Below are 72,089 nucleotides of genomic sequence, written 5' to 3' on the forward strand. Positions count from 1 at the left end.
TGGGATAAGCCATCTAGACCCGTATCTGGTCTCTGGCAGTGGCTAACGCTAGCTGTTGCAGAGGAAGGAGCAAGAAAACCTGCAGCATGGGATAAACTGGCCATCAGGAAAGTTTCTTCCTGACCCCCAGCAGTAAGAGGCTGGGTTATGCCCTGAAGCTTGAATGTTTATATCCCTTCCAAAATCTTTTTTTTTTTTTTAAATCTTATGTCACACTGGATATTCTTGTTATCCAGGGAGCAAGGGAGAAGCTGAAACCTAGTTATAGCCGAGTCAGAATTTGGTATTTCCTCTGCTCCTGTGGACCAGGTGCTGGCCCTTACTTGGGACAGACTGAGAAGTGCCTGATCCACAGAGGAGGAGAATCTGTTCCGCCTTCAGCTCCAGAGCCTGGTTGTCTAGCTCAAGTTGTAGGAGACCATCACGAGGTTCTCTACTCACCACTGGAGCCCCTCCTCCTGGTCCCACCTGGGGATCCACTCTGCCGGCCTGACACCTCTTCCTGCGGTGGCTCACTCCCTGTCTCTCTCTCAGCCTCGCTCTTTCAGGACTCACTGCTCCCGCTTCAGGGCTTGGCCCTCTGGCCAGGTCACCATAGCTGTCCCCTGTTGGAGAAGGAGGGTGGTGCATGTATCAAAGTCTTCCAGAGCCACTGTCCCAGGTGGTCTTCCCATTAGCTGCCCCATAATGGTGCCACTTCTCCAGGGCCTGGTGGGGGAACCCAGGCCTGCCCAACCCCACGGGGCCCCAGCCCAGGGACCTTACAAAAAGCAGTCAAGGCCTGCACAAGCCTACATTTTACTACTGTCTCTCTGGGCTATTTCCTACCTTGCCTTTGCTGACCCTGAATGTGACTGTAGCCCCCCCCCCTTCTATGCTCTGCTACTTGGCCTTATACAGGCCTTTCCTGTCCTCTCCTGCTGAGCTCCATCTCTAATTAATCCTCCTGGCACACTGGCTCCTCCTCCAGGTGTAGCCTAGGGTGTTAATTGGCCTATCTTACCACCTTAACCCTTTCAGGCCCTGGGTTGGATGGACACCCCACCACAGAGTCTCATTGCTTTCAGCTCTGGAGGTCCCAGGGGCTGGCCGGCACATAGACCCAGCAATGTATCTTACAATATTGGGCCCACCTGCTTCAGGGTTCTTTACCACGACCTTCAGTGTTCGAGCTCAATCCTGCAACTACTGAAGTCATTAATACGGCTGCTATAGACTCCAGTGAGGCAGAATCAGGACCCTACCTGCGCTCAGAAGAGACCCCATTCCCACGTGTGAGATCTCAGAGCAGCTGCTTCGAGCTGTCCCTCTTGACCTGAAACGCTGGGAAATACCCTGGATTGGATCTAGGGGGTGTTTCCCTCTCCCATCACTAAGACTATTATTGAAATGTCAGCAGCACTCGCTGCTCATTCAGTTAAGAAAACTGTAACACTTGTAACCCTAAAGAATTGTCTAAAAATTCTGCTAAGGAACCTAATACAGGAACTAATTGTTCTCGCCCAGCACATAGTGCCCTGGTTAAAATATCAAGGAGGATGTTTTGGTCTGCAAAGCAGTGGTCTGCAAGCAAGACACTCCAGCAAAGTAACACTCACTAAATTAGTGAATTATGACAAGAGGCATGCTAGAGGAGACACAAAGGTACTCAATGAAAGCAGGTGAGCTAAATAAAAGGAACAGGTGTTGCCAATGAGAAAAGAGATTGGCAAAAGTCAAGAAAATGGCCAAGATCTTCAAAAGTAACATGATTTGGGGCGGGGCTCAACTTGCAAGACCTTCAAAGGGAGCGATTTTCTGACCGGGCTGAGTACACAACCTCCCCCAATCAGGAGTTCTGCCTGTGTCTCTTAAAATTGTATTCTTTACTCCCATAGCCCCTCATTCCTTCCCCAGCACCCCACTAAGGAGCCAGCTGTATGAGTAGCCAACATGGCTAGCCTCAACTGGTTTTATTTAAGGGCTTAGCACCACGGGAAATGGTTGCACTAGCTTTAAGAGTTCCTCCCCCATGGAGCTAAAATGTTCATGACTGCTGTGAGCCGACAGCAAACTCCTGAGGTTGTAGGGTCCCCCTAACCCCAAACAGAGGTCATCATACAGGGGTGGATCCTGCCATCCCCTCCAGCTACAGAGGGACTCACCTAACCCAATGAAATCACTGTGGTTCTGCTGGAGAAAAGAGGGGCAGATTCTAAGAAAACCAGGAAGCTCTACTCACCTGGCTAGGAAGGGCCAGTGGAGATCATGAAGTAGCTCTGCTGTTAGCACCTGGCCTGTTTGGAAGACTCCAACCTCCCCCAAGAAGCTCTCCAGGGCAGCTCAGCAGCTTGGGGGGTACTTAACAAGGTCTGAGTTCTAGCTGACTGTGAGAATGGGCCTCTTCTGAAGAAGATAAATAAATAAATAAATAAATAAACAGGAGGCCTCAGAAATAGCTACTAGCTAAAAGACAGGAAGGTGCACCAGCACTTAGTTCTAATATGGCTACTTTAAGCTTGGAATATTAGGTCTTTGCCCAATTTAAAGGGCCACACCCTTCCTCTCTCCCCCCCCCAACACACACACCAAAGCATGCTGGGAAAAAGTTCCTACCAAAGGACAACCCTGCCCTAGGAAGTGGATAATTATAAAGGAGCTTGTGCTGACATGGTTGTAGTCTTCTATCACCGTTCTGTCACACCCATTCATTTTTATTGTGCCATGCTATTTTCTATGTTGCTCCCTTACACAAGGGATACGCTTCCTGTTCTGCTCCATTACCCCAACAAATTCCTTCCAAAGACGCTGTTTGCGATGCCTATGAGAAGTGAGTTAGCAATAACACTTAAAGAAATACTCGCTGTTATTCCCTTTTCTGAGCTGCCCGACACACCCTGTCTCCTTGACACTGGTAAGCTCGCAAGTGGTTGGGACTAAATTTATAATTTGTGCCTGGGCTGGCGTGTCTGCAACTCTGAAACGCTCCGTACAACCTGCAGAAAGTTATCGGGTAATTGTCTACAGAGCCACTCAAAATGTGCTCCCTTGGGCAGCAATCCTGCTGAAAACTCGGTTGGAAGCTCCCGTGTCTGCACTGAAGTCAATAGCACTCCAAACAGATGCTGGGGGCAGTGTTAAATGTTCACATTCCAGGACTGGAGCCTTGGTTATGCTACAGTTGCCGATGTGGGGACTTAGTTATAATAAAAATCTTGGGCTTGATCCTACCAGCGCTCGTGCCTGGGCTTCACTAAGGAGCAGTGAGTAGAGATGAGCGTGTGCTTATGTTTAATCACATAAGTAAGTGTTTGCAGGACGGGGGCCTGTCAGCCTGGGGATGAGCGTTAAATTCATATGCTGAGTCATTCCCCTCCATGTCTTCTGTGGTGTTTCAGAAAATTCTTCCAGGGGACATTTCAAAATCTTCTGTAAAGTTTGCCTTAATAGGAATTCTGAATTCTTGGCTGTTCCATTCGCCTTTTTTCTCTCCATTTTCCACTTTTAGTGATAATCCTGTGGCAGGCTGTGCCAGTTCATGCTTGGCTAGACAATGCTGTCTGGCTGTGTCTTTGTTTTGTATAATTGTTCCAAATAATTAGCCACCAGTGCAGGCTATTCTGAGACTTCTTTGTGCTGCAACGATGGGGATAAGCATCAGATGGAAGAGACTCCGCGTAAAAGAAAGATTTTCAGCCCAGGGGAAAATGGATATGTTCTTAGAATAACACTGAAGAAAATAAAACAATAAGTAACGTAGTTTTGATCTCAACCGGATCTGGCCTCAGTCAAGTGTAGAGTAGATTTACCAGGTATCTGCAGTGTGATTTGCCTTGTTCTAACAAAATAATTAAGCACTATTAGTTTGCCATGAAATCTATAATGTATGTTACTAGGGTCCCATCTAGTGGGGAGGGAGATAAGGTGCAACTGAGTAAAGATGGCTGACTGACCAGAAGATTTGTGTGTTCGGCTGTCATGGATATTACAAAAGCCAACGAGAAGGTTGAATCAGCAACTTCTGCTCATGCAAGAAGTCCTTACTCACTTGAGTAGTGCCACTGAAGTCAACAGGACCACTGTCCTGAAATGTAACCGCTATTAAAAGATAACTAGCACTTGTCATCCACAGATCTCACAGCAGCTGACAAAGTTGGAGCAGTACCATTGCTCCCACGTTACAGATGGGGAAACTGAGGCACAGAGAGGGGAAAGTGGACTGATTTGGTCCCGCACGCTAGCCACTGAACCACACTGTCTCTCTTGGAGGATGACGTATTGGGGAGGATCACATGTTGTCTCACCAAAAACTGCATTTATACTATAGAGATGAATACAAGACAATATTCTACTCGATGGGATATTGCCCAGTGCAGAGCAGTTGTTTTATAATTACAGTCATTGTGCAGCATAGAAGTCAGTGGAGTTACTCAGTCTAAGAAACAAAATGATACGTGTGGAAATTATAACAATAAAGGTTCTACACTGAGAAAACTCCTAACCAGTCTCAAAACCAATTCAGCCAAATCAATTTTAAAACCAGTTACAGCCATAGTGTAAGACCCAGCTGTAGTCAGTCTCGAGTGGCCTGGCCTGTCTTAGTGAATCCATTTCTCTGTAGAAATGAGTGACCCTGTCCGAACAAAAAGCCACGAGTGACCATCAGATTTGGATTACTCTGAAGTTCTGAAACAGGTTCAGTAAAAATAGGTCAGGCCACTACACACTGCCTGAAACTGTGTCTAGACTATGGCTCCAGTGGGTTTTAAAATCAGTTTAGCTGCACAAGTTTTAAAACCAGTTAGAGAAATTCACCAGTGTAGACGTGCCCTGGAATCCTGGAAGGGACAAGAACCTTGACCATGAAGCACTGGAGAAGGGCTTGGGAGAACAGTGGGGAAAACTCTAAAAAGGGGTTGACATGGCCAGAGCGAGGGCTCTCAAATGCCAGAAGTTCACACTGAGAATCCAGTCATCCAGAACAACGTGTGATCCAGGGCAAGGGCCAGAACCCCAGCTGGTGTAAAGTGGAATAGAGCTCAACTGTACTCTATCAAGTGACGCCAATTGACACTAAATAAAGACCTGGCTCCAATTCTTACTAGGAAAGTGTTTATATTAGAAACTGGAGCTTGACCTCTGGGTCATTGGCGCAAGTCCATTCCATCTCACTAGTCACCAAAATCAGTTGCCATGAGAAGGCTGCTCCATTGGCTTTGCATTTGGTAGCTTCACTCCCGTTCCCAGGGGGTACATAAAACCACCCTGGCAATGCTCAACTTGTATAGCAATCCCAGTAGGGAGGCAGTGTGGACCATGGAGACCAAACTATCCTTGTAACTCTAGAGGGTGGCCATCTGGTCGAGGTTGAGGCACGCTAGAAGGCCAGCATGGGGAAGCTTGCATAGTCACTCCCTGGGCTGTATCTGTTTTATGGACAGTCGGAGGACCATGTTGTCACTCTAGGCCCATTCACACGTACTGGCATGTTCACACCGACATTTTTTAAAAAAAATCATGTAACTAAAAGCCTGGCTTGTATCAATCCACTCTATGGCATCCTGAGCAGTGCAAATGAAGCCACTGGTTCAGGGGGTAAGAGGTGGCGGATCCAGGCAGGAGTACAAGAACCTACTACTGCCAACGAATAATGACATCAGCCCTTCAGCTCAAGTGGCAGAAGCCCATGCTGAAAGTCATGGGTTCAATCCCCACTCATGTCACATGGTGGGGATGGGTTGCCCAACCACAAAGCAAAGCAAAGGGCACATGGCTATTCCTTGTGGCGTTAGAATGCCTGTCCCAGAGCCTGGGCAGCCCAGCCTAATGGTGAGAGCAAGAGCCAGCATCATGCTGGGAACAAAGCAGGCATAAGCACTGAGCAGCCACCAGCCAAGTGCTACTGCTGGGCCTAAGAGTAGTCCTGGCACCGTTGCTCGGCCAATCAGCTGGTTTCAGCTGCGGTTAGCTAGCTGCTCCCAGGCCCAGCTGCAGGGCTTCATTCCTGACAATTCCCACCAAAGAGGCTACTCAAGAACAGAGAGAGCCCAGTGCATTCCTGGTGTAATTCCTCTGGAGTGCTCCCAAAGATAACTTTGGCTCTGTGCATCTCAAATGTTCTTGGGGGCTCTGACCACCGCCACTGCAGATTTTACATGTTCTCAGTTACCACCCTCGACAGAGTCTTAAAAACAAAACAAAAAGCTCATTAAATAGTTTTAGTACTTCGATGATAAGTTGAAATGTTTTTCTCGTTTTACCAAGTAGTGGCTACGCCAGCGCAGCCAATGGATCCATCAAATGTCTGTCTTTGGCTCCAGCTAACGGTCTGCTTCTTTATTGTAAATGTTGTTTTAATAACATGACTGTCTTTTACATAGATAGGACTTTTCATCCATTGATCTCGAAGCACTTTACAAAGAATGCCAGAGTCATTATCCCCACTTTATAGATGGAGAAACTGAGGCTCAGGGAAGGAACGTGACTTGGCCAAGGTCATCCAGCAGGCCAGTAGCAGAGTCAGGAACAGAACTTAGGAGGCCTGAGTCCCAGTATGCTAGCTAATAGGCCACACTGCCTCATATACAATTTTAATATACATATATAATTTTTTCCCTGGAGGTTCAAGGGGCTACTGAGAATGGAACATTCAATTAATAACACCATCTTCACAGTGTTAGCAACCCCAGGCATTCAAAAAATCATGAGTTGGGCCCCCAAAAATGAGAGGATTGTAAAAAATCTTTGATTTTTAAGACAATTCATGTTGGGTTCTTTCAATTTGCCTTCTGATCTGTGTGGCTTTTAGGCGTCAGGATTTCAAGCTTTTCTCTGCAACCATAAGGGTTAGAAACTTAAATGAAAGTGGAGATTCTTATATACTCACATGACTCCAGGAGCTGGGGCTTTAAGAAAACACCAAATATCACCAGACTCGTGAAAAAAATCACAAGAGTTGATAACACTGACAACAACAATCCTGCTACCTATCAACTATGCATTGGATGGAATTCCCTTTGGAAGCACATTCAACGCACTTTCCCAGTCCACAGGTCCAATCTCATTGTTAGCTTTTCTTTGAGATCATTGGCGGGGAAAAGGGAGTTTCACCCAAACTCCCTCAAGCTTTTCAATGATGTTCACAGATCCATTGATTTCAATGGAAATTAGGATCCTGAATACCTTTGAGGATCTGAAGTTTAGTCTAGGCCTTAGTTCCCAACCTACATAAAAATGTACTTCACCTCACAAGGATGTTGTAAGAATAATTACATTAAAGATCATGATGGACCTAAGGTAGATAAACTGTGCATTGTATAGCAGACAGTTAGAAATATAAGTACCCTCAACGGCACAGCATGGTCATCAAAGTCTCCACGGACCTACTTTGTCACCATGATCGCTTCACTCTGTTCCACAAGCACAGCTCCCAGTTACTTGTGCTTCAGCTAAATCGCCCGTATCTGTTAACCGTGGAAGGTCTATGGCACACGGGTGAGCAATTCTGATTCTTTTCAGCAGAGGGCAGTGACACACAGCCACAAGCCAGCTCAGGGCAATATTTTGCATTTCTATAGCAACCTCCCTCCAAGAGTCTCAAAACACCTTGCAATCACTGATACGGTCTCACAATTCTTCTGTGAAGTCAGTGAATGGTATTATGTTCCTAACTGCACCGAGAGGAGAGACTGAGGCACAGAGAGGATAAGTGACTTTCCCGAGGTCTCAGAACAAGCCAGTGACATAACTAGGAAATGGGGATGAGGGGATGTTTTCACACTGCACCATTCACATAGGAATTGCCATACCAAGGACAGACCAATGATCCTTCTAGGCCAGTATCCTGTCTCTGACAGTGGCCAATCCCAGATGTTTCAGAGGAAGGAATTAAACCCTCATAATGCATCTAACTGGGGAATTTCTCCCTATGCCCAGCTGGTGATCTGTTTATGAACTGAAGCATGCAGATTGATAGCCCTGGTCATTTAGTCCTAGGGAGTGTATCTTCAGATGCTATTATATTAAGGGTCATAGTACTGATCCTATAATTAAGGTTACATGGGACATGTATTTTATTCCATTACAACACTTATTTTTCATTGCCATAAACCCTTGTTAAAAAATCATTTTTTGATTCTTTTTTTTATCTAATAGACATTCAGACAGAGGAAGAGAGCACCAATCAATGAGGGGAACAAAGGCCTAGAATGGGGGGAAGAAAAGAAGAGTAGGGAGGGAGAGGAACTGAGCAAGGGGGGGAAACCAAGGACAATGATCAAAATGGAAAATGAAATTCCCATGTAATTTGGTAAGTTGTGTGAGAGAACAGGAGATGAGAAGGGGGGAAAAACAGAAAGACTGGATGAAAAGCAGGTGAGATGCACACAACTGTGAGCTCTCAGTGATTTCTGTTTTTTTCCCCCTTAAAGCCCCAGCTTCTGGAGTCATAGGATTATGTGAGACTCTCAGTTTTCGTTAAAACAAAAAGGACATTTCCAACCCCTAGAAGTTGAAAACGTGACCCCTGACGGCTCAAAAGCTAGAAGACAAATTGAAAGAACCCCAAATCTATTTTTAAATATGTATTATTTTTAAGCCCATCTCATGGTTTCAGGGCTCTGCCTCATGACTGAGGTTGGGGTTGGCACTAGCGGCTGCAGAAACCTGGCCATAACACCAGAGTTCCTGCTGGGAGAGGAGGAGCCAACAATATTCATTCCAACTGTGACCAGGGTGGAGTTCCAACAAAAAAGATTGTTAACCTCTGACTTACCTCTTTGCCACTGTGTTCCCATTAGGCAACTGTATGCCAGATGTTGCAGTCAAAACTAAAGTCAGTGTTCCCTAGTATCCTGGTTAAGCAGCCATTAGTCTTCTCTGTTATTAAATGTAATGATTTCTCCACGGGTCAGGGGGGATATTCCAATAAATGGCATCCTGATTGAATGTCATCATTAAGTGTGGTACATTGTACTTTACAGCTAGGACAGTATTTTCACCCTTGGGTACCTTAAATTAGGCCCCATAATCCATCTTTAGGGTAAAATTTTCAAAAGCAACTACGTGATTTAAAAACCTATGTCCCGCTTTCAAATGTGACTTAGGCACTTAGAGCCAGATTTGTAAAGGTATTTAGGAGCCTAAAGATGCAGATCGGCACCTCGTGGGATTGTCAATCGTGCTTGGTGCCTAACTCCCATCAGCATCTAGGTGCTTTTGAAAATCTTGCTAGGCAGCTGCCTGCATCTTTAGGCACCTAAATACAAATCGGGCCCTTAGGCCCTGTAGAAAATGTTACCTGTTTTCACCTGCATAGGGGGCCTGGTTTTCAAAGCTGCTATGCACCCACAGCTCGTGTTGACGTCAAAGGGAGAGGCAAGTGTTCAAGAACTTAGGAAAACAGGATCATTGCTCAGGTTCCTCTATGGATTGAAGTGATGAACTTGAGATTTGAAAATGTTGGACACATGCTTATACCTGTCGGTGTGTTTTAGGAGCCGGGGAACTTTTGCGAACATTGCTGTGAGCGTCGCACCCTGGGGTCCTTGCTGTGTTGTGTAGTGTTCTAGTTAGGTTACAAACGCAGTTTAAATAGTGCGTATCAGACCTTCATCCTGTGAAGTGCCACATCTGTTGCTGTGCAACATCTATCATCAGCTGATAGAAGACAGCCCCCTAATTAATCTACGCTCTACAGTTATAAAGACAAGTGTATTGGCTATTATTAAATTGACATTGCATTTACATTAGCCTTGTCCTCATCTATTCATGGCACTCTCTCTCTTTTCAGGCAGTGGTTCAGATCTTGATGTAACCACAAATGAACTTGATTGGGGCATATGTATTACATCTGTAGTGTCTCCATGGTTCTACACAGTGACATGATGCAGTGAAGCATCTGATTGTTAACTGAACAACAGAGACACGAATACTATTGCTCTGGCTACAATACAATTCCCCATACTTCACAGCAGAAGTTAGGACAACCATGCCATTCCCGTGTTTGCCACTAGGGGTCGCTGTTGCCTTCAGCTGTCTCAATGTCCCCACAAGGTAGCCGATAACCTTTGATTCATCAGTTAACATGGTCATTAGCAACCTAAAGATACTCTAGACCAGGGGTTCTCAGACTTTTGTACTGGTGACACACAGCAAGTCTCTGAGTGCGACCCCCCCTTATACATCAAAAACACTTTTTAATATATTTAACACCATTATAAATGCTGGAGGCAAAGCGGGGTTTGGGGTGGAGGCTGACAGCTCGCGACCCTCCATGTAATAACCTCACGACCCCCTGAGGGGTCCCGACCCCCAGTTTGAGAACCTCTGCTGTAGACTTTGGTGGGTGGGGCAATCAGGGTTAAAATGTGCCTGGGTTAATATTGTACGTGACAGTTTTCCTGGATCTAGGTTTCAATGGCAAGACATAAACTCACAGTCCAAGGGATAAAGTAGATACATTTCCAGTGAAAGCAAAACCATATAGAATCTGAACTACTTTTATCAAATGCAGAAACTGATTTACTAGAACAACCACACAACGGCTATATCGGTAGCTGACATACATTCAGGTCTGAGGAGTGAAAACACACACGCTGTAATTACACCTCTACCCCGATATAACGCGACCCGATATAACACGAATTTGGATATAAGGCGGTAAAGCAGTGCTCGGGGAGGGGGGGGGAAAGCTGCGCACTCCGGAGGATCAAAGCAAGTTCGATATAATGCAGTTTCACCTATAATGTGGTAAGATTTTTTGGCTCCCGAGGACAGCCTTATATCAGGGTAGAGGTGTACATTAATGCCTAGAGGAGGTCCCAACTTACACCAGGACCTACACAAACACATAGTGAGTGATAAACCCCTGCCCAGAGCGTGTCCAATCTAAACAGATACAACAGACAAAAGGGTGGGAGGGGAAACAGAGGCACAGAGGTTAAGTAAGGTCCCACCTGTAGCAGAACCAAGAAGAGAACCCAGATTTCCTGTTTGTTCCTAGTCCAAGCTTTATCCACTGAGCCCGCTCACCTACTGATTCGGTTTCAGATTAGTTACACATTTATAAACCCACCTTCACTCACATGCCAACCCCTCCATTATTTGAGTTCCATTAGCAGACCTAGAATATTTAGCTTAGTTTCTTTCTCACGATGAACAAAAGTGATGCATTTTTTTAAAGACAAATCATCAGGTTTACTGAGCAAAGATAAGAACGATCTCAGGGTAAGGCCTTGCCTATGCATAAAATTGCAAGGATTTAACTAAATGAATTTACCATTTTAGTTAAAATCAGTGCAATTTTCATATATACACAAGGCCTAACATTTCTAGGGTGATCCACAGAAATCCTCTAAGCAATGTATTTTTATTGTACTTCACACAGTGCCAGGAGGGAATTTTTCAAACCTTCCCCCTTTTTTATTAGTTAGAAATAGACTATTTATTAGTTAGAAATAGGCATTATGAAGACAACTGCCTCACCCTTTGAAAACACCATTTGCAGGCTAGAAATATAAGCCACTCAAGATTTCCAATTATATGTTTCGACTGCTTTAGGTTGTGCCATGTTGGGTACTCCCCCCCCAACAGGGTCACCCCCAAATCACTAATCACTTTTGAAATGAAGGTCAAACATTTAAGACTTGCTTCTGCTCTGATTTCAAGTGGCAAAATTCTCATTGACTCCAGTGGGAGCAGGATCAGATCCTGTATTCAATACAATACTAAAAGGACTTTACAATGCCTCTTGTCTTAGGGACAGATTTTTAAAGGTATTCAGGTGTCTAGTGTGATTTTCAAAAGTAATCTAGGCACCAAATGCCCATCAATTTCAATTGGGACCTTTTGAAAATCCCACTAGTGCCTATAGCCTCAAAGGCATCTAGGCACCTAACTCCCACTGAATTTAAGGATGTCAGGTGCTTAAATATCTTTACAAATCTGGCCCCTGGCTACTTTCAGTGGTCCTAGGAGTCTCTGCATTTTTCATTCTTCCGTCCCGCTCTCACTGAAATCAATGAGGGGTTTTGCCAATTACTTCGACGGCAGCAAGATCAGATGATTTAGGAGTGTCATTACTTAAGATAGCCTGAATTCCGTGGATAGTGCTAACTAAAGAGGGGAGGATTTTATCGGAGACTTGGTTTCACAACCGGTGATAATTGCTCCTGTTTCATTGAAGTCATACAGAGGAGCATTAAAAATAAGCCAGTAAAGCAAATGAGGGCTAGTGGGCCACATGTAAACTCTGCAAAGCTTAAATCCACCATGGCCCTGGAAGGCTTACGCCCTACATGACATTTTAATCCAACTCATTTGCTAGATTCATCCGAACTGTAAACAAGCCTTTGAAATGAAAGCTTAAAAGCCTAGTGGTGATACATTAACTTAATCAAGAAAATACTCTGAACACATTAGTTTAACAACAATCAAAATACAAATGGCTACAGTCTCCCCCACCCTAGGGTTAAGAATAATAATAATATAAAAAAAGAGCTTCCCCCATTTTGATTTTCATTTTATTTGTAAATATAAGGACTGATCCTAAATATAAGGACCGAGACATTGGACATCAATGGAGAATCTTTCCACTGACTACAGTTGGCTATGGTGAGGTTTGAATCTCCAGAACAGAATATTATTAAGAGAGGTGGTTGAATACTATATGTCGGCTTTATTATCTGACAAATTTCTCTGGTTTGTTTTCTCAGTCAGCTGCTTATTCCACAAGCCACATTTTCTGGAATTCAATCAGCTCTGATGCTTATTGGTCTGATGGAAAGCCCGCGGCTAGATTTCTGTGCCTGGAAAGACTCCTGCTAAGCCTTCGGTAAGTGTATCCTGTTAAGGGAATCAAATATCATGGCTTGTACATGTGCAGGGGTGGAACAGGCCTATTGCAAACTCCAGCGTGGATCCCAGTTTGATTTTTTAAAAGTTAAGTGTCCCCAAATGCAACTTCAATGGTGTGAGGAAGGAGACAGCTGAAAGATAGGAGCGAGCGATAGCTCAGCCCCTCAGACACCCTGAGCCCAGCTGGCTCCAAAGGCACTTGAGCTGAAATCCAAAGCTGCAAAGAACTTGAATAGCCCTTTCAGAAGTTTCCCCGCAGACCCCAGCAAAGGACTCCTGCAAGCTTCCTTCCTGCTGCTTCTGGGTGACTGGAAATGAATCGACTTATCATCCGCCCTTTCTCCATCACTTCCCACCTAGGGCAGCTTTTGCCACTTGGCTCCCTGTGCAGAAGTCTCACAGATTAACCCTTGATTCTGATAGCACCACTTCAGGCTAGTACGGGGTAGGCAACCTATGGCACTGATTTTCAGTGGCACTCACACTGTCCGGGTCCTGGCCACCGGTCCGGGGGGCTCTGCATTTTAATTTAATTTTAAATGAAGCTTCTTAAACATTTTAAAACCTTCTTTACTTTACATACAACAATAGTTTAGTTATATATTATAGACTTACAGAAAGAGACCTTCTAAAAACCTTAAAATGTATTAGGGGCACGCGAAACCTTAAATTTGAGTGAATAAATGAAGAGTCAGCACACCACTTCTGAAAGGTTGCCGACCCCTGGGCTAGCATAACAGTGAGGAACATGTCTGGTTCAGAGATTCATCAAATTGTTCCCAGAGAGCTGTATATATGTGTACTGACCCCATCCCTCCACCATACCTTCTTTTTTTTCAAGCCAGGTCCTTTTTATCTAATCCTCCAAGAAATGCTTCCATCTGCCATGCAAACCCACCTTTCATTTCCACAACTTCAGAAGGTCCCGATCCTGTTCCCATTAAAGTCCCATTCACTTCAAATGGAAGCAGGTAGGCTCTATAATTGCTAAAGAATCAGGAAAGTGTATGGCTCTGATCCCCCACGGCTTACTAAGGCAAAACCGCCACAGACTTCAAAGCAGTTTTGCCTATACAAAGATTGCAGGCTCAGGTCCTACATCCCACAGTGCCATATTTACAAGAGTCCCGTATAATTATTTTTCTTCTGAAAGATCATTTTACTTTTCTCTATTCCATTCAAATATTTTAAAAAAACAGAAAAATAAACTTTGGAATGCGACGCAGATAATACTGTTTACATGAGACTGAACCTTTTCAGACTTCTGTTGGGTATAAAATATCTTCCTGTGGTTAGCTTTATGGATTTATTTCACAAATAGTCTAAATACCTTTCCGGGTTTTGTTTTTATCTCCCAATCAGTAAAAAAAAAAAGGTAAGTATGATCCAAGAATTAGAAAGTAGTTCTGTTCCACCATCTCCCCTATAGATTTGGCTACTGTTAATTGATTTTATGCAGAAGACACATAGATTCTATGACGATGAGCAGCAGTATAAATCCCTAAGAGTCTGAAGAGGTGAATCTGAGTGAGGAGGGACTAGTGATGAGAGATAACAGATAATCTGATAGCCTGACCTACACAGGCCAGATAAAGCCACCTAACCCTTGTGATCAGGTTCCTAAATTGCCAGGTGCGCCTACCTGACGGTGGACTGGGTTGCATGAATGTTAATTTCTAAATGGCATGCAGAACATGCTAATCAAACACCCCAGAAGAGAGACCCTCACAGATAATCATTCATTAAAACACTGGTGTATCCAGGCAAGTACACGTTTGTACAGGGTTAAACTAAAGATAAGGAATGGGATTTTCAAAAAGGGCCTAAGGGAATTAGGTGCACAGATTTCCATTGAAAGTCAGTTGGAATTTGGGCATCTAACTCCCTTGGGCGGGGAATTCAAATGAGTCAAGAGCCCCATCCCAGAACACCAACTCACCGAATCAGCTCCAATGCAGATGCTCCTGTAAATCAGAGTAGCAGATAAATCCTGTTTTTTTACAATGAGGAGAAAAATCCCATGCTTGCACATTTACATGTAGGAAATTTAGGGTAAAAAACATGGAGAATATCAGTGGGGAATTCACCTCAAAAATCCATGCCAGGATACAGCCCTATAAATAAAGGGCAAAGGACCAGCCAGTGTGCAGATTCAACATTTAAGGCCAAAGGGGACCATTGTGATCATCTAGTGAGTCTATCCTCCTGTATAACATAGGCCATACAATTTCACCTGCAAGGACTCCTGCAGTGTCAAGAATTATTCTCACTACTACATAAGTGAAAACTATCCAACGGTGTCAATTGTAGATAAATAGAGGACACCTTACAGAAAGGAATCCAATTTCAATTTCAAGATTCCAGGGGATGGACTAGAACAGGTTTCAAATAAGAACTAGATAAGTTCATGAAGGATAGGTCCATCCATGGTTATTAGCCAAGATGGGCAGGGATGGTGTCCCTAGCCTTTGTTTGCAGAAGCTGGGAACAGGGACGGGGGATGGATCACTTGATGTTTATCTATTCTGTTCGTTCCCTCTGAAGCACCTGGCATTGGCCACTGTCGGAATGGCTTTAGGAGGCTTCCTTTAGGAAGCTGTTCAACGGCTAGTTACCACCAGTATTTAAAAACAGACTTCAGATTTGAAACAGAGAGTATAGCTCTGAAAAAGTGTCAGTAAAAAAGGAAAGGACAAGGCACTTGGCATAATTAATGATTCTCATATGAATCAGCTGAGTTCTGATGTAGTCTAGTTTTAAAACCCCCTCAAAACCGTTTCTGAAAAAAGAGCAGTATTAAACAGTTGAAAGGAAAGATTTATTTTTTTAAAATCCTTTCTAACAATAAAAGTTATTTTTTTAAAAAATAGTAAAAAGATGTTTTTTCCCACAGAGGAAGAAAAAAGATAAAGTCTTAAATAGTAATAAAAAAATCCCATACCTAGTAGTTTTGCTAACTGTCTGGTTCCAGGTTATGAATCCAACAAAGGGGGGGGGGGAGAATGGGACATCCTGGAATGTTTACAAATCTACAAGGTAACAGCGTCTTACACGATGGTTTACACAGGGCACTACTAAATGCATTATCCAGTGAATCATAATTCACACACAATGCACTCCAATGTATTATACCATGCATGTGCAATGAATCGTGCATAACACGTGCTAGAGCACTGTAAATGCACTATAGATCATTGCAACGCATTGCATAATACAGCGCTTGTGCAATGCACTACAATGCATTATTCAGTGCACTACAGTGTGTTAGGCAATCCATGCGCACAGGAGACAGTACAATGCATATGCAATACACGACCTGTTGTATAGCACATGTGCAATGCAACACCCATCGTGTTTCACACTCAGTGACAGGTGCCACGCAGCACAACGCATTACGCAGCGCGTACAGTGTTAGGATGAAATAATCTACATATGTACAGTAAAAAAGCAGATGCATTCACGTACAGCGGGTGTCCCATCAACATGGAAAAGGGATGGTACATGGGCCCTGCTCCTACCGCCAGTGGCACCGGGAAGAGCAGCGCCGGAGTCACATGTACCGTTCGAGTCCCGAAGCGAAGCCGGGCTGCCGCATGTAGGCGGGATTGGGGCCGAACTGCGGCCCGGCCAGCGCCAGGAGCGGCTCGGGGTGCTCGGCGCAGGAGGCGGCGGCGCGCACGGGCGGCAGGCCCAGGCGGCCGGCGGCGCCGTAGAGCGGGGCGCTGCCGGGCGGGGAGTAGCCGCTCGGGGGCCCCGGCAGGTGGGGCGGCGGCGGCGAGGCGGAGTAGGGGTAGGCGCGGCCCAGCGGGCTGGCGGGCGGGAAGCAGGCGGGCTCAGGGCAGCCGCCCAGCTCGGCGGCGGGGCTCAGCCCCAGCTCGGCGCCGCCCATGAGGCTGTCGATGGTGAAGCCCCGCGGGTAGGGGGCGCCGGCGGGCAGCGGCGGGCTGTAGCCGGCGGGCGCGTAGGGCGCGGCGGGGCTGAAGGCGGAGTAGGCCGGGTAGGTGGCGAGCTCGGCCCGCTTGAAGCGCTTCCTGCGGCGGAGGAAGCTGCCGTTGTCGAACATGTCCTCGGCCGCCGGGTCCAGCGCCCAGTAGTTGCCCTTGCCCGGGTGGCCCGGCTCGCGGGGCACCTTGACGAAGCAGTCGTTCAGGGTGAGGTTGTGGCGGATGCTGTTCTGCCACTTCTTGGGGTTCTCGCGGTAGAAGGGGAAGCGCTCGGTGATGAAGCGGTAGATGCCGCCCAGCGTCAGCCGCCGCTCGGCCGCGTGGGCGATGGCCATGGCGATCAGGGCGATGTAGCTGTAGGGCGGCTTGCCCCGCGGCACCGGCCGCTTGCGCCGCCGCCCGCCGCCCGCGGCCGCCGGCTCCTCCGGGGCGGGCGGCGGGGGCTGCTGCGGCGGGCTCCCGGGCGAGCCGGGCGGGGTGCACATGGCCGGGACGTAGGAGAAGCTGGCCGGGTTCATAAGGCGCTGGCCGGGTGGGGAGCAGAGCGAGGGGAGCTCCCCCGGGGGCCTTATATCCCCGCCGGCTGGCGTCACCCTGTAACGGGGCGGCGGTGCCCACCCACCTGAGCCCCCCCTGCGCCCGCCCCCGGGAGAGCCGCCTCCGACCGGGGCCGCTCGCTCTCCGGCCCCCCTGTGAGTGTCTGACCCGCACCAGGTGCAGTCCGCGGGGGCTTCTCCTGCAGCCCCTGGCCGCACGGGTGGGCACCGCGGATTGGCAGCAGCCTGGGGAAAGGGAGGGGGGACGACCCCCTAAAGAAACCCAAGGCACTTGGTCAATGACACGCCCCAGCGTAATCGGCTGGGAAAGCGCTGGAGGTGCCGATGGAATTGGGCTTGGAGAAGGGACCCTAATTTCCTGCAGGAGATAAACCATGAAAACAAAGACAGGAGTCAAGAATAGGATGATAACCATCGTCAAGTATCTCTTTGCAGCCAGCACTGGGGACAGGTGGTTTTAAACCCGTATTTAAAATCGGACACTTTGGGGCGGGGGTGTTCTGACACCAAACATTGGAAGCTGCCGAGAAATGTACCACTTTTCCGTGCAGAAATACCTGGGTAACCCTAGAACCGTTTCATTCGGTTTACATTTTATTTTGTTAAACGTTGCAGATTAAAGAAAAAAGACATCAGCAGAGTGAAAACGCGGTTACTTTGGTTGAACACACGAATCAATCGGCATCGCGGGGCAGTTATCGGAATCTTTTGTAGATTTCGTTTGTAAAAAGCTTTCCAGCGCTGTTTCACTGGGATATTCGATAGGTTTGAATTTTTCAAACATTTCCCCGGTGTTCAGTTGTTTTACCAAGAGCCGCGTCTGTGTGTAATCAACAGAGGAATAATTTGCAAATATCTACACAAGCGCTTTATTTTAAATGAATATAGACATTCGAGAGAGTGGATCTGCTACTTTTTAGAGAAATCTGTACACCTGCTAACTGCTGGGGGTGGGGTGGGGGTGGGGGGGGGGTTGGTGGTGCTGAACTGAATGAATGGTTTTCAGTTAATTTTGATTTTGTAATTATTTTCTCCAGCAGAAAAACAGTTCGGCAAAAAAACATCTTTAATTTTGCCACGGAGCACAACTGAAAAGATAATGTAACACTTCTAACAAGCGATCTCTTGTTGCATTCATTGTACACGTTATTTAAACGATTTAATATAAGATACATTGTAAAGGGCACAAGTCCGGGGGGAAGTGTAAAAATCAAAGTAATAAAAACAGTCTCCAACACTTGAGTTATTTATTTTGTGCAACCTCGTGCGATTTGCTAACGGGGGCTCCCGCGGTAGGTGTGTTAGTGCCAACAGGGAACGGAGTGGATTGAACAGTTTTCAGAACGATAGTTTATAATTCAGCTGTTTAACGTCCCTCACATTGCTGGGGGTGGGGGTGAGGGTTAACGATTATGCGTTTATGTGTAAACAGGTGATTCGAAGTCTCCCTCGCTTGTATTAATGGCAAGGGATTGTTCAAAGGGGGGGGGATTGACATTTCTAAAGGTGGTGTTGACCATACAGAAGAGAGGTAAATAGCTGATCCCAAAATATTTACAAATTAAAGAAAAGCGTCTGCTTATTTGAAGACCCAGGGCCCGACCTTGGGCTCTCCACTATGCCTGAATACGGAGCGTAGGAGCGGGTGTCTAGCAATGTAGACTCACTGTCATGCATGGCAATGCTGTGTACATGAGTGGAGGCATACTAAAAGAACCGAGACTTAGCTCTGGTTTTCAATGTCTTAACGAATGAGCAATAAATAACAGTGTCTGTCCTCCTTATAGGGGAATATACTTTAAAACTGTATCTATTGCATTCGAAGAAAACATTTACAAACTTTGAATGTACATCTCCTATGTAATGTTACAGAATGTGTATGTAATACAATAGCTAGAGGGGCCATTACATTAAGAAAGCATGGTGGACATTATGCATTATAGTTCCTGATTTTCTATCAACACATAGAATCATAGAATATCAGAGTTGGAAGGGACCTCAAGAGGTCATCTAGTCCAACCCCCTGCTCAAAGCAGGACCAATTCCCAGCTAAATCATCCCAGCCAGGGCTTTGTCAAGCCGGGCCTTAAAAACCTCCAAGGAAGGAGACTCCACCACCTCCCTAGGTAACGCATTCCAGTGTTTCACCACCCTCCTAGTGAAATAGTTTTTCCTGATATCCAACCTGGACCTCCCCCACTGCAACTTGAGACCATTGCTCCTTGTTCTGTCATCTGCCACCACTGAGAACAGCCGAGCTCCATCCTCTTTGGAACCCCCCTTCAGGTAGTTGAAGGCTGCTATCAAATCCCCCCTCATTCTTCTCTTCTGGAGACTAAACAATCCCAGTTCTCTCAGCCTCTCCTCATAAGTCATGTGCTCCAGACCCCTAATCATTTTTGTTGCCCTCCGCTGGACTCTTTCCAATTTTTCCACAACCTTCTTGTAGTGTGGGGCCCAAAACTGGACACAGTATTCCAGATGAGGCCTCACCAATGTCGAATAAAGGGGAACGATCACGTTCCTCGATCTGCTGGCAATGCCCCTACTTATACAGCCCAAAATGCCGTTAGCCTTCTTGGCAACAAGAGCACACTGTTGACTCATATCCAGCTTCTCGTCCACTGTGACCCCTAGGTCCTTTTCAGCAGAACTGCTACCTAGCCATTCGGTCCCTAGTCTGTAGCAGTGCATGGGATTCTTCCGTCCTAAGTGCAGGACTCTGCACTTGTCCTTGTTGAACCTCATCAGGTTTTTTTCTGCCCAATCCTCTAATTTGTCTAGGTCCCTCTGTATCCGATCCCTACCCTCTAGTGTATCTACCACGCCTCCTAGTTTAGTGTCATCTGCAAACTTGCTGAGAGTGCAGTCCACACCATCCTCCAGATCATTAATAAAGATATTAAACAAAACCGGCCCCAGGACCGACCCTTGGGGCACTCCACTTGAAACCGGCTGCCAACTAGACATGGAGCCATTGATCACTACCCGTTGAGCCCGACGATCTAGCCAGCTTTCTATCCACCTTACAGTCCATTCATCCAGCCCATACTTCTTTAACTTGGTGGCAAGAATACTGTGGGAGACCGTATCAAAAGCTTTGCTAAAGTCAAGAAATAACACATCCACTGCTTTCCCCTCATCCACAGAGCCAGTTATCTCATCATAGAAGGCAATTAGGTTAGTCAGGCACGACTTCCCCTTCGTGAATCCATGCTGACTGTTCCTGATCACTTTCCTCTCCTCTAAATGTTTCATAATTGATTCCTTGAGGACCTGCTCCATGATTTTTCCAGGGACTGAGGTGAGGCTGACTGGCCTGTAGTTCCCCGGATCCTCCTTCTTCCCTTTTTTAAAGATGGGCACTACACAGAGCATGACAGGTAGAAATGCCTGTCAAATAATTTGAGTGGCACGTAAGCTCATAGCATTTGAATTGTCTATAATCTTGAGAGTAGACTGCAAAGGATTGAGCAAGGGTAGGAAAGATGGTTTAGTAGATGAGGCACTAAGTAAGACTGGAGAGAATTGAGTTCAGTTCCAATCACAGACTTTGTCTACCCACTGCCTCAGTTTCCCATCTGGAAATGGGGATAATATTTCCCTTCCTGGCAGGGGTGTTGTGAGCATAAAATCCATGAATGATTGTGAGGAGCAAAGATGCTAGGGTGATGACCGCCCTATAAGCAGATAGAGTGAGCCCCTCTACAATGGCAGAATAACAATTTCTTAGTTTAAAGGGTATCTGTGTCGGTTATTTTTGTTTAGATAAAACAGAGGTAAAATGGGTCTTAACGATCTAAAAATCGGATTTGACCTGCAACACTCTCCCTTAGAATGTTCACCTCAGAGGTGGATGAGAGCTGGAGATCATTGTGTTTCTTATCTTATTTATTTGACATCAGCCAATATTTAAATGTTGGCAAATTTTGTTTCAGTTGGAGAATTTGACACTGTTGCCTTCAGTCAGCTAGGGAGAAATCCCACAATAAGGTCCTGAAAGTAGGTTGAAACACCACTAGAAAGCACAAAAGAATAAAATAAATACCCTATATACAGGGTTTTTATGTAGCTCCATGTTTATTTTAAACGGATGTATTTTCTTATATGCCCTATTCCCCCAGCACCCACTATAGATTATAGCTAGACCCAGGTTTTAAAAAGTTCATCCCAGATCATGTCTAAAATGTGCCTGTGTTCATACTACAAGTACTTATATGCCTATTGATTTAGAGCATTATTAGCTGTTAATTAGAGTCTGGAGGCAAGGGGTTTGTTGTGGGAGCGGGGAGGGAGGAAGGTAACTAATTCTCTATGCAGGTATCTTGTCCTACACACACACACACACACACACACCCCCTCTCATCATTTGCTTTGTCCTTGTACTTGTCTAAACCACAAAGAGATTGAGAGTCAAGAGTGAAAATCTGATTGTATAGCTGATTCTTATATTGGCCTCACTATTTATTATGTGTTTACATTAGTGTCTGGGAACCCCAAACAAGGGTCATGGCCCCTTTGGGCTAGGTGCTGTACAATATAAAAGGCAGATGCTGCTGTGAAGAGCTTACAGTCTAAGGCCCAGATCTTGGAAAAACATACTTAACTTTATATGCAATGGGTGAAATCAAAGCTCCACTGAAGCTGGTGAAAGTTTTATCATGGGCTTCAAAGGAATGAGGAGTAGGCCCTTTGAAGGCAGTGGGACGACTCACCTTGCGTAAAGTTAAATGCGTGGGATCAGTCTTTGCAGGATCAAGGCCTAGATGTCAGGTCTCACTGGATGGGGCAAGCCAAAGCAACAGGTTGGAAGAGGATTGGAGGATGGGGTAACAAAAGAAAACAGAGTTTAGCAGAAAAATAGAAGTTCTAGCATAGTGAGATGACCAAAGCTTAGATGGGCATGATTTGCAGGAATCAAGGCAGGGGTGGGTTTTTAAGGGGAGATTGAGAACACTATGAGATGGCGTCTTTACAAATGTTGATGGGAATTTCCCCCATGATGTCTATCCCTGTACCATAACTTTTTAGGTTCATAAATTACGAAGGCCAACCACAATGGAAACCAGAGCCTGTGGTTGCAATCCCAAGCAACGCATCGTAAACTGTCAAAAGTCCTCCATGGGAAAGAAAAAGCAAAAGAATGATGAAAACTCCAGCTCAGATCACCACTGATGTTTATGTATTTGTTTTTAAAGTGGGATGGGGCACATAGACGAAACAGCATGTCTCCATAGTATATGTCCAGCCTTTGAACCGTCTCTGCTGTTTTCTGTATACACTAGTCAAAACATATGAAAGGTCCTAATGCACTGTATAAGAATGGCCATAGTGGGCCCATTCCGCCCAGTATCCTGTCTTCTGACAGTGGCCAATGCCAGGTGCTTCCATGGGAATGAACAGAACATCGAGTGATCCATCTCCTCTCTTCCACTCCCAGCTTCTGGCAAACAGAGACTAGAGACACTCAGAGCACGAGGTTGCATCCCTGGCCATCTTGGCTAATAGCCACCAATGAACCTATCCTCCAGGAACTTATCTAGTTCTTTTTTGACCCATGCTATAGTTTTGGCTTTCACAACATCCCCTGGCAACGAGTTCCACAGGTTGTGTGAGAGTTGTGTGAAGAAATACTTCCTTTTGTTTGTTTTAAACCTGCTGCCTATTAATTTCATGGGGTGACTCCTGGTTCCACAATAATATAGAACTATATAGAGGATAGAAGTGTATGCACTGATCAACTTATCACCAATATTTGAGATGAAAAAAGACCTCTCATATCATCCAGTCCAGCTTCTGACACCACAGATGTTGTTCTTCACGTTACGTTCTCCAGCATTTTCTAGCTCAGTTTTAAATGACTTACGTGATGGTGTTTCCACCACTTTTTCATGGGCGTGTGAATGACACGACCCCATCCTGCAGTCCTGACTCAAGCCAAATGAACAAGATATAAATGCCGTCTAGCATAGAAAGGGTTACCCCCGCTGGAGAAGGAGGGAAGTGCCTTCTCTCCGCCTGTTCACGCCAGGATGGGATGACAAGGGGCTACCTTGCTTGCTTGCACATTCCAGCCTCCCTATCCAATGCAAATCTCTCTTTAGCTCTGTGTACATAGCCCAGCCTCTCTGACTCCGTCACCCCACTCTGCTCCCAAACACCCAGGCCCAGATTAAAGCAACCTCAGGCCCTGGTGGCTCTGCTCCAACCTCCCACTTGGTGTGGCAATGAGAGGGGTCCTTTTCCCATCCCAGATAGCCAGGGATAGTGCCATGGAATTTCCTTCTGGCCCCCCACCCAGGAGCAGCAGGTTGGCAACAAGTGGGTCCCTCAATATTTACCTCAGCAGCTAGAATAGATGAGAGGGGCCAGGCCCAGGGCATTCCTCCCCTTCTGCCACACACCCAGTTCCTTGCTGGGATGGTGTTCACAGAGCCGCCCAGAACAGTGGGGCTTGGAATTAACATCCCATTGAGATAGAGGGGGCAGCTTACACCCCTCAGAGCAGTTGTTTCAGGCTCTCTGCAGACTCAGGAAGACACCATTGTATCATTTACACTCAGGTCATGTGTTCAAGCTTTTCTTCACCCACATGAAGGTTAGAAAGTTACTGTTTTTGTTTAAAAAAAACAAAAACAAAGAAAAAGCAGAGATTCTGCTTAGTCCCATAACACTGGTAGCTGGGGCTGGAGACACTAGCCATTAGAACCTGGGCCTTAATCCGACTCTGAAAACACCCCAAAAAATCCAGTGTCCATGCCCCCTCCCTTTAATGAAATGAGGGCCCAGCTGCCTCTCTTGGGCACAGCGATGTGCTGCTTCTGCAATACCTTCTCTCCCTCCCTGCCACCCAAACCCTCCCCCCCACCACCACTTCAGGCATTCACAGCGCACTGCACTGTCTATCCCTGCCTTGTGCAATGGATAGGGAAATAAAGTTCATCCTGGTGCTGATGGAAGTCACAAGTCCTCTCTTTCTCTTTGCCCCGGTTTGACCTCCAGAGGAGCTCTCTGAGGACCTGCACCCAACATGGAAGTGAAGATTCCACCATGGCATCCAATATATGCAAACCAAAGGGGTCATGATGAACCAATATTCAGGAGTCACCACAAACTTTCAGCACAGCGAGTCTGGAGGGTCATGAGGGTCATGAGGGGCTGGGTTGCATCCGAAGAAGTGGGCTGTAGTCCACGAAAGCTTATGCTCTAATAAATTGGTTAGTCTCTAAGGTGCCACAAGTACTCCTGTTCTTTTTGCGGATACAGACTAACACGGCTGCTACTCTGAAACCTGTAAATTAATTACTTTTTTTTAAAATAATGACATGAACAATTCATTTTCCCTGGCCATCATTGGGAGTCAACGCAAATATTGGTAAGCCAACATGTACTATATTGAGGGAAAAGATTCATATAGAAACCAATTTGCAAAACCAGTCTGGATCTTTGTAAGAAGGCCACCACGAGAGCAGGTTTGAACCATTTTTTGCTTTAAAAAATGGCTTTAAAAAATATCAACCCCAACATTTCTGCAGGAAATACCCATTTGATTCAATTTGTCAGGTTTGCCTCCAAAAATAACCAACAACCCAATTTATTTATTTTTTACCAAACCCTCCCAAACTTTTGGTTTTCAGTTTATATTTTTTGGGTTTCAACCAGCATCTCTACTTGCCCAACCCACATCCCTCGACACAGATGTGAGGGGCCCCATGATCCCTTGGGGGGAAGATGCCCCTGTCCTCATATGACAGTGTAATCCCTGCCCTACATGGTGAGGGGCAGCGGAGTGTATATGGACGATGAGTGAGAGAATACAGGTCTGTGGGACAAAACACCCCACGTAAAGTATCACATTTACTTAGTCTTCTTCATGGCTGCTTACTATAGGGAGCATAAGGCACCCAAACTACAACGTTCATGAGACACTGTCATGGCACTGCAGAATTTAAATATTTTGGTTGTCAGCTGAAATATTTCAATTTTTGAGTTTTCACTAGAAAAACCTAGACATTTGCCATGGAAACCAACTTCCTTTCCAATCAACATTTTCCATGGAAACTTCACCCTCCCTTTTTCTGACTAGTTCTACCTCCAACACTTAGAAGGGCTCCCTCCAAAACAGGGTGATGTGGAATAACTGGGTTTCACGATCTAGACCTTTTCATGTGCCATACCTCTCCTGGTGTGTAGTACTTCAGGCTCTAGTGCTACCAATCTGGTCCTCTGGATCTGGGTCGTCACATTTTCCCAAGACCAGTCACCCACTACATCCAGACTCCTATAGGTCAACGAGCATCCTTTTGGTACAATTTATAAGGGAGGTACACACCATACAGTTTTTCTGCTTTGCTTGTCTAAACATCTGTTATAAAGGGGAGCCAGGAGCTAGTCTGATCTATCTATTGTAGATCTAAGGTACCTTTCAGCATAGTATCTAAGCACTGTGAGTCTAATGAATATCTGTTAGGGCCATTAATGTGAATGGGAGCAGAGGTCTTTCGGAAATGTGGCTCGAGTTGTGGGTTCTGAGTCCTCGGAAATCCGGCTGTCACAGTGCAGCTTTCTCTTTCTACGTGGCCTATTGCTGCTCTCTTCTAACAGCCTGGCTCACTAGTGCTAATACTTTCAGAGCTGGCAGTTATGATCCCTCTCCCATTGTCGTCTTGCTTCCACTTGTCTTGTCTCTTCGTGTAATGCTGCTGCCAGGGGCAATATAGCTCATTTGTAACAAGAGGGCCAGTTCCTGCCCTCTAGGCTTTGAGCACACCTCTGTCATGGAGAATTTCCTTCCCTGTCTCACACCCTAAATCCTATCTGCCTGCAGCTAGAGGTCCTCTAATCCACCTCTCTAATGAGCCCCCTCCCCATGGCCTGGGAGCACAAGCCGTTCATGCACCTTCCACATGAAAAGAGTCTGGGGTTTGCTTTGCTTTTAGTGTGGCACCTCAGGACATTCACAATGATGGCTGCAATACTCACATCAGGTGAGATTCTCCCCTGGACAGTACGGACAGCACGGGGCCTGTTGATGAGTTAAAAGGCAGCATATACCCAACAGTTATCATGGGTGGAGTTTACCCCCATGCAGGGACCAATATGAGACTTATGTGCCACTTAAGTCCCCAGGATATATTGGTCCTCTGCACAGAGATGAATTTCCCCCATGACTACTATGGCATATACTTTGTTCGTGATCTCTGCATTAAAAACCCCAGGGATTCTAAAGCTCAGGGAAGTATCAATCTTTCACCGGGAGGCTTGTCCTTTAAGGGAAGTTGGGCCCAATTTCCCCCTGAATCAGGGGACTCAAGGGTCTCCCAGCTGATGACCCCGACTGGAGGGGTCACATGAGGAGAATCAGGTGATTGCAGGCTGGGTACGGGGGGTGCCTTTCTCTGAGGCTGGGACCAGGGAAAGAGCTGGGAGGAGGCTCTCCCCAGAGACTGGCAGAGAAGGACAGCGGCCTGGAGAAGTGCAGTGATGAAGGCTCTGGAGTGGGACCAGTGGAGCTGTGCCAGGGAGCTGGGGCAGGTATAAGATTAGTGGGAAGTCTTGCTTGAGAGATGCTGTGAAGCCTTGATCCAAGGGTGCTTGTGAGAGCTGGGGGGAAAGTCCAGGAAGGACTTGGGATGAGCGCTTTAGCATTCAGTACCAACAAGCCAGGCCTCAGGAGGGGAGATGCTAGTTGGACCATCAGCTGTGTGGCATGTGAATACTGCACAGTACGGGAGGGGAAACGGAGGCATGGCCTCACTGGGGAAGGTAAGGTGTCCCTTATACACTAACAGTCCAGGATCAAACACAGAGCCTCAGACAAGACTCCTGAGGACTCAAAGAGAAAAAAAAAAACAGGTTGAACAGCTCACGAGTGACAAGAAATCGACTTCCACTCACAGGGTGCGCATTGCCAAGGGGGAGAGCTCTCCTGATGCGACAGCTCACTCCTTCACTTCCTGAGAGGTGTGCGCTCCCTGGCATCACCTCCTCCACATAGATGCATTCGGTGAAAGGTGGGCTACCTGCAGGCCAGATGGGAACAAAGCCTGGTGCAAACCATCTGTTAATATATTGAATATATATGGAAAGCCAAGTCCCTGTGAACTGAACTACCTCTTGTACAGGGCTCTGGCATTACTATGGTAAGGGGGTCAGCGATGAACTTAGATAGCTAAAACACTCCTATTTCACCTACCTGCATTGTAGGTGGCAAAGCACATATGCCCCAGACAAGCCTGTGTTAATCCCCCCCTCCACCATGATAAAGCAGGACAGATGATGATTCAAGGGTAAGCTTGGCCACCGCAGACTGGACAAACATGACTCACGATATTGTCTTGTATTCATCCGAACTGAGACGGTCTCTCTGCTTCAAGGATACACTTATTGAGAGATGTGAGAACCCACCCAGGCATATCCAGAGGTTCCTGGAAATGTGGTTAACTCCCCCCCCCCCCAACACACACACACACACACACACACACTCCATTTTAAAAGGTTGTGACCTCTTTCTTTGTGTCTTCTAGCTGGAACAGAGCTAATCAGAACACTGATTTCCACCATAATTAGGCGGGCTCAAGTGGTTTGGAGGAGTATCCAAATCCTTGGGTGTCTTTATCCTAGCTGAACCCTCCCTGGAGGACTTTCATAGCTCACCCATCACTAGTCTAGAATAGACAATCATGCGCTGCAGGGTGCATATCCAAGTACCTCTACCTGCAGGACCTCAGCAACAGCCATTCAGCAATGACTTTATCTAAGGAACATGGATGTTTGTATTGTTGCCACTCAGACCTGGGGGCTTGACAGGTTGTTTTCATTAGGAGGAGAAATTGATGATACAGTCTTGTATCTCTTTGGTGCAAGCCTCTTTATTTACAAAGAATGTACACAAAGTACCGTTTCCCTGAACACACTGGAAACAATTAATACAAGGTAGTTTCCTTGCTCACAGTTTCCAAGCCTGCCTCTCCAGTCAGTCCTGTATTCCAAGGAGTTTTCTCTCTGCTCTCTCTCAGGGCCACACTCACGATTGCTTCTCACCATCTGCTGGCCTTCTACCTCACACACACACAGTTTGCCAAGCAATCTCCTAGCCCCTAGCAACTACTCCCAAGAAAACATGTTAGTCCATGCTGCTTAACTCTGCTCAGGCTTTGCCACGCAACCTAAAGACTTGGGTGGTAGTGTCCTAACATTTCCAGCTATCACTACACCAAGGGGCTTAATCACTCCTTCTATTTAGCCTTAACACACCCATCAGCATTATCGAAATCTCTGATTGTCTGTAGACCAAAGACCCACTTGATAGCAGGCACTCACACCTCCCAGCACATTAGTACAGTGAAATATGCGGATGCCAAAATGATGGCATACATGTTCATTTCTTCCATCAACAAGGGTGGGTGAACCTTAAGGACACTGAGGTTGTGTTGTGTAGCTGTAAAGATCGGGGACCTCAACTCTGACCTGCATTTTTGATGACCTATAGTATGGTAGGTCCAGAGGGACACATTGAGAACCAGGGTTCCATGTGCTAGGGACCACAGACACTTACAATAAAAGACTTTACAATTTAAATGGGGACATGGATTTCAAGGCCAGAAGGGACAATTATGATCACCTAGTCTGACCTTCCGTATAACACATGATTTGTATTCCAGTAGCACCCAGGCACTCCAGTGATGGACCAGGGCCCCTTTGTGCTAGCCATTGGCCAAATTAAACCTCACCATGCTCTCTGAGATAGATCGGTAATTGTTAATTTTTCCCAGTTTATAAATGGGACAGTCAGCGAAGCACAAAGTGCCTCATCTAAGGAAGAACAGCAAGTCAGTAACATAGCCAGGAACAGACCACAGATGTCCCGTGATTTAACTATTAGACATAATAGTGTCCTTACAGAGGCATCTAGTCAATATCTCTATTTGAAAGGTTTCCCCCACTATACATTATGGTGTGTGTGTGTGTAACACAATTGGATTCCTTTGCATGAAATACAATTAAAACATTGTTCTGCCTGTTTTAGTGGATGGTTTAACTACAGGGGTTATTTTAAGTGTGCTTTGATTTATTGTGAATTCTTTTCTTCCTATAATATGCTGCAGTCAGGGACTCAAATAGGTCAGGGTAGGCAACAGCAGATGGGAGGGAGACAACAAAGAATCAGTAAGGACGCTATGGGAATGGACCTGATGTGATCACCTAGACAGATAGGCAATACAGGGAGAGAGACTTAGAGGTGACAGTGGACAGCAAATTAAATAGGAGCCGTGTGGCAGCAAAAATAGCCCTGTCAATGTTGGGCTGCACACAGAGGATATAATAATAGTCTCTCTGTGTATACTACTACTAAGACCATTGCCAGAATACTATTTGCACTTCTAGCCAACTCAACACCAGAAAGACCCTGGGAAATTAAATTAAGAGGGAAAAAGAACAAATATGACCAAGTGGTTTGTTGAGGGATGGGGAGCTGAATTAGGAAGAAAGATTGAAGAAGTTAATCAGCAATATTGGTGTAATAAATGATGAATGCTTTATTTGGAGTTTGCAAACACTGAAGAAAAAGTGACGACATGGGGGTGTACCTAGGAAGAGTGGGATTACGTTGAGAAAGGGGAAAAACCTCTGCTGCTCAAGGCAGTCAGATCTGTTTGGTCAGTCTCCCAAGATGTGGGAGCTCCATTGCTTGGCACTTTTACAAGTACTAATAAATGCACTTTTCCATTTCTGTGCAACAAATGAGGATGCAAATTAAATCAGTGATACTGGTTGAATGAGAGAAGGATCTCGGTCACTGGAACAGAGGAATTGCCAGAATGGATCAGATCAATGGTCTATCTAGTCAAGTATTGTGTCTCCAAAATTGGTCAGTATCAGATTCTCCAGAGGACTTGGCAAGAAACTTTATAGTAGACAGTAATGGCATAACCTGCCCAATAGAAGAACTTTCTTCCTAACTCTCATTAGTTAGTTGTTGACTTATACCCAATGGATTCATTCTCTCTCTCTGTTTCCTTTACTTTCTCTTCTCGCTTTCCATTTCAAACGACTTGGCTTCTTATTTCTATCTGATGGCTGTGAGAGATTACAGGGTGTCGGAATTAAATGTGTTTAATTCTGTTGCAATGATTGATGCATGTAACATGTTTGCATGTTGTGAGGTTAAAGTTTTTTTTTTTACTTTCAAATGAACTTTCAGATTGTAATGGATTTTATTCCTCGGTGGTATGTTTTCTTGCTTAAGCCCTTTCCTTGTATAGATGTAGAAAAACCTCAAACAAATTATTCTTAAAATGATCGTCATAAATAGGCAACTTGCCCCTCACTTTACAGAGGGGAAACTGAGGGCACAGAGCGATGAGGTGACTTGCCCAAGGTGACAAAGGCAAGGCCAGAACCCACATCTCCTAAGTCCAAGGATAGTGGCTTAAACACATGCCCATTTTTCCTGCCTGGGCCGATGTTACATTTAGCTTTAAATAGAAAGAGTATGAGTAAACACACATGCTGCACAATGGAAATGCGTGGGCTTCACTGAAACAGCACTGACAGTGAAAGGATACATTCAGAACCCCAGACCTCCAGCAAACCAGTATTAAGCCCTCTACATAACAGTGGGGATGTGGGGCTAAGAGAAAAGATGACAAACAGGCAGCAAAACCATGCCAGCTATTGAGGAGTTAAGTAGTTTCAACAACAGAATTAGCTCAACTGCAAACAGGTTGATTTTAATGACTCTGCCCTTGTACTGGTATTGGTGGCTGGATGCAGTCTTGGCAAGTGGCTGGGAACTTGCAGGTAAAGAGGAAGCGATATAAAAGTCAGACCCAAAGGGGATGTTCAGGAAAACGATCAGTGAGTTTTCACATGAGAAAGAATGGCCTGTGGCATCGTTCGGGTGATATTCCCATACAGATACCCTCACCACACCACTCCGAGGAACGCCGGAATTGTGTTCATTGTACAAATAGGGAAACTGAGGTGCAGAGAGATTAAGTTAGTTCACTTGAGGAATGCTTCCATTGACCTAGCGACTGCTGCTTGGGGAGGGCTGTTCCTACATCAATTGGAAGAACCCCTTCCATCACCGTATGCTGTCTCTACACTACAGGGTGATGTCAGCTTAGCTATGGCACCATAGCTACGCCCCTATAATCACTGTAGTGTAGTGTAGACATGGCCAGCCTGTTTCTTAACATCTCCAGGACTATGGTAAGCAAGAGGAAAAGATTTACCAGGAAGTAACAGAAACTATCTGTTTAGCAGAAGCCAACAGAGCTATTACTGGCCTGAACCCCATGTGTGATTGATTGACTCAGGCGTTAATTACCCCCCCCCCCAATATTTACATGTCTCCTACAAAACAATGCCTTTGATTAGGCCATTAGCGCCAGTTGAAATGTTATAAAGAGAAGGCCATGAGATAAGACTGGCCAACCTTCCAGTCAGATGTTAACAACTTTGGACAAGTGTGGGATTTTTACACCCCTATCTACAGGAAAATCTGATGTTTGGTGCCCTGACTGTGAACAGGTCACCCTTAAAGCTCTGAACATCCCAGGCAAAAAAAAAAAAATGCCAGAGGGGAATTGTGCTGGGTCTAATCCCTTCTGCCATTCTGCATATTCATGGAACATTGTCATAACACATCAGGCAGTTCAGTCGGACAAAAGATCTGTCGGCACCCCTCTCCCCATTCCTCTGATGAACCACGAGACAAATGCTGAGTAAACACTTGGAAACCATTCACTGGGTTATTCTCATACTGATGAGAAAGGCCCGGGTCTTTCTTGCCCGCCCCGAGCTGCTCAACCTAATAAAGTACGGCCCACGGCCTGTGAAAAGAGCAGCCTATGAATGATGAAAACATGGATTATCTCATTTCACTCTCCTTGTATCAAACACTGCTTACGGTTTGAGTGCACTTGGTCTGACACGCAATTACAAAAAAAAGGGGCCATTTAGAGAACATGGCAATTGTTCATGAAATTTCACAGATGACCTTTCCCTAGTGGGAAAATATTTTTTTCCTGGCATGTGGCCCTCCTTAATCGTTATAAAGAGCTTTCTCATAGGTATGAGCCATGCAACGATCAGATTGTTTAACACATAAATAATCATGGTAACCAAAAGGCCTCATCTGAAGAGGTGCTGAGTCTCGGAAGTCAATGGGATGTTGCTGATCACCTCTAAAAGCCAGCCTCTGTAGCAACTTTGTCTTGTGTCTCTTGTCCTGTTTGCAGCTAGTATATACAAGGCCCAATTATCTACTCACTCACATTGATGCAAATCACTGAGGTCAAACTGTGCAAGAAGCTGGCATCTTCTCTGCCTATGGAGACCGAGATGTTAGCAGGCAGAGGCCAAATTGCTTTTAATTGCCAGGAGAAAAAGTGTGATTAAAAAACGCGCACATTTGTTTAACAAGTGTGGTGGTTTCTTTTGTTACTGCAACTCCTTGTATCAAAGCTTGTTTGGAATTTTCCAGCCAGCGTTTACTTGCCGACAGGAGGTTTGCAGATGACTAGCATGCCTGATAATGGGCAATGTTTTCAAAAGCGCCCAAGCACCTTAGGAGCCTAAGGCCCACTGACCTTCAGGGGCACTCAGGCACGTATTAAAAGTTAACCCGATGATTTTAGAGTTATGGAGTCCATGCCAGAAAAATTCCAATGCACTTTACAAATAATATAATGTACGGATGGGTCATTCTGGCTCCAAGGAAGCACAGAAATGCAAAGCATCCTTGCCATTACATTGTAACAAGTCAGGGACCTCCCCTGGATCCCCAGAGATTCATCATGACAATCGATATAGAACTTTGATCCTCCTGTGCCAAAGGCACAGTCTGCCCACCCCCCACTAGCACCACTTGAGAATCTCCATTGGCTGTTAGCAGTATAGGGCTTATGGCACACAGCTGAGCAATTCTGATTCCAGCCACATATATATAAATACTGTAATAAACAGTAATAAACTAACATACATATATAGTAGTCAGTTTAATATATATATATACACACACACACACACACACACACGTGTCACTTTATTACAATATACATCACTTCACATTCCTACAGTACCCCATTTCTGGGATGAGAGGCAGAAGTGATTTAACAGTGCACAACAACACTGTACAACAGTTTAGGACAAAGTGGTGAATACTGTGTCCATCTGTAATAGCAGGGGGAATTTTAGGTAGGAAGCAGGTAATTCTATCTATCGAAGGCACTTATATGGCCCCCATTACACTGCATGATCTTTAATGTATTGATCCTCACAATACCCCCGTGAGGTAGAGTTGTAATCCTCATTTTCCAGATGAGAAACAGAGGCTCAGACAAATTAAGTGACTTGCCCATGGTCACACGGGAAGCCTGTGGCAGAGAAGGGAATTAAACCAAGGTGCCTCAAGTCTCAAATCAGCACCCTAACCACTTCTCCCTCCTTTCTCTATTGCCTAGTTTGTGCTAAAATCCTTGGATTGAACACTCCTGCAATAAAAAGTATCACAGGAGCTTTCATAACCAGAAGCGGTAAGGACTTTGGGTTTTCTATCTCATCTGAAAAAAACTTTCCATTTAAACAGGACTCATTAGTGGAAGAATAGTATGTTTTTCTGTGGAAATTTGCTTTTTTTTCCCCCCCAAAGATGAGGTTCCGTCCAGCACTACATTTCTAAAATAAACCAGAAATATATTTACTCTTGGGTATATTTAATAGAAAGTCAGAAACCTTTAAGGATTAGTGTCAAATCATTAGGCAAACTGAATAAATAGTGGAAAGGTGGATGTAGATCCACTGAGGACTTTTCTCTTTCAAATAACCGTAATAAATATATCCGCTGAATTAGAGGTGGGTCAGTAATTCATAACAAACAATTTATTCAACACATTTCTCCTCCGTTTCTGTCCACATGCTGCAAAATTCTCAAGTGCACCCAACATTTTCCAATTACTGACAAAATTCTCAAGAGCTAAATCTTGGTCTAGCACATTGCTCATGAACAGTTAATCCAAAATACCTGAAATCTGCAATGAGTCAGTCACATGGAGTCGGATTCTGTTTTCCTTCCACACTGGTGTAAAACCATGTGAGATCAGAATCAAACACAAAACTGCTCTGCTCCCCCACTGGTTGTCTTAATTCACTCACCCACAACAGTGCAAATTTGAGTGTACAATGCACAGTTCTCCTAGCTGTTGAGTAGCTTTGCTGCTTGAAACTCACTTTTGCTGAATCTTTGCACACACCAGCTTAAACCCCTCTTTCACAAGGGCTCACGCTAGTAAAGATCATTCATTAGAACATTCGTGGTAAGTGCACCGGGAAGGTTCACCAACACAATCGGAGCAAACTCATTTGAAAATTCAAACAAATGTTCACTTTATTTTGCAGCATTCACCCTGCTCTAGAATGAATACAAATGCCCAAACTAATCTAAGTGGGCACTGATGGATAACTAATCTAAGACTTTGGGGGCATATTAAAAAACCCACTTAATTACAATGCTCTTAACCTGGAGCAGATTTAATTTTTACACTAGAAGCTGCTTTTATTTTTCACAGTGTCTACTTTTAAAATACCAGCTCTTTTGCCAACGCTGTTGTTGGTTGAAAATGATCTTCAATAGAACCCTAAAGCCAGCTGTCGTTTCTACCCAGCATGCAGTTCAGTGACATCTGCATAAAAGCTTTATCACTGAAGTAAATAGAGGTTTTGGAAGTGCAAACAATGTAGAATCAGACTCGATGTCACCTGCTATTCACATAGGTGCAGGAACTAGAGGTGGGGGGGTGCACCCCCAAGTTTTACACGGGGCTCTGCTCCTGGCCCCGTGCCCGGAGCTCTGCCCCCACCCTCAAATGTGGCCTCAACCTTGGCTCCAATACCCCTGTCCATGTCCCCCTCTCCCGGAGCCCCAGCTCTGCTCCCAGCCCCAGCTCTAGGGAGTGGCATGGACTGGGTAAGGGGGGGGGGCACCGTACCCCCACTATAAAAGTATTCCAGCGCCATTGGCTAGTCATTTCTGCAGCGAGTCCATCTCCCTCTCCAACTTCTCAATCATCCAGGACTCTGCAGCTGACTGAGAGAACATAGTGAGTCCTGCAAACCTGACCTACTGTCTCCTGGAAGGCAAAGCCTTTTGGTCTGTGTTCTGATGCGAAGTTACTAGCCAAGGCCTGATTCTGCAAACATTTGTGAATAGGTTATTCGTAGATTCCAAGGCCCATTGTGATCATCTAGCCCGACGTCCTGTATAACAGACTATAGAACTTCCCCTCCAAAATCCCCAGAGCAGATTTCTGAGAAAAAAAACATCCAACCTTGATTGCAAAATTGTCAGTGACGGAGAATCCACCACAACACTTGGTACATTGTTCCAATGGTTAATTTCTCTCACTGTTACAAATTTACACCTTATTTCCAGTCTGAATTTGTCTAGCTTCAACTTCCAGCCATTGGATCATGTTGTACCATTCTTGGCTAGACGGAAGAGCCCATTATTAAATATTTGTTCCCCATGTAGGGACTTATGTCACCCTTATCCTTCTCTTTGTTAAGCGAAATAGATACAAAGAGCTCAGTCTGTCACTATACAGCATGTTCTGTAATCCTTTGATCATTCTTGTGGCTCTTCTCTGAACCCTCTCCCATTTCCTCAACATTCTTCTTGAATTGTGGGCACCAGAACTAGTCACAGGATTCCAGCAGCGATTGCACCAGTGCCAAATACAGAGGTTAAAAAACCTCTCTACTTCTACTCAAGATTCCCCCCATTTACCCTTTTTAAAAATTGTCACAACATTGGCTTTCTTCAAGTCTCCTGGAACTTCCCCAGTGCTCCAAGACTTATTGAAAATCAACATAAACAGTCCAGTACTCTCCTCAGCCAGCTCTTTTAAAACTCTTGGATGCAAGTTATCTGGACCTGCAGATTTAAAAACTTCAGTAGCTTCTCTCTAATGTCCTCCAGAGACATTAGCTGAATGGAAAGAGTGTTATCACCACATTATGAGAGTACCTCATCTGCTTAACTTCAATAGGACCACTCACATATGCAAAGTTAAGTACGCGCTTAAGTGTTTGCAGGAAGTCAGGGGTCTTGAACCCAGACCTGTGAAGTCCCAGGCAGTACTCAGACCAGAGCTGCTGCTGCACCGCAATCATTGGAAAAGGGGACTAATACAGGACTAACTCACCAATGGGTCTGCCCACAAAGTTCCTGGTTGGCGGAGCTGTCCAGCCTCACCAATTGGCTCAGACGCACTATTTCAGCCAGAAGGAGACACAGAAAATTGTCTGAGTAATTAGGTGAATCCCTGGCTGGCTGCCAGCACTTTGGTCCCTGCCTACTTGCCTGACTCGTGAGCCCTGTCTTTGTGCCTGTCCCTGCCCTCCTTATCCCAGATCCTCCTCTGCTCCCAGATTTCCTGCCTTGCTCCAGATTCCTGCTCCTCTACCTTACCCCTAACTGCAACTCTGGCTTGTCCCTTGAGTCCAACTCTGACTTTGACCGTTGCTTTGAATTCTGACTCTGGCTCCCACTCTGAACACCAGCTCCGGTTTCCTGGCTCCTGACTCCAACCACTAGGCCTCACTGCCCATACCCCGGTCCTCACAGATTGTGGACCACCATGCAGGGCATAATGCTATGCAAATATCCAAGTGAGGCTACCTATGGCAATTATGTAACTGTTTTGTAATACAGTGTAACCAACAAGCTAGTGTGCATATGCGTCACTGCCCTCTGCTGGATGGAACCAGAACTGCTCAACTGTGTGGCATAATCCCTATGCGGTTGGCACAGAACAGAGTGCTCAGAGGGCCGAGATCAATCCTTTGAAACAGGTTCGTCCCCTATCTTTACTACAGTTTTCCCAATGGCCCTGGGGCAAAGGAAGCTGCTGATGTGATATTTTTCCTAGCTACTGTTTTGTAACTGAGGCTCTCAGCCTCTTCCTGCCAGTTTGGGCACACTGACGTCTTCGGATACCTGGGTTCCCATTGCTGCTAAAGACTTCAGAATTGTGCCACAATGTTCCGACCCCCATGACAGCATCAGATGCCATGCACAGCTCTGGGTACAAATCTAGATGCTCATCTTCTTACAGGGACAATACACCTGACCCAAAAGCCCAATGAAGCGGATGAGAATCTTTCCACTAGCTTCACTAGGCTCTGTTTTAGACCCATTGGTGGTTGCACTGCTACTTCACAGCTCTAGGGGGTCGCTCAGACACACCCAGGGTGCAAATTACATTTGCGTTTCCTTCCTCCCAGAGGGTGGGTGGCAGTAAACCCAGCCCTGGGAGATGCTGAGTCACGCTCCGCTGCTTCTTGAAGATTGAGGTTGCTCAGTGCTTTGCAGGTTGGCAAATGATCAGCATCAGAATGGCTGATTTAAGTAACTAGCTACCAAGGGCCAGATCCAGTCTCTGAACACAGTGGTGGTGCTGGGGACGGGATAAAAGCGAGGGCAGAATCAGATTTAAAGGAGTTTTTCCATTGACTCCTATAGAAGCAGGTTTGGGACCCATTGGGGTAGGTCAGTGCTTCGGGTTACGACTTGGAGCCTTAACAGATTAACAGAACCTGTAACTAATTGGGGGCTCTGCTGATAGCACATGTCAGAATCAGTAGGCGTCATAAACCTCTAGCTTGCCTATAATAGCATCCTTCCAACTCCCGCCTCCACAAACGCAAGGCTGAAAGGAACCTCAGTGAGTTTTTCTCCCTGGTGTCCTTTGCTTCGGAAACAGATAAGAGGGCAGACCATGCAGCTCTGAGCAATGCACTCCGTCTGTCACTGCAATGCACTGAAGTGACAGCTCCCAGAGTTTGCTCCCTCTTTGGAATTGTGCACGGAGCGGTTATTGCTCACCCGAGTGATGACAAACCTGGGGCCCAGAGTTTTCTTAAAATTTAATTGCCCGTCGGTGAAGGAAAACAACATTTAAGTGGAGGGCAGTGCGTTGAAAACACATTTCTGCCACACTGGAGTATTCTCCCAATGTCGCCAATGCCTGAAATGATAATATTTATTTTCTTAAATCAATAGTGCAAGGGCAGGCAGCTAACCTCCACACTGGTACTTTGAGAGCCAGAAATGGGTTTCAGGCTGGGATAACCAATTTCCAGCCCTAAAAGAGAAAACACTCTATGCTCCCAACTCTGTTTCCTTACTACTTATCATAGGCAATACGGTAACCTGTTGTGTTAGGTGGTGCGCAGTCACATAATGAGAGACAGTCCCTGCCCCCAACGAGCTAACCCTCTAAATAGAGAAAGCAAACAAAGTGTGGCAGAGGAAACAGACAGAGGAAGGTGAAACAACTTTCCCAAGGTCATGAAGTAGAGCCAGGAATAGAAGCCAAATGTCCTGACTTACAGAGCAGTTTCCTAGCCAGTAGGCCCCACTGACTTTCAGCACTATTCTTCATCATAAACTCCTTCCAGTTTGAGCTAGGTAAAGTAGCAGTGGCATTGGCCACTGTCGGCCGACAGGATAGTGGGCTGGATGGACCGTTGGTCTGACCCAGTACGGCCATTCTTAGTTAAAGTACAAGATTCATGTCCTTCCTCTACTGCTTCCGATCACCACGCCAGGCATCAGAACCTGGCTCATACCCTGCCAGCGGCCTGTGCACCACTAACAATAACGAATAATAATAAGCAACAGAGGGTCCTGTGGCACCTTTGAACACCAACTGCTAGCAGAGCACCTCACCCTCCCTGATTGAACTAACCTCGTTATCTCCACACTGATATATACCTGCCTCTGGAGATTTCCATTACTTGCATCTGAAGAGGTGAGGTTCTTACCCACGAAAGCTTATGCTCCCAGTACTTCTGTTAGTCTCAAAGGTGCCACAGGACCCTCTGTTGCTTTTTACAGATTCAGACTAACACGGCTACCCCTCTGATACTTGAATAATAATAATTTACACATATAGAGCACCTGTGAACCAAGATTTCATAGTGCTTTGCAAACATAAATTAATTAAATCCAATACCACCCCTAGGATACTAGAACCATTGTATTGGTAGGAAAATGGAGGCAAAAGCTATTTTGGGGCCTGATTCTGAAGTCAGTGGTAGGGCTGCCTGAAAATTTTTCATTAAAACTCTTTAACAAAAAACAGGGTTTTCAACAAAAGGTTTTTCACAAAAACAAACCTATCTTTCATGGAAAATTTTTGGGGATAAAACAACAACTCAATGCCAAAAAACAGCTGTTTTGATTCTGAAATGCTGGTGTGGTGCTTCATGGAAGTTACAGTTCAGGTACCTTGTACTCCCATTCTCCTCCATGAGCTGGACTTCATCTCTTCTGCACAGGATCCCATAACAGACCCATAACTCTTTTGCAGCATCTGGGCATTTTGGCCTTCTCTTTTGGCTCTGTGCAGAGGCAGGGTGCAAATGAAAGATAAAGGGAGAACACAGTTATCTGAGCTCTTTCAAATGATCTAGAATCTCTGTAAGGTGGAATCTAGAAGAAGTAGAAGGAGAAGTCGGATGAAATTAACAAAGGGAAATGTAGGTTCCATATCAGGAAACGTGTTCTCTCTGTGAGGGCTGTCACACTGCGGCAGCCTCTGCTGAAACCAGGATCTCTGGGATGCCAAAATTGTTTTGACTTAGAAGGCAGTGAGTCCATTAAAGGCGGCATTATGGAAGCGGAATCAGTTGCTGATAGACACCCAGCGGTATTCAGCACTAACTGCACGTGCCAGAATAAGATGCAGTGGAAATGGTTAGTAGGTCCCACAGTGTTGGCCAACACTCTTCCTGAAGATGCTACGCAGCTACTCAGCCTCTTCCACGAGTGCTAAATCCAGGACTTGGAGAGGCCCAGTGAGGTGCCAGCTAGCTAGGGAGCCAGAGGGAACCACAGGATCTGTCTGTGTCCAGGGGTCTCAGTAAAGGCTCCTTCTCTTCCCTTCCACTCCGAAACTGCTTCCCTCAAAACTAAAATATTCAGAGAACCCAGCGCTCTAGTCCTGTACCTTAATCGCAAAGCCATCCTTCTCCCTCATCCTGATTCCAGCTCCCAGGAGCCCAATTCTTGGAATCTCAGGGTTGGAAGGGACCTCAGGAGGTCATCTAGTCCAACCCCCTGCTCAAAGCAGGACCAATCCCCAACTAAATCATCCCAGCCAGGGCTTTGTCAAGCCGGGCCTTAAAAATTCAAAGCAATCCAGCAAGAAGCGTCCTTGTGTCAGATCCTTCCCCGTGCTGGATCAAGGTCGCCGAGACTCTGCTGCCAAAAACACCTAATATGGCCCTTCCTTCACTTTATAGAAACCGCCACACTGGGAGATCAGGAATAGCAGTTAGGGTTTCAGAGACGGAAACTTGGCTTTTCGAAAGAAAGGGGAGGGGCCGATAGTCAGATGACTGCAAACAGTTAAAAACAAATGAAGGGGCTGGTCCGTAGTCAGAGCTTTAAGGAACCTCGGGGAAAGCCGTGTGTGTGGTTTACAGTGTTTTGACTACAACAGCTGCGGCTACATTTCCCACCCTCCCTTCTCATTCTGTATCGGTTGATTGTTCCCTCCTCTAAGCCTGCAGTGTAATAATCACTTCCTTGTGGCTTTTATGGCAATAACCATCTTCAGATGTGACCTCTGCCGGGTGGGTTTAGCACAAAGCCGTTAACAAGAGATCCCTGGGACGCCCAAATTGTTTTGAATTAAAAGGCAGTGGAGTCCATTAAAGTAGGAGAGGCAGCTTTGTGGAAGCGGAGTCAGTTGCTGATAGACATCCTGCAGCACACGCCAGAATAAAATCCTGTGTAAATGGTTAGGGCCCAAAATGTTGGCCAACACTCTTCCTGGAGATGCTAAGCAGTTACTCAGCCTCTTCCGTGAGTGCTAAATCCAGGCCAGGACTTCGAGAGGCCCAGGGAGATGACAGCTAGCTAGGGAGCCAGAGAGAATCACAGGATCTGTCTGTGTCCAGGGGTCTCAGCAAAGGCTCCTTCTCGTCTCTTGCTGCTTCCCCCAAAAATAAAATAGTCAGAAATTCTGCAAGCCACGTTGGCTGAGGCGTCTGGAGTCGAAAACACGACCTCTGTATAGAGAGAGGCAGCTGCTTATGACACACTGGGCTAGAATTCAACTCCACTCACCGTGGATCAAGGCAAAAGCCCCTAATCGCTTCCCGGGTTGCTGGGCAGAGGCTGCCGTTCTGGTGCGAACCTCGGCAGCTGAGTTACAGGACAAAATGCTGCTCTTGGATCCACATGGCAGATCTTGACGCCCTGCTTCTCCCTGTCCATGCAGGACTCCCGCAGGCAGCGACTATGAGATTCTAGACGCACGGCAAGGAAGTGAGGGGATCGTGTGGTCTTTAGGCAGCTTGATCTGTGGGCGAGGGGGGGGGAATATGGATTTGCTATAAACAGGGGCTCTGTCATAGGCGGAGTTAAGCTTTTAGAGTGACATTAATACAAGGATGGCACTGACGGGACAGAGGGTGCTTCACAGAAGCCGGACTCCTCAGAGAAATCCTGGCTGACTCCACCAGAATTCCTGCAGGGGAGCTCTGGTAGCACACACTTGCACCATGCTTACATCCTCAAGCGTACTGTCTCTGGGCCTTGCCTTCACAGGGGGGAAGGATAGCTCAGTGGTTTGAGCATTGGCCTGCTAAACCCAGAGTTAGTCTTTAAAGTACTACAGGACTCGTTGCTTTTTACAGATCCAGACTAACATGGCTACCCCTCTGATACTCAACCCCAGGGTTGTGAGTTCAATCCTTGAGGGGGCCACTTAGGGATCTGGGGCAAAAAATCTGTCTGGGGATTGGCCCTGCTTTGAGCAGGGGGCTGGACTAGATGACCTCCTACAGTCCCTTCCAACCCTGAGATTCTATGATTCACCCTACCCCACCCCCTGTCTCTTTCCAGGCATCTAGCACTGTAGGGCACTAGCAGGGAAGAGACCTACCAATGAGATAGCGCCAGGGCCCAAGAAGTGGCACTTCCCCCCCCCACCCAAATGGGGAGTAGCTGGTATAACTGTGTAAGGATGTGGGAAGTAGCTGATGAGCTAAAAGGCCACCCTGTATGTTGGCTCAGGGGCTGCTGAGCAGAGCAGATTGCTGCAGGACGCAGTGGCAGGCAGAGTCTAGCTTGCGTGTGTGTTAGATATTTTACACGGCAAGAATAAAAGAATCACAACTGTTGAACACACGCTCTCCTTGCTTTAATGACAGAAGGGGCAGAGGGGCCAGCCTGTTCGGAGCCTATACCCTAGCGCAGAACCATCGTTAACAAAAGCCAGGGGCCCAACCAACCACCGAACTTCGCAAAAGTTCAGAACTGAATCCAAACTTGTTGAACTCTCCTTTAAAACGACACCAATTTCTAAAGAGAGTCCAAAACAACTGACATTGGCCCCTCCAAACATTGGTCCTTAGAACAGTAGCTGGTGCCACACCGAGGATCTGAGGTCTAAATTAACTCTGTCGGTAATACCTGAGCAAACATTTTCAGCTTGCGACCTAATATACCTGGGAATGTCTGCAGTCTCTCAGGTGGATCCCAGGATAAACAAGGTCAGCTAAGCTCTAATTTGGCCATAAAAGGCTGTCAGTCAGTCTAGGAGGTCTGGTTACAAGGTCAAATGAGTCCTGAAGGCTGAGTTTGGCATGTCACTCATTTTAAGTGCTGGTTTGTTTTCTCATTTCAATGTCAGGTATCCACAATTTCGGATTAACTGTCAGCTACCATAATATTATTCTTAAAATAATAATAACCACAATAATAAACACACAAAAACCTCCCCACTGCATAGGATTATGTACTGCCCCGTCGAATACCAAGCGCCTCGTACAACCAAACTGCAGTTGACAGTTGCAAAGAAAACAGCGTGACCTTCCCACACTGCATGTCGCATTTCCCAGCACAAAGAACCTGAAGGCATTTAGCAACATCTGTCAGTCAAAACGTTTATGCCTGGATTGGGAGCAGGTAGGAGGACAGACGTCCATGAAAACGTCTGATGCCAGGGAAACACGTTGCCCTTCACCCCTAGATTGCTGGTTTGAAGCTCTCCTGGGTTGATAGTGACCAAAAGCTGTCAGCATTGGATGACTCTTTGGTGGCATATGCAGAGGGGGAAAAATGATGGTGATCGTGCTCTAATGATGGTGGTCGCCCCAGCAAAGGATGAATGGCCAACGGCGACTCAGAGGTGATTTCTCCAGGTCAAGGCTAAGTCACGTTGATTGAGTCACATGAAGAAGCAGCATGGCCTACAAGATAAGGCAATAGGTGGGATGCAGAAGACCTGGATCCTACTTCTAGCTTGGCCACCGACCTGCTGTGTGACCTTGGGCAAGTCACTTCACCTTTCCGTACCTCTGTTTCCCCTCCCACCCTTTGTTTTGTCTATTTAGATTGTAACTGCTTTGGGGCAGGGACTGTCTCTTCCTATCATAGAATCATAGACTATCAGGGTTGGAAGGGACCTCAGGAGGTCATCTAGTCCAACCCCCTGCGCAAAGCAAGAGCAATCCCCAACTAAATCCCCAAATGGCCCCCTCAAGGACTGAACTCACAATCCTGGGTTTAGCAGGCCTGTACAGAATCTAGAACACAAAAACTGCATTTCCGTTAAAAAAAAAAATACTATATTGCACACTCAGTTATCCCCTAAGGTATAAGAGAACGAACAAACCACAAGTGACAGATGTTAGGTCACTTAATGCATGACCTGGAGGTGCTCAGATATTACAGCGACGAAAGGGGTTAAGAACCTATACAGAACTGAACACCACCCTGGGGCTTGGTTGGAGCCTCTAAGGGCTACCGTAATGTAAGTGACACTCAGGGCTGGCTCCAGGCACCAGCGGAGGAAGCCCGTGCCTGGGGCGACACATGCTCAGGGGCAACATTCCGGCTATTCTTGGGACGGCACAGTCCGAGGGTTTTTTTTTTTTTCTCCTTTTCCTTGGGGCAGCAAAAATGGTAGAGTCGGCCCTGGTGACACATGATCAATAATGGGGTGGGGGCATGATGGGGACTGCTCTGTGCATAAAAGGAAACCTACAGAGACTGACCTTACAGAAAGAGCAGTGGGAAAGGACGCTATGGGGTATCCTGGTGAGGGGCGCAGCATCGTAAACTAGTTAGAACAGAAGAGAACCAGTCATTAATGACATAACAATTCCAGCTCTCTGGCTACTGCGGCAACATTTAAAACTATACCCATGTATTACTGCTGGCAGCATTTCTCTGAAACAGGGCATGCATTAGCAGGTATTGAGCCTGAGGGAAAGGGATGCCTGAGTTTTGCTGATGCCCTGGCATATTATTGTACAGATCTCCTGAGTCCAATGCCTTTACCTCAAGGCCAACCTTCTTCGCAGATGTTATGGTGTTTGGGATAAGGACTCCAGTAAATCGGGAATAAACCCGCTACAGTCATTGGTGTTACATGTGTGTCGATATAGGAAGACGGGAACACACATCAGGGCCCAAATGGGGCTCTGGGTGATTGCTACTTCCCACCACCCAACACAGATGTAATGAGGTTAAGTGGTGTCCGTATAAAGAAATTGAGGGTAGGTCTACACATACCTCCGGGTCCGGCGGTAAGCAATCAATCTTCTGGGATCGATTTATGGCGTCTTGTCTAGACGCGATAAATCGATCCCAGAAGTGCTCGCCGTCGATGCCGGTACTCCAGCTCGGCGAGAGGAGTACGCGGCATCGACGGGGGAGCCTGCCTGCCGCGTCTGGACCCGCGGTTAGTTCAAACTAAGGTACTTCGAATTCAGCTACGTTATTAACGTAGCTGAATTTGCGTACCTTAATTCGAAATGGGGGGTTAGTGTGGACCATGCCTAAAACTACTGATTATTCCTTAAGATAGGCTTTTAATGACTTACGGCTATAAATGCAACACAGACAGAATAGGAAAAGAAAAATTAAAGACCAGCATTGAATAAGGATTAATATAAATGACAAATTATATCGCAAACAAACACAAGTACAAGTAAACTTTTACTACTATTTTTAATACTGCAGCATTAATATAACCTGAGATCAAATTATCCCAACACTATCATTCTTAATACTGTAGTGTCAGCACAACTTGAGATCAAAACAGCTCGAGCAACCCAGACTTCTTCATTCCGTTACATTATTTTGCATGCAGCCAGACTTTTTCTTTAAAACCTTACCCTGCCAAGAATATGTTACCCTTTAGTCGACCGCTCTTTGCATTGGCCAGGTGCAGATAGTCGGTGCAGTTCAGGTTTCCTCGGTTCAGGAGGTGCGGGTCAGACCGATCAAAGAGAATAACTTCTTAGTCCAAAACACACACACACACACACACACACACACACATACCCTCTTGAGGTTCTACACATTTAATCTCATCTGCCCGCCGTGCTTTGAAGCAGGTCAACCAATCAGGTTAGGCCAAATTTAGTGTTATCGCTTTGGCTGTATAATTCATGCTTACTTATTTTCTTGTAGCCAATTATTGTTTTAATTTTATAAGTTATGCTCAATGAGATAGCTTATATCTATATAGCCCACTGTCTCGATTGTGGTTTCCCTTAGTTTTCTAGGTAACTTTCCTCTAAATGGGCTATTGGCTTGATTGTGGGTAAGGTTATCTTGATGACCTATGCCTAAAGGCCTAGCCCATCAAACCCACATAGGAATCAGTTCTTTGTCTGCAGTGTCTCTTGACCACAAGTTGTAGCTTCATTTTGCAAAGTTTGCTTTTTAAAGATAATTTTGCAAAGCTCATTTTATAAAGCTTCCGGAAGTTTTAGGCCTAACACTGGCAATATTGGTGTTCATCTTAAGCTTGACAACAATCTTGCTCAAATTAATCACAACATGGTGTAAAACCTTTGGAAGAGACAGGGGAATCAGACTATGTCTCCATGTTTGTCTGGTGAGTACCTGGTCCACTTTCAGCGCTGCGCAAATCCCGATAAAACACCTTTTAAAATCATCCCATTTGCTCTAAATCACCATTTCAAAGCCAGCCCAGGTCTGTCGTGACCAAAAGTTGCTCACATCAAATGCCTGCCTGAAATGAATGGTCTGAAGTTCAGTTCTTACTGGACAAATGTCCATATCACAAAAAAACCAGCAGTGTGAGTGGCAGTCATTTCATTTTAAACTGGCTGATATCTGGCTTGTTTAATCCATATCAAATATTCATCGCTTCCGCTGGCATTTGTCTATTTCCCCTTGCTCCTCTGAAGCAGGAATCTTTCTGAACAAATATTGCCCAAAGTGATCAGGGCAGAAAACTACTAGGAATGCATTTAAGAACCTAAGAGAGTCTGAATCTAGTGTTTAGGTGCGATCAGAGGGACACCCCAGCCAAGTGAAAAAGACAAAGCTAAACTGGCCTCCTGGAGAAGAAATCCTCAAACTCCCATACAAAGAGCAGATAATCTAAAGAGACTCGTGCTCCGGTGAAATGAGGCTGACGAGTAACAGCAGCGTATTTCACCCTCTTGCTTTGCCTGCTTTATCTGACATGGTGATTTCCCCCTTTTGCAACAGAGCTCCTCGCAAGCTGCAGTGAACCATTTCCAAAGTAGAGAGAGGAATACAGCTCTAAGCACTGACGCTTCTTCATCTTCAGTGACGGTGGATACTTGGATACTTTGTCGATATAAAGTACAACACACGGTCACCATTCGGGATCTTCATCCTGATGGCTGGACAGCCATCAAACTAGCAGCATCACGGAGTTGTTCTTGTTCAAGCATACCTGGGAGTCTGAGGTGGGATTGAAAGGACTCTCTGTAACTCACCTCTGGTTACTTCTGAGAGACTAGATAGCTCAGGGGGTTAGCAAGAGCAGAGCCTGTTCTCTCTGGTTGACACGCAGCCCAGGTCGCTAAAAGTTAGCACCAGTTGGTGGCCTGTGAGAAATGAATTTCGCAGAATCAACCCAGGGCCTAGAGACTAACACAAAAACAAGTGAAGTACAAGGCAGAGGATGAAGCTAATCGCAACCGGGTGGCAGCTAAGAACTCCCTCGGGTCCTACACCTACAACATGAAACAGACCGTGGAGGACCAGAAGCTGAAAGGCAAGATCAGCAACCAAGATAAGCAGAAGGTGCTTGACAAATGCCAGGAGGTGGTCACCTGGTTTGACCGCAAACAGATGGCCGAGAAAGAGGAGTACGAGCACAAACAGAAGGAGCTGGAGAAACTCTGCAACCCCATCGTCACCAAACTGTACCAGGGAGGAGCTGCCCCAACCGGTGGCGCCGGGGGACCAACCATTGAAGAAGTGGACTAGACTGGACTGAATTCTGCACTGTTCAGGGACAGTTATTTTCCCATTCTCAGTTTTATTTTCGTTCCTAACCTTAAAAAGTCAGTGTCAATAACAGTTAATTCTGTTTGGATGTGCATAGAAGCAGATCTTTCTCAGCTTCCTATGTGCTTACAAAGAGAAGGCAGTCCAGCTTGATAAGGTTAGGAGCAATACGTTTTTGTTAACTCAGATAAAATTGATAGTATTCTGGATGTTGTCTTTAGATGTTCAGTGTCTTCTCTGAAGTGCCCACTTGATTGTTGACAAACATTTCAAGTTTTGAATGGAGACTGTTTACCAAACGCTTTAAAAAATATTTGACGGTCTGGCATCTGGAAATTTTGGTAATAAAAAAGACTAACACAAAAACACAAATTGTAGGCAGTCTCAGCAGAGACACAGAGGACAGAATAGAGACCGCAATACTGCTCCCAGGTTGGCCATGGATTTTTGTCCCTACCCTCCAAAGGAGAGTGACAGTATCCTGCAGCCCTCTGATTGGCCAAACACCCTATTTAACCCCAGGGGTTACCCCAGAACGTTGCCTGGGCAACCATACAGACTTCAGCCTGTTGTGACTCCAGACTTCGCCTTGTCTCCTGATCCCTGGTTTCTGATCCCAGCCTGACTCTAACCCTGACTCTTACAATTCCTCCAACTCCTATTCAGCAACTACCATCCCTGCTGCACAGACCCCACCCAGCTGTGACCACTAGGCAAGACCACGCATACCCCATTTCCCTGACACCCACTTTGTGATGGGGCTGTAGCAATGATGCGGTGAACTGCCCTTTAGTCTATGTAGTTCTCCACGGTCACTCCCACAATTCCCTGGGCTGTATCTTCCCGCCTTTCAGCCTCCTCACTTCCCTTCTCTCCCACTCTCTCCACGGACTGGACGTTCAGAGCCAGCACTAGGCATAAGCAGACTAAGCAATCGCTAAGGGGCCCCCCATTTGCTTTTTTGGTATGTGGCGGGGGGGCTGCAAAAATATTCCTGCTTACGGCCCCCAATGGGCTAGCCTTGCCTCTGAAGTTACCTTATATTTACGTTCCCTTGAGCAGTGTTCAACCCTCCACTTGTGTGTGAGTGGATTGAACCCACAGTTCACTCCAGCTAATCCCTGCGCCACCATTGAAAAAAAACAAACAAACAACAACAACAACCAAAAACGCCCGTCCAGCATTTCTAAACTAATAGAAGTAACTTCAGTTGCACTTGTGCTTTGCTGCACAGTTTTGTTTTCTGGGGTCCCCCCCCGCTCACCGCCTTTCATAGGCCTGAATGGGCTTTGATGTGCATAGCAAGTTTGCAGACTTCCCCCCTCCTTTTCTTTATTACAGTGCACTGAAGCGTAATGGCACCGTCGTCCATCCTACTCTTCTTTTCCTTGTCTTCCACAGCTGCAGACTTTGTAGTGCCGTGTTCCAAATCTATGCCATGGAATTATTTATTATTTCTTGTTTTGTAATGCTGGGGGGGCGGTTTCTGTTGGGCATATGCTGTAATGCACCCTGGCGACATCTTTCCTTGACTCCTGCTGGTATGTTGCAACAAGAGTTTTTAATCCTGCACTAATGGAATCCATTGGGGACTTATCCCTTTTTCCCCCAATGGATGGTGGGCGTTTGCAAGGATCATAACAAAAGGGTTATAGGAGGAAGAAGAGACACCCACGGCCCCACTCACCGGACACCTGTCCGGCCTTGTGTGGCACTTGCATCCATCACCATTTACTTTCTGGGTGGAGGACCCCTCAGTCCACTCCCCATCAAGAGGCTGCATATTGGGGTTCAGTCACCCCACAAGGGGACCCATGGTGCGTTCTGGGGTGGTAATGGCACCTGCATTACGCTGTCGTCGTCCCCACCGCCACCCATGCAGAGGTTAATATCTGATAGGGGGAAGCACAGGTTACAGTAATTCACCGTCCAGGGTCCCAAACCCACGTAGGCCGTGGTGCATGCAGTAATGGCCCCCAGCATTAAGGGGCCCTCTCCCCCGGCCCCCTACAAAGCAATGCACGGATTGGTAACTGACATGTGAAAACTGACAACAGAAGTAACATTTGTTAACGGTCCACACGGTGTAGAGACAACGGGACATCATCGGATTTCATTAACTTCATCCTGATGGCAAAAAAATGTGGGCTCAGAGGTCATCCCTCACTTCACTTCCATGCGAGGAAGCAGACTCAGAGAGGACCAGGCCAGTGCGTTTTCTGGTTGCGGGTACCTGGCCTGCAAAGAGGTGGGGTGGGGTCTTCTGGGCACTTTATAGGAAAACGTCGCCTTTAGCCGCGCAGGTGCTGTGGAGGGTGCAGCAGGCCATGATGGGATAGACAGCAGCAGCAGCCACTGTGGCTTCCAAATAGCTGTAGAAGCTGGACCATCTCGCCTTCAGTCTGCCAAAGGCACCACTCCTCAACCAGCCTGCAACCGCTGAGCATGTAACGGAACCATCTCTGGCCAGTTGCTGGCCTCTTGGCATGCTTTCATGAGCCACGTTAGAAGCAAGCACACGGGGTTCCCCAAAATAGTAGTTGGTACCATATGCCCCCTCTTGACAATATTAAGAGGAGGAAATAAGATATATCTATCTCACAGAACTGGAAGAGAACCTGAAAGGTCATTGAGTCCAGCCCTCTGCTTTCACTAGCAGGACCAAGTACTGATTTTGTCCCAGATCTGTAAGTGGCCACCTCAAGGATTGAACTCACAACTCTGGGTTTAGCAGGCCAATGTTCAAACCACTGAGCTATCCCTCCCCCCACCTTTGCCAGGTAAGTACAGTCCTGATCTCCTGAAAACCATCACGTCATGTGCCTTGCCAGCGCTACCCCCATTGTTGTTTATGAACCTGCCTCGGTGGTCCATCAAGGCCAGAAGAATGATGGTGTAGTACCTTTTGCAGTTAACATATTCGCTTGCTCCTTGTGGCAGGCAAATTCTGGGCCATCAGTAGCCCCAGAGCAGTTGGGGAACCCCATGCTCTGAAATCCAGCTCCTTTTTTCTAGCACATTTCTAAAAGCCAACAACATGTGGATACGTCACAGTAACAACTGCCTGGCAAGCCTCCACTACCACAACCCCCACAGTTGACTTGCCCACAGCAAAGTGGTTAGCCGGGCACCTAGAGCAGTATGGAGTAGCCATCTTCCAGGGAGCAATTGCAACCAGTGTCTGCACTGGTATGACCTCCATCAATTAAGTGTTCTGGTGCTGGAGGGTCAGAGCAAGCTCCTTATACAGTTCCAGGAAGGTCTGTTTCCTCATGTGGAAGTTCTGGATCTTCTGCAGGTCATCCCAGGTTTGCAGGAGGCTGTGGTCCCCCCAATGCTGTGCTAGTTATCCTGCACAAGGGATGTCACTCCATATCACTCCACACATAGAAAATAAGCTGCGGCGACCCTCAGAATCCCTCTGCCTTCTTCATCTCCGAAACTGTTCCTGAAACGCCACCCAGCGTCGCACCAAACATCTACCCCACTGATAAACCATTCACTCGCAAACAGGAGCAGCCGATGAGGTGGAGCCGTGGCTAGTCCCTGGGCTGGAATGGACAGAAGTTGAACAGGTTGTACAGCCAGATGTGATTAACAATATGGTGGGCTGAAAGCACTTCCACAGTGGGGATGGGCAAGGACAGATTAGCTCTAGAGCAGCTCCATGGGGCGAAGACGCTAAGGACTATGGGATATGCACCTACAAATGCAGGCACGGAACAACATGTAGCTGCAGCGTTAGTGTGGATGCAGCTACATTGGGTACGGCGCGCATGCAGCTCTACAGTGTGGACTCTGGTGATGGGCTTAGCGGACGCCTGGATGAATGCACACAAGTCAAGACATGGATACACTCCTAATGTAGACATACTCTTAGTCTCCAGGGCTATCAATGCAGCACCTTCACTGGCACATAATTCATACAAACAACACCACAGTTTTTGCTGGCGAGTGGTTGTTTTGTTTTACTCTTATGAATACAGACATAACACACACATTAACAGTGATTCTCTCAGCTACAAGGCCTTCTAAAGCAATGTTTCTAAACGACCGGTCCGTAGACTGGTGCCAGTCCCTGAGATCTCCCTGACACAGTTTAGGAAGGCAGCACGCCGATCCCTAGAATCAAAAAAGGTTGAGAAACACTGTTCGGGAGGGAGTCAAGACTGGCACAAATTGGCCTTGCAGCGGGATATTTAGAGGAAGTAAAGATGACACCATGTGTCGTCCATATTGTAACCTAGGGCGACCAGACAGCAAGTGTGAAAAATCAGGATGGGGGTGGGGGGTAATAGGACCCTAGATAAGAAAAAGACCCAAAAATTGGGACTGTCCCTAATTGGGACATCTGGTCACCCTATTGTAACCAAACCCAAACTCATGCAAAAAGTAAGAATGCGCCAAACTTGATGGTCTGTTACAATCAGGGCCGCACCATGAGACATTTCCTCCATGGCAGCGGGTTGGAATGACATTCTGGAGGGTAAATCCTGTGAGATGGCTTGCTGGTTGCATGTGGTCATGTGACTGTGTTTCAAGGACATTTTATCCTACTTCTGATCTTGATATAAGGCTTTGGCACAAGATTTTAGACTCCAAACTCCACATCAGATGAACAGGGACACATTGTCCTCAGGAAACTGGGGTGCCGCAAGGGAGATCTGCAGCCAAATGTTCATGTATCAAGGTCTCTATTTTGCTTTGACATCATCCCACTGGGGGTAGGGCTGGTCTATCAATACATAGGCCTAGTTTTTAAATGAAGTAATCAAAACGTAGAACTATCTGATAGCATTCAGATAAGAAAATTTGGATCGGGTGCCCCACTGGTGTTCAGAACTAGTTCCTGATGCCATCAAAGTCAGAATTCCGGGTTAAGATTTTGATCTAATCCCTGACTGTTGGGCAGATCCTCATTCACGTACAGTATCCAAACCAAAATGTGGTATACATATCGCCAGATCCTCATCTGCTGTGGCACCTCTGCCGTCTATCAGACGAGGATCTGCCTCTTATGCTCTAGGAACTGAACCGAGAACTGCAAATTCACAAGCTTTCCACCTCGCCCACCTTTCCCACAAGCTATTTTCATCCCCCCCCCCTTATTTCCACTGGTAACAGTTCATCGTTTGTTCACAACGAGGAAGGGAATGCACTATAAACATGAAACAATGGTCTGAGGATATAAGTAAGGCCATGACATTGGTTTCAGTTCACAACCAGCCCAGTCCTGTACCAGAGAAGTCAATGGCATTATCACTGTGACTTCAGTGAAAATAGGGTTAGATACTCTTTCTGCCCAGGCCGGGCAGCATGGATGAAGGGAAAAGGTTGGGTTGAGACTTCATCCAAACCACAGATTTGGTATTTCAAGTGTTTGAGGTGTAACATCGTTGAGTGGGTTTACAGATTGCGCCCCCTAGTCACGGAATCTAGAAGTGGAAAGGGCTTATTGTAACAACCAGGCTGTGAGCACCCTTGCCTAATGGTCAGGGGGGAGGCTGGCTTAATGGTTGGATGAGAGGTAGCCAGGCTTAGTGACCAGACCAGGAGCTGAATTATCAAGTGGGGGTTGAGCCGGAGCTGGAGACCAGGAGCCAGGGGTCAGAGCTGTGGTCAGAACACAAATACCAAGTCCAGAGAGCAAGCCATAGCCAAGAACCAGAAACCAGGAAACCAGGGTCAGAACCATGGTCAAAATACAAATATCAAATCCAGGGAGCAGGAGCCAGGCGCGAGCAGGAAGCAGGATCAGAAAACAACGAGTGGAACCAGGAACAAGAAAGGAGTTGAGAGCAGGATCAGAACCACAGTTGTGGGCACAGAGCACTATTGACCAGCCAGGATGCCAGGCCTTCTGGAGTCTTCAGCCAATCAGGAGGCCAGGTTTGTTAGCTCAGGGCAATGAACTGGGTCTGGGGTCAGCTGTGGGTCCCGGATGCTTCTTCCAGCTGCTAGAGCAGGACTGCTCCCTGCAGTACATTTACTGTATTGCAGTTTCCATCCTAATTTTAAGTGTGCCCAGGACTGGGGCTTTCACCATATCCCTAGGGCGATTGTTCCACAGATCAGGAAGTAGCTCCTGAAATTCAGCCTACATCTGTTTCATAATGTCATCCCATTACTTCTCGGTCTACCACATTTTACTATCCTAAATAATTCCATTCTCGCCTTAGCGTTTCTCCCCTTCCATTATATGAAAGCTGTTATAGGTGTCCTCCACACAACCCCCTTCCTGAATCACTCCTTAGCCAAGCTATGTATATTTCACTCTTCATCTTTGTTCAGATGTCTCCACTGCTTAAAGATTCATTCTGCCCTGGAGGCAATGAAGTTACTGCCGATTTACTCTGGTGTCAAACAGCAGACGTGGCCAAGGTCTGCAAGATCTGTCCTTTGTATGTGATATTTTCCTGTGCACAGCCTGCGTTCTGTTGAGGGGCATTCTTAGGCCCAGGCCCGTGGATCTGTTTACTATTGGTTTTGTCTAGTTTTGCCAAAAAGAAATCATGCTACACAAATGTGTTTTTTTACTCTTAAGAAAACATCTTCCTCTCCTGCATTCAGAGACGGCCAAAAACTATGAAACATGGCAGTGAAAATGTTAGTGGAGTGATTTAAATGGGGAACAAAAATGTTTCAAGCAAAGCTACATTGCTGAGAAATAAAATTGTTTCAATATTTCAGTAGGGATTATACATCTCCTCTCCCCTGTGCCCCCAAACTTTAAGGCTTTACAGATGTTGCTTCCAGAAGAATAAGGATGATTTTGGATGCTTGCTTCACTTTTAATTTAAAGGAAAGCATTGTTAATGATCTGTATATTGTATTTACTTAGACTTAAGTAATATTAAACTCTGACTGCTCTACACAGCCCTTTGGACAATCTTAAAACAGCACAGTATACCCAGAAGCATTACAAACAAACAGTCAAATAGGAACAAATTAATTCAACATAACCAGCTGAATTAGCTACTAAAAAGCTGCTTTCCAGCCACCGTCTCTGGGAACATGTCCTCAGCCTTCTCCAAAAAAAACCCCTTTTTAACAGTAACTGACTGGAATTCTATGGTCTGTGTGATGCAGGAGATCGGACTAGGGGACTGTAGAAGGGTTTGGTTGGGGTCGCCCCTCTCTGGGGCAGCTAGGAGCCAGGCCGCCTCACTACTGAGGTCCGCTCAGTTGGGGAATTATCCGGGTGAGGCAGGAAACAGTCCAGGGCTCAGGCCCTCGGGCAGGGGCTGAGCAAATAGTTCCGGACCAAGCCCAGGCCCTGGGTCAGGGCAGGGCCACACAGAGTCTGGAGCTCAGGCCCTCAGGCAGGGGTTTAGCAACTAGTTCAGGAACAAATCCCCAGGCTCCTGGTTCTGAGCGTCTGGGGAGAGGGGGAGACGGCCACCCGTTAGTGGGCTGGCAGGGGGGACGCAGGCCCGCCCACTCCACTGCGTCCCAGCCCGGGGCCCTAACAGCGGCAGGCGGCCTGCTGCTGTGTCAGGGGGGATCCTGGCCACAACACACTGACATCGGCTCTGGGTGTGCCGCAACCAGACTAGGGTCAGCTGCCCCTGGGCTACTCCCTACCTCCCCCTCTAGCAGTACCTGCGTCTGGTCGGTGTCCTCCATGGAATCAAGGACCATGGGCTCCTCAGGATACTCAGCGAGCGGTAGCTTGCCAGCTCCTCTGGGTCGCTTCTCACTGGTAGGCTTACCAGCTTCTCCGGGGTCTGGTCGTCATCAGGCCTTGACTGGTATGGCCAGTCCTCGGGTCGGTCACAGGCTGCAGGAGTCTCCCCAGCAGGAGCAAGGCCCCCAGGGTCTGGCTTCTCCGGCGGCCAGGCAGCTTCTGAGCCCTGGGGTGGGGCTTTTATACTTCCTGTCCTGCGCTTTGACCTTTGGGGGGCGGGCGCAGGCTCCAGTGGCTCCGCCCACTTTGGCATCCAGAGGGGCTCGTCCCTCTCTGGGGCAGCTGGGAGCCAGGCTGCCTTACTACAGGGACTATGACAGCCCCTTCTGGCCTTGCAATCGAGGAATACAAGAGAGTTAAGCAGAGCTGGTACCAAACTGGAACTCCTGCTCCATGCACCTGCAAACTGCAGGGCGGCTTTCAAAATCCAGGCCAACATTTCAGGCTCTGTTGTGACCACACAGTGCAGTAAGAGGAAGTAAAGGAGACTCTCACCCCAAAGGGGAGGGGTCGCAGGACCACGGTTCTCTCTCACTCACTGCACTGGCCAGTGGAGCTGGTTAGCTGGGCGGGAAGCTGCTGTATCTCAGGGTGCTTCAGGAAGTGTTCCCTAGAACTCCCGCCTGGGTCAGTGTGGGCTGCAGCTCAACACGCCTTCTGCTGAGGGCCTGTCTCTATAAATAAGCTGCCTAAGAGCCACCCCCAAACTTTTGGGGTGGGGAGAGTCCAAGATCTGGACGTCCGGTTTGGGCCAGATGCAGAAGACCTCGACTTGCTCTTCACGGACGCACTCCTAACATCAGCCTTTGATGGAAAGACGCCAGCCGAGAAAGATTCTGCAACTGTCCTGAGTCCTCAGTCAAGCAACATTAGAGGGCCAGGTTCTATGCCAGGCTCAGTGCCTCTACACTAGACAGCCTATGGATACCTGCTGGAGTTAACCATAGAACTGACATATCCCAGTCATAGTGGGTGGTCTCCTCCATCCCATCAGTCGGCCGGGTGTGGCTTGCCGCTTGGATTCCCCTAGCAAAGACAGACGGAAAAACTCCTGGGAATTCCTTCAACTCCACTGAATCCCCCTAATATCTGGACACACACAACACCACTTCTACGCCTCACTCTTCCTACCGCTGCTTGGACTTCGTCATTCCATTTTTCCATTAATCTTTTCACGGGCTGATCACACGCCGGAGCTGGGAGGCTGGCACGAAAGCACACATTTGGAGGGGGTGAAATTGGCCAGCAACACTTCAGAAATCTTCCATGTTATAGCTTTCTCTGAAAAACAGACAGACATGTAGGCCAGCTTCTCAGCCAGCTGTAAATCACCATTGCTCAAAAGCTGGCCCATATATTACATAGCAACACATGTATGTATATATTGTGACAAAGTTCCTCCTCCATCTTGGTGGGTCCTACGCTTATTGGTGGATTTTCTTGCCTCAGAGATTCACCATGTGGGTTGGGGAACAGCCCAGAGACCTTCCCCTCTGGAAGAAACCACAGTCCAGGTCAATTGGGAGGTTTGGGGGGAACCTGGGCCCGCCCTCTACTCCTGGTTCCAGCCCAGGGTCCTGTGGACTGCAGCGGTCTATAGTGACTCCTGTAACAGCTGCATGACAGCTACAACTCCCTGGGCTACTTCCCCATGGCCTCCTCCAAACACCTTCCTTTCTCACCACAGGACCTTCCTCCTGGTGTCTGATAATACTTGTGCACCTCAGTCCTCCAGCAGCACATCCTCATCCTCTCAGCTCCTTGCGCCTCTTGCTCCCAGCTCCTCACACTCCCACCACAAACTGAAGTGAGCTCCTTTTTAAAACCCAAGTGCCTTAATTGATTCTAGCAGTTTCTTCTTAATTGGCTCCAGGTGTCCTAATTAGCCTGCCTGCCTTAACTGGTACTAGCAGGTTCCTGATTACTCTAGTGCAGCCCCTACTCTGGTCACTCAGGGAACAGAAAACTACTCATCCAGTGACCAGTATATTTGTCCTCTACCAGACTCCTGTACCCCACTGGTTTGGGTCTGTCACAATATATACTGGACACCCTAATAAACCAGAATCCGTCCCTGCACACAAAATTCTCCTCCTGGGGAGAAGAGGAGAGAAAGCACAAACCACACAGGACAGCTGTTAGTCACATTGCTTAATGCACATCGGGAAGGCCCCCAGATACTTTGTGCTGTGGTGATGAAGGAGATAGAAGAACCTAAATAGAATAGAATAAGCATGTGATATAAGGATTTCCCTCTCTCTCTTAGGGTCTTATATGGCTCCTGTCACCATAGTCTCTGGGTGCCTCACAATCTTTAAATGTATTTATCCTCATAACACCGCTGTGAGGCAGAGGGAAGCACTATTATCCCCAGTGTACAGATGGGGAAACTGAGGCACGGTGAGACTAAGTGACTTGTTCAAGGTCACACAGACAGTCTGTAGCGGAGCAGTCCATTGACCCTACAATCTCTGTGGCTCAGGCTAGTGCTCTAACCAACCACTGGACCTTCCTTCCTTTCCCCTTGGTTATAGGTCCATGTGCAACTTCCTGTCATCAGGTTATCGCACATCAAATAGAAGAGCATCTCTGGAGAAGCAGAAGTAATTGCAATACAAACCTGCCAAGCCACCATAGTTTAATATTTCATCTCATCCAATTTATAGTATGTGCATATGTAATTAAAATGACACACTAATCATTCCAACAGCTCAGATGTACTTCCAGTTCACAGGTGATGGTTGGTTCCCAGCCCCTTACAACAAAGCTGAGGAAAACTGGGCAGGCCACCGAAGGTTGGGCGATTGTCAGTACTGAATGTGGTGGTGAAGAGGGCAGAATGTGGCTGAAGGGTTCAGGTAGGTGAGAAGTGAGGGATGAGTGAGCTGAATAAAACAGAGCCTCCCTCCCCACCACGTTAACTTGACATTTGAACCAGAACTTTGGGAGCTTTGCAAAACATGGTTGAATCTATTTCCCATTTTAATTTCACTGACCTGTCTGACTTTGGATTTTTCATAATGTCTATGATCCATGTTTATAAGCCATTTCCATGGGGGGAGAGCAAGTCTTGTGAGTAGACATGTGGTTTGGGACTCTATGGTCAAGGCCTTGATCTGGTATAGACTTCTTGGGTGACAAGTTGCTGAACCTCTCTGTGACCGAGATCTCTGTCTGTAAAAGAGAGAGAAGGATCCTTCCTTTGTCTGTCTCTTCTATTTATACCGTGAGCTCTGTGGGGCAGGGACTGTCTCTATACCTAAAACTTAGGTTGACTTAATACACCAGACAGATGTAGTTAATGCAACCTAAGCCATGGCGTAGACACCGTTAGGTCAAGGAACAAATTCTTCTGTCAACCTAGCTACTGCTGCTCGAGGGGATAGATTTAGGGCTGGTCTTCATTGGGAATGTACATTGGCATAGCTATATCTCTCAGAGGAAATCTACACAGAACTAACCCCCAGCATAGGCAGCACTCGGCTGATGGAAGAATTCTTTCAAAAACCGAGCTACCACCTCTCGTTAGCTACATCAATGGCAGAACCCCTCCCACCACCAGAGGTAGTGTCTACACTGAAGTGCTACAGAGGTGCCAGAGGAAGTGTCTACACTACAGTGCTACAGCTGTGCTTCTGTCGTTCTTATATAAGAACATAAGAACATAAGAACGGCCATACCGGGTCAGACCAAAGGTCCATCTAGCCCAGTATCCTGTCTACCGACAGTGGCCAATGCCAGGTGCTCCAGAGGGAGTGAACCTAACAGGCAATGATCAAGTGATCTCTCTTCTGCCATCCATCTCCATCCTCTGACAAACAGAGGCTAGGGACACCATTCCTTACCCATCCTGGCTAATAGCCATTAATGGACTTAACCACCATGAATTTATCCAGTTCTCTTTTAAACCCTGTTATAGTCCTAGCCTTCACAACCTCCTCAGGCAAGGAGTTCCACAAGTTGACTGTGTGCTGCGTGAAGAAGAACTTCCTTTTATTTGTTTTAAACCTGCTGCTTATTAATTTCATTTGGTGGCCCCTAGTTCTTGTATTATGGGAATAAGTCAATAACTTTTCCTTATCCACTTTCTCCACATCACTCATGATTTTATATACCTCTATCATATCCCCCCTGAGTCTCCTCTTTTCCAGGCTGAAGAGTCCTAACCTCTTTAATCTTATAGTGTAGACATAGCCTTGGTGTTTACAATGGGGTCCTGTGCTTGGTTAGGGCCACTAGGCAATATCATAATTTCAGGGAGGAAGGATGCTCCAGTGATTAGAGCATTAGCCAGGGGTTTATCAGCCTGTTCCTCTACAAACTTCCTGTGTGACCTGGGCAAGTCACTTAGCGTTTCTGTGCCTCAGTTCCCCATCTGTACAAGGGGGATGGTTGTACTTCCCAACCTCAATGGTGCGCTGGGAGGCTAAATATATGTGAGGTACTAGGATACTAGAAAGCCTGGTAGATAAATACCAATATTATATTCCAGAGCAATGTGTTAAATTCTTCTACTAGATGAGCCAAGACATGGTTTCAATGAGACATAGTCTAACTTTTGTTTGTCCCATGAGGTTGGTGCAAATTACTAGGGTTTACAGTTTATAAACAGCCATCAGCAGCCAAGCTATGCCAGGACTACCAGCAACTGGAGCTTATGAAGATTTAGGAGGTCTGCTCTTGTAAGATACCAATTTATCTAGTTGATGACTCAAACAGTTTTATTGGCAAAAAGTGGAGTGGAAATGTGGAATTGATGGGGCTGCATAGAAACAGAAAGCAAATTCATATGAAATAATTAAACTGAACACAGAATACCAAATCATATTTTATTTCCAGATTACTTTATAAAAAGGCAGCATATTAATCATGCTGCTTTTACTGTTCAGGGTTTCCGCCCTCCCCTGCGTTGTACAACACACTGCTATACAACACAACTCCATATTTAACAAACGTCTGCTTAACAAAAGGCAAGCACGTTCAGAATGTTCGTTCTACTCATGCAATTGCATCTTTTTTTAAAAAAAAAAGAGTCTATCATTTAATAACAACCCAATAAGTTATAGTTACTGTTACGGGAAAATGTCATTTGCAGTGTTAAATCCACCAGACATATACTGATCATCAATTTTTTTTAATAATTTAATGGAGATATCCTATCTCCTAGAACTGGAAGGGACCTTGGAAAGTCATTGAGTCTAGCCCCCTGCCTTCACTAGCAGGACCAAGTACTGATTTTGCCCCAGATCCCCAAGTGGCCCCCTCAAGGATTGAACTCACAACCCTGGGTTTAGCAGGCCAATGCTCAAACCACTGAGCTATCCCTCCCCCCATCAATTTTTTGTTCATTCATACTTGCAGTGGGCCATGTTTTCTTGACACTTCCTCTAATCTACATAAGTTTAAGAATGATCCAGTGGTGAGAGCACTAATCTGGAACCTGGATAGACCTACATACAATTCCCTGCTCTAGAACAGGCTATCTGTGAAAACTTGGGCAAGTCATTTTGACTCTGTCTCTCAGTTCCCCATCTGTAAAATGGGTTAACAGCACTTCCCCTCCTGTCGTGAGGGTACAGGCTGGTTGGAAAATCTTCGACAGTCAGTGTTGTTGAAATCTCACATCAATTTGGCTGAAATTTTGTTTTGGGAGGGAAAAAAGAGGTCTTACAATAATGAAAAGGTTCCATTTTTCATTTCAAAATCACTTTTTGTTTCAGGGATTTTTCTATGTGGTTTTATACGACACATTAGAAAATGTAAATGCTGACACGAAGCACTTCAATTTTGTCTAAACGAAACATTTGGATCGACCCAACACAAAAACATTTCCCAGACTTTTATTTCACGGAGATTTCAAAATTCGGGGGTTTCATTCCTGATCCAAATGAAAACAAGCCTCAAAAATCTTGAAATCCTCCATGAAAGAATTTTCATTCTCTGCACAGCTCCAGTAAATACATTACAGAGCGTGAGATGCTCTGCTACCACAGTAATGAGGGTCATGTGACCCCCTAAACTATTGCAGGGGAGTTACTCCTGATTCTCTAACCAGATTAAATCTGAGCATGTTTCAGCAGAATCAGGCTCATATGGTTTAAAACTTTAAAGGGACACTAGGCTTGATCGAAGTCCGTAGAAGTCAACAGGAAAATTCCAATTGACTTCTATGGGCCATGGATCAAGCTCATTATACAATACTTCATGCCAAGACAATTAGCTCTTCTTTTAAAAGAAGTGGGGCTGGTGGTTACAAAGCCTGACGTGAACAGATGTTTTATTAGTCACATGTATATGAAAACAAGGTGTAGATCTAAATAGTCCCTGTAGTGTTGGGGCGCATTATTGCTCTTCCTTTCCCATGGGGTTCTATCCTACATGATATCAGGGCATGCTGGCCCCAGTCCAGCAAGAGACTTAAGCACATGCAGGACACAGATCTGGCCCTGCGGCGACGGATTCATACTAACCTATGGTTCAGGGCAGCTGCATTTTGTACTCCCCAGATAGTGACTGAAGGATGCAGTTTCTCCGTGTTTCAGGATAGGCCCCAAATCCCTCAAATCCAGCATCTGATTTCTCTCTTGATAAATTACCTCCTCCACTGCCCACACAGACACCACAATAACATCAGTTCAATGTCGTTCTGTTCTTCCTCTACCAGCAAACCCGATTTTCTGAATGACTTGGCGAGATCACCTCTCATTAGCCTGACACACGAAAGGCAGCAAGATTTCACCTTTTGTCCAAGCTGCCAGCCAGGTCCTGTTCGGAGCTCAGATGACCTTTTATTTTTGTTTTCAGTTAAGCAATCCCCATTTCATTGTCAAGCCATTCATTTAATGGACTCTGTGGCCGTTTATTTCTTCCTCTCTTGACATAAGGGTGCTTGGAAACTACTGTTAACATTTCCTGTTTGCATTTCACGATTTGCATTGTCATCCAGTGGATTGGTTAAATGATTTTGAAGAACCAGAATTCTAAAAGTGGGTTTATATAGAGATCGTGCCAAGCTGCAAAACTCAGACTTGCTCCAAATGGAAAACTGTTTCCCTCAAATTTCGACCTCTTTCTCCCTGCAAATTTCAGGGTTGCTTAGATCCTACGGTTGGGTCCTCCTGTTATGGAGCGACAGGTATGGATTGGTATTATAGAGTCCCAACATGCTAGCCAAAGTATAAACACATTAAGAGATCGATCATCAGTTCTTTGGGGTAAGGACTAAACAGACAAGACTGACGAAGCATGGAAGGGAGATTAGAGTCACAGAGAGGGAAAGTGATTTGACTAAGGTTACCCAGCAGGGCAGTAGCAGGGTTGGGACCTGAAGCCAGGTTTCCCGAGAGCCCTTTTAAACTGGACCGTGCTTTCTCTCTACCTGCGAATGATTTCATTGGACAGCCGCGTATATGCCAGAGCCCACTAGAGCTGCCGCACCAATGCTTTAATCAGCTGATTTGGTAATTTACAAGAAAAATACACCCACTGAGTCATCAATATTTTTTTTTTGCAAATACATAGTGTGTGTTTGGTTGATTACTGTTTTAACCCAACTTTGGTTTTTTGTGGTGTCCATTTCCACACAACTTTTCATCTCCGGGTCCAGATTCAGATTCAGCCTATGCCAGCAAAGTAAGTAGCCAGAATTGATCTGTAGGCCTGGGTTTAATGCCCTATATGAAATGGCAGAGTGATCTAAGTCTGATTCCACCTAATCAGGTATCCACCATCAATAATAGCAGTGGCTGATCAGGCATCACAAATTTTATAAAGGATTATATATCTGGCATTGCCTATAATGTTGGCATAGGTATGCAACAGCAAGAGGTACCTGAAAAGGAATGATTATTATGATTTATTATTTGTATTACTACTGCACCTAGGAGCCTTACCAGGATGCCATTGTGCTAGGGGCTGTACAAATACTGAACAAAAAGGTAGTTCCCTGCCCCAAGAGGCTTACAATCTAAGTCAATGGTCTCGTGACTAAGGATCAGGAGTGGGAATCAAAAGGTCTGAGTTCTATGCCAGACTCTGCCCCAAGGGATAATGGGTAAAAATAATTCTGTTTTGTGCCTCAGTTTACCATCAGCAAAGAGGAGAATTTTCCCCCCTTCCCATGTTAAATTAATTAGCATGTTTGCAAAAATGCTTTGAGATCTTTGGCTAGAAGGATCAGAAATGGAGAGCAGTCATTTATTGAATGGGGTTTCCTGGTATTCAGGAATAATATTGTTCCTCATTATTTGTATATGAGTAGGGCCTAGGGGCCCCAGGCGAGGTCAGGACCCCATTGTGCTGGGCTCTGCACATATGCATAGCACGAGAAAGTACCTGCCCCAACGAGCTTGCAGTCTAAACAGACAAGGTTGGTATTATTACCTCTTTTTTTTGCAGCAGGGCAAATGAACCACAGAGAGACTAAGTGACTTGCCCATGGTCATACGGGGAGCTTGTGGCATGAGATTTGAAGCGAGTGAGATTTGAAGCCAGTTCTCCCGAGTGCCAGCCCAGTGCCTTAATTCCTGTCTGTCCATTCAACCGATAGCTTCAGATTATGGCTCTCGAAAGAGAAGATCTGGTGGCTGGAGCAGCGGAATTATTACCAGATGTCCATGCTGCAATAGCTGTTGCTGTAGCCAGGGGCTACACGTTCCACATCCTATTATAGCTTGAGCCAGACCAGTTGCGCTCCTGGTAGTGTCTGGTGATGAAGAGATCAAGGCCAAATCATCAGCTGCTTTGTCAGTGAGAATTTCTTATTCACTGGTGACTGCTTTTTATTATATAGGATGTGTTCAATAATATTTTCCAACAGTTTCCGTGGGAATGTTTCTCATCCCGGAGCTGTGAATGAAGGATTTCTGGCTGGTGCACCGTCGACTGCAGGACCTGTGTCAATCGCAGAAGAGAGGAAAACATTCGCTACTTGCCACGGCTCTGCAAACTATTCCTCTGCGAGGCAGGCATTTTGTCAAGGGCTCCTTCTGAAGCCAGACAGGACCGAGGGGGCTCAAACACAAGCCAAAGAGTTAACAACAAACCATCTCCCCCCTGCTCCCCCAAACGACATTCGCTTCGGGAGGCCTCGGTGTCGGGAACAACAGCTCTATTGAGGGAGATACAGGCCTTGCTTTTGCCTTTCAGTCAGACGAGCCTTTCATCAGGAACTTTTGTTCGCCTGAATCACAAGGAGGTGGAGACCAGGTAAATATGAAAAGCCACCTTAAAATAGAACGATGACCTCATGCGCCGACTCTGGTCTTTTTTTTATTAAGCAAGAGAGACAACCAGCATTCAAGCTGACTTAAAAGATTCAGCAGCGTGATGACAGCTCCCATTCTAGGGAAGAAAGGCAAGAGGTGACGGGATTTGGATCCAGACTAAATCTTCATGGCAGCTAGTCTTCAATATGTACTTAAAGGTCAGAGGCCTGGAGAGGCTCCCTTAAAATAATAAAAAGCTTTTGGCTTTATTAGCCTTCAAAAAAAAAGTTATTTCCACTGTTTATTGGTGGCATCTTCCACTCCCAGAGATGTCACTTGGGTGTCATTTCAGGGACTATTCCATGTTTACACAGCACGTCTGTATTTGGCAATCCCTCCCACACCTGTAGAACGGGGATAATATTTTCTTTGTCTTGACTGTTTAGGTCCCAATCCTGCAAACACCTCCACTTTAAGCAGGTGAGTAGTCACACTGACTTCAGAAGGACTGTTCACACGTTGGAACATAAGAGCTGCAACACTGGGTCAGACCATGGTCCATCTAGCACAGTATCATGGACAGCGGGCATAAGAGGCCAGGGGAGGCTAAGCCTGCCCGAACAGCCAGTCCACCGCCTTTGGAGCACGCTGCTGCCGAAAGGGTGGGTGCCCCGGCTAGGGCCTCGTTCGTGCTTGTCCTCTTCCCCCAGAGGCCCCGCCCTCCCTCCGCCTCGTCCCATCTCCACTCCGCCCACATGGGGGCCTCTCGCATGAAGAGGCGCATGCAAGTGGTGAGCAGCTAGCCCACCAGCAGGCGGGCGGGGCCAGGAGAGGAGGCAAAAAAGCATGAGTGGTGGGGGAGGGGGCTGAGTGGGGCCAGAGGTGGAGCATGGGTGGGGCTTCAGGGGGAGGAGGCCAAGCAGGGAGGGGCCACAGTCCAGGCACGCCCATCCTCCCCAAAAGGAGGAGTCATGCACTGCCCATGCACAGTATCCTGTCTCCAACAGTGACCCATACCAGAGCTTCAGGGGAGAATACACCACCGGGCAATTACAGAGTGATCTATCTCTGTCTTCCTGCTCCCAGATTCTGGCAGTTAGAGGGTTAGGCTTGTCCTGAGCATGGGGTTGCAGCCTTGACCATCTTGGCTAATAGCCACTGATAGATCTCTCCTCCATGAAGTTATGAGCTATACTTTTGGTCACCACAACATCCCATGGCAATGAGTTACACACGTGAGTGAAAACGGACTTCCTTTTGTTTGTATTGAACCTGCTGTCTGTTAATTTCACCAGGTGACCTTGGTTTTTGTATTGTGGGAATGAGTACGTAACACTTCCCCATTCATTTTTTCCACACCATTCATGATTTTATAGATCTCCTTCATAACCCTCATCCCCGTCATCTCTTGTCTACGCTGAACTGCCCTAATCTTTTTAGTCTCACCTCGTATAGAAGCCATTCCAGATCCTTGATCATCTCGGCTGCCCTTCTCTGAACCTTTTCCAGTTCCACTATCTCCTTTTTGAGATGAGGTGATCATCACTGGACATAATATTCAAGGTGTTGGGGCATCAGGGATTTATAAAGTGGCATTATAATTTTTTATCTTATTTTCTGTCCTGTTCCTAATCATTCCTAACATTCTCTTAGCCTTTTTGACTGCTGCTGCACACGAGGCAGAAGTTTGCAGAGAACCATCCACTGGACTCCAAGATCTGTTTCCTGTTTGGTAACAGCTAATTTAGGACCCATTGTTATATATGTGTAGTTGGGATTATGTTTCCAATGTGTAATATTTTGCACCTATGAGTGTCAAATCTCACCTGCCATTTTGTTGCCCAGTTTTGTGGAGATCCCTTTGTAACTCTTCCAGCCAGTTTTTGGTCTTAACTGTCTTGAATAATTTTGTATCATCTGCAAACTTTGCCACTTCGCTGTTCACTCCCTTTTCCAGATCATTAATGAACATGTTGAATAGCACAGGTCCCAGTACAGATCTTTGGGGGACCCTGCTATTTACCCCTCTCCATTGTACAAATTGACTATTTATTCTTACCTTTTGTTTCCTATCCTTTACCTAGTTTCTGATCCATGAGAGGGCCTTCCCTCTTATCCCATGACTGCTTTGTTTCCATAATAGTCTTTGCTGAGGGACCTTATTAGAGGTTTTCTGAAAATCCAAGTACACTATACCAGTGGAATCATCCTTTTCCACATGCTTGTTGGCACCCTCAAAGAATTCTAATAGATTGGTGAGGCATGATTTCCTTTTACAAAAGCCGTGTTGATTCTTCGCCAACATATTGTGTTTATTGATGTGTCTGATCATTCTGTTCTTTATGATCGTTTCCACCAATTTGCCCGGTACTGAAATTAGGCTCACTGGCCTGTATTTGCCATGATCACCTCTTTAATCCTCTCTAAAAACTCTCTGCAGCTAAAGGGAGAGGAAACAAGCAACATTGTTACACTGAAATCCTTACTTAATACTTTATATCTCAAATGCATCAGCTGTTTTTTCTGCTCTCTTGTATCTTTAATAAAAGGTTTAAAAGTTTTGTAATGGTGCGTTTGCCCTACTTTGCAGGCTGAGGTCTCTGAACACCACATCCCGAACCTTGTTTAATGTAATGTTGGACGGTTTCAGAGTCACGTCAAACACCTTTGACTCTTCAGGCCCATATAGTCCATCTGCATTAATACAGAAGGTTCTTCTCCTGCCAACCCCGAGTAGGGACCTGATCTAGTAGGCCAGGTTTGAGCACACTTACCAGAACAGGTCCCGCAGTCATGGGCGGTGGGTATGGCAGGCCAGAGGAGGCCGAGCCTCCCCAAACAGCCAGGTGTGGCCCCACCCATGCTCTGCCCCAAGACCCCCTCCTGCTTCCCGTTCTTCCCCCATGGCCCAGGCTGGGGCTGGGGCTAGGGTGGGCCAGCCTGCAGCCCAGGACTTGGGGCAGCTGGGGCCGGTGCTCGGGTCACCCAGCCCTGGGGCTGCCCATCCAGCGCTCCGGAGCTCTGGAGCTGGGGGTGTTGGGGCCGCGCCACCTGGTCCTCTGGGACTGTGGGCACTCTGGGTGCCTGCAGCTGGGGTGGGGAGGCCAGAGGTAGGGGGCTCGGGGCTCCAGTGGGGGAGGGGCAGGGCCTCAGACAGAAGGGGCAGGGCCGGGGGCTAGCCTCCCCAAACAGGTTCATTCACCGCCCATGCCCGTAGGCAAGTTAGATGGAGGAACAGCTATCTTCCGCTGCTCCCTGCATTGCACGAGGGCTTAGGCGTCCGGCTGCCTGGCGTGGGGCTGCAGTGCTCATGCTCAGAGGCAGAAACACAGGTACTTAGGGAATTTTTACTGCAAAAGTTTAGGCCCCAAGCAAAGCTTTGGGGGCAGCTGAGCAGTGATTTTGTGAATCCCATTGGATTCTGGGATTTAGGCACCTAAGTCATTTTGTGAATCTAGCCCCCTATGCTTAGTTCATTACACAAACAGGTTTGGTCATCATCTTGGCAAACACATCGGGGATTGATCCAGGGCCCTTCAGAGCTGAAAGCACAAAGTGCTTCATCTTGAGCTAAAGACTAGAGCTTGCTTAGCAACAAACTCTTATCCTCTGTGGAAAAGGCACAGAGCGGGACACACAACACAGTCACTGGTAAGTTACATAAAGTTGACAGGATCAGGTTCCTTGATACAGTCCCCTCCCCTCCCCACCTAGGTTTTATTATAATTTTTTTTCATATCCCATCTTATTGCAGAGCTGGCCAGTCCAGAAGAGAACTGCAGGCAAGATAAGACACCAGTTAATTAATCACTCTTGATGGAAGAATGACAACCAAGTTAATTGTGCATCTTAATATGCCTTCTGTCTACTACTGTTAACAGCAATGGTGACCCCCTACACATACCCATGTGGCAGAAATTAACCTACTGTCCCAACCTGCAGGCATTCCCTATCACCTGTAATAATCTCTATCAGAAGGTCAGCTGTAGTCCTCACTCAGTCACTTTTTACCTCATTTTGAAGACTGAGGTTATCTTCCAATTTTTTATTAAGGTCACTTGGGCCTTATCGGTTTAATTAAATGACGTCCTTACTCACTCTAAAATACATGTCATCTGAAGTGTAATTATCAAGTCTTTCATTCCTCAGTGGGGATGAACATTTGGTTGGTGTGGGTCAGGCAAGGTGAGGAGATAAGAGTTTGGGGGGGTCTTACTTCTGTTCTCAGCCTATGAATGTAACTCCCATTAATCTGTTCTCAAGGTATGTCTCTCCTGACACAGGCAATCTCACCAGAGAGCCTGCTTTGGGGAGTTTCCCAGCTAAATTTCTCCACTAAGCACTTTGGACAAAAATCAGAGCTTTGGGATGTTTATTCAGCACAAACCAAACCTTGGGTGATTCATCCTTTGCCAATCTAATCCAATTCGTGGTTTTGTCTACACAGAAATTGCAGCAATTTACCAATATCTGTTTCCTGCATCGCCGTTGTTTAACTGCCGTAACTAACTCTTAAACCATTTTGAATGAATTAAGCTACAGCAATATGAGGCTCTCTTAAGATGACGTAAGTATGTTCAATGGAGCTTCACCCATTTCACTACATCGATTTATAAACCAATTCAGTGCCATTTCTGTGTGTAGACTGGACTTATTGCTCTCTTCACCACTGGCTCAGGTGCTCTGTGCCTCAGTTTCCCCATCTGTAATGGGGGATAATGCAACATACCGGGGTTAAGCACTCTACATTGCTTAGATTCAGCTTAACACACTTGTCTCTACTGTTACTTTCCTCCCCCACGCATCCCAGCTGCGAGTATATTCACCTGTTGCACGGTGTTAAAATCCTAGGTTGGGAGCTCCCGGGCCAGGGACTATCTTTGTGTTATTTGTTTGTACACTACACAGTACAATAGGGCCTGATTCCTGGCTGAAGTCTTTAAATGGTGCCACAATAATAAATAATTGAATGGAAGGGGTTATGTAAGTGCAGAATATTGTTGTTACTAGAGCTGGTTGGGAATTTTCCATCAGGATGGTTTTTCAGTGAAAAATGCCGGTTTTGCAAACATCAAAATTTTCTGTGGGAAAATGTCAATTATGCAAATCAAAATTGATTCTCCATGGGGAAAAATGAAATGAAGGCTCCCTGCCTGGAATGCACTTTCAGGCAACTGGGGGGAAGTGGGAAAGGCCCTTAATCAATTATACTTTTGCCCGCAGGGAGAAAGAGAGAAATTGACACAACTCTTCCAAGCAGGAAGCTGGAAGCCGAAAAATACTATTTCAGGTCTTCCAAAATGGATTCTTTTTCTGGAAATCCCTTCCTGCCAAAAATTGTGGGGTTTTGTTTTTATACTTTTCCTCACGATTTGGGATGATTTTTTTTGTTAAAAAATGCAAAAGTTTTTGAAGGAAGGGATTTCCATTTTCCAGACACCTCCAATTCTTACCCTGTATTTCGGTCCAGATTCTATGCTTCAAATTCCCCTCGCTCAATGTGAACTAAGCGATATCCTCAAGCCAGATGGCTAGCCCCAGCCCTTTACCTTATATTTAATGTTCTTCCACAAAGGGGATAAATATCTGCATATAGAGCACTGCAGGAGTTGTATTGAAACAAGGCTGAGTAAATTAAAAAGCATAGGGGTTCTGAGAAGGTGGACTGAGACAGCTGTTAATTCCTGTATCCAGTAAAATACTTATGATAGAGCCCTAAGCTATGACAGTGCCTATTTGTAGATTTGGTTATTTTCAAGTCCCGGTCTCTGATTTTAGCGGCAAGTGGCTTAATTTCTGGCAAACGATGAGGATACATGTGGAAAGTTTGAGCTGTGAGATATGAGGATAGGTATTGCATGGAGCAACTGTCATTGTTTTGTAAGGAGGGAGGTGGGACATACTCCAAGAGAGCTCTAGCTGTATAGATGTACAATTAGCTAATAGACAAGCGACCAGAAGCTGGCACTCAAGAAAATGTAGCATAATTCCTGGGTTTTGTCCAACCAATAAAACTTATTGCATTCTTGCCACCTCTTGCAATTTTATTGTGAAACTTCCAATATTTGGTGTTTTGCTTAAATCCCCAGCTCCTGGAGTCAGGTGATTACCGGAGATTCTCAGGTTTCCTTTATAAAAAGTAAGTTTCTAGCCCTGGTTGTGGAAAAAAACCTAGAAAACATGCCCTGGCCACATTGTAAAGGCTCAGAAAGAACCCCAAATGTATCATTTCAAAAAAAACCTCATGATTTTTGAATGGTTGGGGTTGGCAATACGGTGGTATTGTGCACTGCAAATGGCTTCCATTGTAGAGGTCTACACATCAGCTCTTCCCAGGGCGTGGCTGCAGAGACCAAAGGTCATTTCCATGGGGGACGGCAGGGCTCTGGATTAGCAGCAGCTGCTTGGGTAAAGGAATAACTGAGTTGTTGCATCAAGTAAACACTAGCACCTGGCTGAGCAGAATCACTCCTTAGGGGGGAGTTGTCTTGGCCCCGCTGCAAAGTGCAGCACCGGGACATCTACAGAGATGCTGCAATGAGAAACAGCAGTAAACATGACTGTGGGCAAGTTACTTCACTCTCCAGGTCTCCATTTCCCCATCTGTAAAATGGGGCTATATTAACTGCCTAGCAGACACGCTGATGTTGCAATCATTAAAGGCATTTTGGCCTTTTTTTTGTTTTAAGGGTTCTGCTCATTTCTAGAATGGGATGGGACTGTAGCTATGGGAGGTTGTAGCAGCGCCTCTACTCCAGCCTCTACTCCAGCTGGCATGGCGGGGGCAGGGAGACACTCATACGGGGATTCCCAATCGATGGCTGCAGGCAGGCATGGCTCTAGGCGTAGAACTATTAGTACATTTCCCATCAAAATGACTTTTTCATCAAAACGGAAACTGCCCATTGGTGGGGAGGAAGATGGAATTGTGGAAAAAAAAACCCACAATTTTCAGTTGTTGAAAGGCAAAACAAGTTTTTGATTTGCCAATTTATTTCATTTTTCTAAAAAAATGTCATGGGGGACGGGACCCCCCACCATTTCCTGATCAGCTGTGCCAAGTAGCCTCATCCCCTGTACTCCCCTCTTTAGCACCCTATTCACATCCAACACAGAGCCCACCTCCCAGGCCCCATAGGCGTCCTTGACCCCTGTGTTCCATGCAGCCTTATCATGGCATTTGCACAATGCAGGTAGATTTTGTGGGATGTCCTTCACCCAGGGGTAGATTTCACCCTAGTTTATTAATCCAGGCCAGGTGGCTAGCAGATTTACAAAAGAAGCTACATCATGGTGGTAGTGGCACCAAACCCTCTAAAAAGGAATTGACATTCACTAATTGCTGCTATTAAAAGTAATAAACTGACAAAAATACATTCAAATACTAACTATTGCCATTTTAGAAATACAGCAGATTTCTCTCTGCATTGAAAATACATCAGTTGTCATTCCTGTTTATTGGGTACAAATATTTTCACATGTGCTCGAACATAAAAATCATACACTTATATACCAGCACATAGGAAACATTTT

At 46.2% G+C, this 72,089-nt stretch overlaps 2 protein-coding genes across 2 annotated transcripts; one reads left to right on the plus strand and one right to left on the minus strand.

Annotated features, from left to right (window-relative positions):
- Positions 1–16,384: 16,384 nt before the first annotated feature.
- FOXE3 (forkhead box E3) lies at positions 16,385–17,296 on the minus strand. Its single transcript, XM_034780103.1, has one exon. The coding sequence runs from the start codon at positions 17,294–17,296 to the stop codon at positions 16,385–16,387; it is 912 nt and encodes a 303-aa protein (XP_034635994.1).
- A 9,786-nt stretch (positions 17,297–27,082) lies between these two features.
- LOC117882121 (heat shock 70 kDa protein-like) lies at positions 27,083–47,840 on the plus strand. Its single transcript, XM_034780104.1, has 2 exons — positions 27,083–27,100; positions 47,298–47,840. The coding sequence occupies exons 1-2, from the start codon at positions 27,083–27,085 to the stop codon at positions 47,640–47,642; spliced, it is 363 nt and encodes a 120-aa protein (XP_034635995.1). The 3' UTR covers positions 47,643–47,840.
- Positions 47,841–72,089: the final 24,249 nt, after the last annotated feature.

The sequence above is a fragment of the Trachemys scripta genome, chromosome 8 (genome assembly GCF_013100865.1).
Source record: "Trachemys scripta elegans isolate TJP31775 chromosome 8, CAS_Tse_1.0, whole genome shotgun sequence".
Taxonomy (NCBI): domain Eukaryota; kingdom Metazoa; phylum Chordata; order Testudines; family Emydidae; genus Trachemys; species Trachemys scripta.

Excerpts from the sequence above, each read along its gene's own strand:
- FOXE3 (XM_034780103.1), bottom strand. The coding sequence starts at position 17,296 with ATGAACCCGGCCAGCTTCTCCTACGTCCCGGCCATGTGCACCCCGCCC.